Here is a 69,692-nt window from a genome sequence, read left to right as displayed (position 1 = left end):
AGGCTACCTTTAATAGGCCTAGAAATTAAATTAGTGAAAAATGGAGAGCTCCCATAATATTAAAAGTCATCTGTGGCTTCAGGACCTGGGTGAATTTCCACCCACAGCAGCAATCCTACGTGAAAAGAGGTTGGAAATGACTTTTCGCTATAAAATGAAATTGCTTCTCTGTCACCCACTTGGCTCTTTGGGCTGAACCCAGGGGCTGGGGCTGTGGCCGGCAGGTCCTCCCCACACCCAAACGGAGGAGCTGCTGTGTCAGCGAGGGTGACCTGGGGTGCATGAGTCACTCACGCCCGTCCACAGGCAGAGGAGGGCGTCTCCACGTGTCCTGCAGCCACACTGTGCATCAGGCACATGTACAGTTTGCTTGTACGGGTCAGCACAAAAATCCCTGGCATGTGAGATGAGCAAACAGGGCTCAGGTTCTGCCCCCACGTCACAAGCTGGGGCGGGGGGGGGGGGACACACCCAGACCCAGGGTTGTGTCTGTTGGGACCCTCGCCCCCGAGGCGATGAGGCTGAGGGGTCGGTTACCACACATCCAGGGCCACACGTGGGAGCCAGGGATCCCCAGGCCTTGCTTCCTGATACTGCACTGGACGTGGACACCTCAGGTGGCTTCCTGACCGTCCAGTCTCCGCTGTCCTGTCACTCGGTTCTGCTGAGCCATCTGCTGCTTGGAAACCCTTCCCGTGAAACACACCCCACTGACCTTCTCGGTGAGCACCGTCACCGGGACCCACGCAGATTCCATAAGGACCAACCCTTACCCCAAAACCCTGTGCAGTGAAGTCTCACAAGTGTCTCAAGCCGTTTTCACTGTGAAGGGTTAGGATGTGCCCTTGACGCAGCTGGGATGGGGATCTGCGCCCCCAGTACCGCACGGGCTCTGCCAGGGAGAATGAAGGACGTGTCCTGTTTCACTCTCACGTGGACTGGTGTTTACCCCGTGGTGCTCACGCGCTGGCATGGCCCTTCCCGTGGGCTCCTGCGAACGGTCTTCCAGCTAATTCTGCTTCAGAACAGGGCCAGGTGGGACGCCCGGGTGGCTCAGCAGTTGAGCGTCTGCCTTTGGCTCAGGTTGTGATCCTGGACACCCGGGATCGAGTCCCACATCAGGCTCCCTGCGTGGAGCCTGCTTTTCCCTCTGCCTGTGTCTCTGCCTCTCTCTGTGTCTCTCATGAATAAATAAATAAAATCTTAAAAAAAAAAAAAAGAAAAAGAAAAAATGGGACCAGGAGACCTACCCCGGATACCTCCCCGGGGTGCGCTTGCCGCAGGATAAACCCAGGTCTACAGTCACACATGCAGGGAAACGGGGCAACATGAGGTTTTCAGCACATGCAGGACCCCTGCCACGGTGACTCTGGGAAGAGACGAGCCCCAGTCCCCTCCCGGGCCTTCGCCCCTTCGGCCCCAGGGCAGGGAGGCCAGAGCTCAGCTCCCCACTCGCCTCCTCGGACTGCGCTTGGGAGCGGAGAAGCCGTGGTCCGGCAGGGGTGGCGGCCCGGCCCGAGGCCCTGGCATGGTCCCAGCCCCGGATGGTCCCTCCCGCGAGGGGGGTCGCGTGCGGGGGAGCTGGCCGCCCAGCCGGGCCAGAGCGTGGGGGCCCCTGCTGGTGAGCCGGGCCTGCGACAGCTGCTGTCGGGGTCCCCAGTGGCAGGAGTGGGGAAGCCACGTCATGGTGACACGGTGACACAGTGACACGGCACTCACACCGTGCGAGAGAAGAGGCCGGGGCCCCGGGGCGGGCGGCACATTCCTTGAACACCCTCCAAGCCGCCGAATCCCACCCGTTCCCCCGCAGGGCTCCTTCCACAGAGCGGCGGGTGCCCCTCACCCCTCCCCGAGGCTCCCTGCTGGAGGGCGGCTCCGCGCCCAGGACATTTTCACGCATGTCCGAGGGGCCGCGAGGACAGGTGCACTGATCACCGGAGCGTGCGGCCGGGCGCGCCCCCACCCCATTCCCCCGGCGCGTGGGCGCACCCCACAGACGCTCCAGCCGGCCTGCGTCCACCGGGCGGTCCGGGACTCCGCTCCCGGCTGGCCTCCTGCCCGTGTCCCCCGCGGAAGGGCCGCCTGGGCTGTGACGGCCTGCGAGCTGCTCTCAGCGCCTCCCCCCACCCCGAGCACGGGAGGGAGTGGAGGGTGCTGAGTAGGAACCTGCACCCAGCGTCCTGGGGGTGTGAGCCCTGGCATGCCGCGGGGCTCCTCACCACCCAGCGCCCCCCGTCCCTCGGCTGCATAAAGGGAGACAAAGTAGCTCCCGGGGCACAGGACAATTGTGCAGATGGATGGCTTGTGTACTGGGTGGGGTTGAGCCCAGCAGAGGAGCTCTGGTTTCTCCGGCCTTCCCAGTGGTCCTCATGGTCACAACAAGTTTGCCAAGAACCACCCCTTGTCTCATGTCCCCTCTCTCTCATCTAGGAAGGGCGAGAACACATAATCCTACAATGGTCGAACATCCCGGGCTGTATCGGGGGGATACAGGATACTGTCTGCTAGAGCCATTGGACCACCCCAGTGACCCCAGGCCCAGGAGTGGGGTTGGCTCGCTGTCTGGCAGGGGGTGAGGGGACTAGGAGCAGCTACAGCCTTACTTGGTAACCCACGCTCCTCCCCAGTCCTGCCGTCATTCTTTGGTGACACCACCTCTGGCCGATGATCCAGCCTCCGTTTCTGAGCCACCTTCACCATCCTGGTTCTGTTCCACCCTTACCTCTCCCCGCCAGGGGCCAGGAGCCTCCCATCTTCAGGCAACAGGCTACAGGTGATTTCTCTCCTTCTCGGCATAGCCATTTCTTCCAAAGCTGCGGAAATATCCTGGGTCCTTTGCTGCCCACAGCAGAGACCCCCACGCTGCCACTTGCGGTCACCTTTGCCCCCAGACACACGTTTGCACAGTAACTGCTGCATGTGGAGCTGTCAGTACTTGCTGAGAGTGAGTCCCCGTGCTGGTGATCTCGCCGGCCCTGGCGTGCGCGGTTAACATGGCTTGTTACCCCGATGAAATGCGGGGACCATGGAGCCCCCAGGTTCCCTCTCCCCGGGTCTGGGCTTCACTGCCGTGATCTCCAGCTCCGGGGCTCCACACCTTCCCTGGCTCTGTTCTATCCTTGCAGGAGAGAAAGGGATGGAAACCAGTCCCACCACCGTCCTGGGCTGACCTGGGACCCACACTCTGGAGCCAGCACAACAGCTCGCTTGGCCCGGCTGGGGCAGGAGATATCAGATGGGTGGGCACTGGGGTGTGACGGGCAGCCGTCCACTGTGGGGGACTCAGTGGGGACTGTCCACTGTGCCAGACACCCCCCTGGGGCCTCCATCTACCGATGGAGATGCTCGGCCACGGGTCTGCATCTTCCGCCCCCAGGGCCTGGTTCCTGTGCAGCGGCGGCTGGAGACTGGTGGAGGCCCTGGCCGGCACCCCAGCCACACAATGTGGGCTCCTGGGAGATGATGTCACATGATGGTCAGCCACTGTTGGCCGTGACAGCCTGCCTGCCCAGCGCCTCCATCAGAAACGATCCCATGGTCACGCCCAGGGGCCCTGATGTGTCCTATGTGATGCTTGCAGGGCAGATTTCTCCGGGTTGACTCCTCTCCCGCTGGCTGCACTTTCCCCCTGGCCGCACCCACCTGCAGCCCCACCCTCCCACAGGCGGATTGCTAGCCCCAGGTCCTGGCATGGAGGGGATGAAGGACAGAGTGAGGTGAGCACACGCAGAGCCACAGACTCATCCATCCACCAGACACACCTGCCAGAAAGTGTGAGCATTTCCAAAGAAGGCAGTTTTGCTAAAAATACCCCCTCCCTCCCTCAGGCCTCTACCTGAATTCCCTCCTGTGCTATTTCTAAGGCATTTGGGCTTGGAGCCTTTATTTGGATGCTGTGTGTCAGGGGCTCCAGAGGCCCCAGGCTGCATGGGGCACTCACTGTGCCTCCTGTCCCGGCTGGGACACCTGCTCTGCTGTCCCCATCCGTCCCCAGCCTGGGCAGATTCAGGAGCCAAGAGGCAGAGAGGATTCTGAGTCCTGGACGGGCGTCCCAGGGAAGTGGCAGGTGCCTGGCCTCATGCCTGCCACCAGGAAGGATGTGTTGTGACAATCCCCACACCCCCTCACCCCCTCACCCCCTCACAGCCTCAGGGAAGTGCTGATTAGCATGTTAGAGAGGTTTGGGCTCCCGGGAGCTACTAATCCTGAATTATATGCCCCTCCCCCCAACCTTGCAGCAGGTAGAGATCTGTCCCAGCCCTGGCCAGGGCCAGCTTCCCACACCCCCCACACCCTCTCATACCTATCCTCGGGGGTCAGGGGCCTTTCTGGGGACACTGCCAACTGGCTACTGTTGCTGGAGGGTGAGGGGGGTGGATGGACGGAGGGGCTCCCTATCCCCATCCAGCAGAGGTGACATCTGTGTGCAGTGGGTGTCCAGAGCCCCCCCACCCCCCAACCAGCCACGAGACAGAGCAGAGGCCTCAGGGGTCACCGCAGAATGAAGGACGGGGTTATGACCCCTGGAAAATCTGGCAGCTGAAGCCAGGCTGCCACCCGGAGCCATCCTCCCCAAGTTTTTGGGCGCTCACGGAGTCCCCCGAGGGTTTGTGCGTGTACTTCTGCTGGTCCACAGGCTGCACGCCAAGCAGCAAGGACCTGCCATCCCGGACCTTGGTCTGCTACCTGGAAGGTGGGGACGGTCACCACCATCCCTCTCCCCGTGTGTCATCGTGGTGAAGATTCAGTGAGGATGTACATGGGCTGGGGGAGGGTGGGCCGGCCAGAGGAGCGGTCACCGTGGGAAGCCACCCCCAGCTGGCACCTGGCTGGCCCCAGGCATAGCCTCTTCCCCAGAGAGAGGGTGTCTCCTGCTACCAGACTCGGGGTCTTCCCTGGTGGGGCCTGTGTCCTGTTGCTGCCCACCTGTCCCCCTCACCCGACGCCAGGGGCCTCCCCACCCGGGAAGGAGCCCACACTCCCAGGAAGGTGGAGATATGTCTGGGAACATAGAGTGTCCGTGGCAGTCTGTCCAGGGGTCACGGGAGTTTGGAGGCAGGTAGGACAACTGTGTCTGGAAATGCAGGTTGCAAGCAGGGCAAGAGAATCCCTGGGACGCCCATGAAGGACATGCCATCAGGGCCACCCCGCCTCAGGGGGAGCTTCTGAGCAGCATCCGGTCATCAAACTCCCATGTCAACGAACCGTCATGCACACGCTCATTCCACACACCTCCACCTCGCGTCCTGTGTGCCAGCCCTGCCGCAGGAGCTTGGGGTCAGTGGTCATGGCACTGATGCGGCTCCCTCGCTCCTCTTATCAGAAGGGAGACAGCGTCATCCAGTGAGTAGTGTGACTCAGTGGCTTGCGGACAACTGAGACGATGGGGCAGGCCAGAAGTGGGTCCTCTCTGAGGAGTGGATCTAGCTGTGCAAGACCCCAGCTGACTACACTGTGGACAGAGGGACAGCATGTGCAAGGGTCCTGAGGTAGAGGGACCCCAGTAGGACAGGGTTGAGGAAAGAGAAAGGCAGAGTGCTGGGGGATACCTAGATGCACCGTGAACAGGGCAGGCCTCTGGCCGACTCCAGAGTGGGCTTCGTGCAAAGATGCAGTGCAGCCCCCTGGGGTCCGAGGACCTGGGGTCTGATCGACATGCCCCTCCTTCACCGAGCGCTCCTCAGGGGCAGGGACTGGACTGTGCTGCCCTGGCCAGCACTCTGGGCTCTGCACTGGGCCCAGCACCTGAGGCCTGGGAGTGGGGAGGCTGAATGAGTCTCGTGGAGATGAGCCAGTCTGTGCACGCCTCCGGGTTGGGAAGTGAGCATCGGAAACGACCCTCCCTCCCAGCTGTGCCTGAGCTCCTCCTGCAAAATGGACTCCCCGGGCTGCATCCAGCCTCAGCCTCTGCCTTGATCCGGCCTCACTTGGGGCTAGGCTGGAGGGACAGTACTAGCCTCAGCGCAAGGTATGACGCCTCAGAGGATGGCCCCTCACGGCCCGTGGCTGGCCCTGGCTGGCTGGCCCTGGGGCCCGGGCTCCTTCGGCCAAGCTCACCCCAATGCCCAGTGGAAGTGGCTCATGCACAGAGCTAAGGGGCTGGCAGGACAGATCGTTTGCTGAATCGCAGTCTATCTACCCCTCAGCCCCAGCCCTCTTTGTCTGGCATCCCATGGGTTTGGGAATGGGTCACGGTCTGAGTGCCTGCAACCAGAACCAGTGCCTTAAACGCCTGCCCTACGGCGCCCGCTCTTCCCTGAGGTTCATCCAGCCTCCACGCAGCGACTCTGGCAGCCTAGACGGGAGGGCAGTCCAGACCCAGGTGCGGAGGCAGGCAAGCTTCTGATGCGTCGTCAGACAAATGGGAAGCTTGGTCCCCCATTCCTCCCTCCTTCGTCCCCGAACAAATGAGCTGCCTGTCGGAGGCCGGCAGGAAATCCGTCTCCCCGTGAGCTGTGGGGCCGCTGCGCTCCTGACACACGGATCCATCTCCATCTACCTGTACGGATCCATCTCCTCCTCCTCCTAAATTTATAGGCGGCAGCACATCCCCTCCCAAGAAAATATGTTAGCAACGATAAATACAGGCTCCGGCCTCGGAAATAAATGCCCTGAGTGTGTAATTTAAAGCCATAGTGGTGGGATCACAGGCAGACTCTGGAGAGGCAGCCCATGGAGCCTTGCCTGGCTTGCAGAGCCCAACTTCGAGGGGGCCTGTGTGGCCCCTCAGCTCATCACGCCACTCAGACCTCAGGGCTGCAGAGGATGCAGGTGAAGGAGGTGAGGAACTGGACAGCCAAGGCCGTCTGAGGAGGAGGAGGAGAGGCACCACCGGGGGCCCAGCTGGAAGCCTGCGTCCGTGGAGGGGAGCCACAGCCTCCGTTCCCTGGCAGGTGCTTGTGGCAAAGCAGAGAGGGGAGTTGCCGGGGTGTCTGGTATGCTCCTCACGGGCAGCACTCTCACAAGCCGGTGTGCCCAGCAGAGGCTGCCCATCCTCAACTCATTTGGGGATGTGCCCTCTGCTCCCTCTTGCCCTGCTTGCTCAGGGTCCTGGGGTGGGGTCCATGGACGTGGTTAACCCTCTGTCTCCTCTGGGTTTGCTGAGCCAGGGAGCAGGGCAGAGTGGGGGGTCCAGTGTCCCTGCAGTCCCCCACTGGCCCCGACGCTCCGGCCTCGCAGGCCCCCGAGCCCCACCCCATGTGGTGGCGGGGGCATGCGTCTTGCCTCCCCACACCTCTGTAACCCTGGAGCGTCAAGAAGGCACCACGGTGGCCGAAAACTCAGCTCCATCTGCCTTGCCCTGGCCCATCCACACCTCAGCCGCCCAATCTTGCTGTCAGCAAAGCACTTTCTATCCTCCTTCCCTCGCTGCGCCCCAAGACTCTGCCATGACATGGCCCTGGGGATGCTCATGTCACCCCAGTTTGCTCGCAGGAACCCAGCTTGGAACCAGTGCTACACCCAGGCCTCGGCCACCCACTCGGTCCCTTCCCGCCTTCCCAGGGACTCCCGGCTCCAGTCCCAACCCTGGCAGGGAGCTCTCCTCTCACCCCGCCCCCTCCCCCCACCCCAGCACTACAGCCATGGCTTGGGATGGCTTCCGCTAGAGAAGGCAGGCAGCACAGAGAGCCCGTCCACACCGGGGGCCAAGGGCTCAGGTGGAATAGAGTGAAGCTGGTGAGTCACTGGAGTAGAAATTATGAAAGTTTGTTGTGCACACGCCAGACAGTCTGCAAACCAGGAGCGCCCCGACCAGACCCCCAGTATTGCAAAGCAGCTCCCGTCGGGGGGAGGCAGTGACTGTGTCCTTCCCGGAGATCGGTTATTCATATCGGAATTTTCCTAAGTCGTAGAGTCCTCAGTGGCTACCTCGTTTCCAGAACTGTACCTCGGGTCACAGTTCCAGGTTTGCTGGCAGTTCCCAGGGCTCAAGCGAGCAACACCCTGGGTCGAGTTAGCCTTGCCAGACCGGCTCAGCTCAGCACTGTTTGCAGGACCATGCTGGTTTCGCCTGCTCAGGCAATTTTAAGGCTGGCCTCTGATTTTTATTTTAACAGTTGCCACCTCCCCACCCTGGCTTGGTCATTCTCTTGGCAGCCTGGACGGATGGCCGGGCAGTACAGTGCCGTCCTGTCACCACTGTTGACACTGTGGCCCGGGGGCAGGCCGGAGCACCGCGTGGTCCCCGCCTTCCTCCATCCACGGTTCGAGGATGTCACCCAGGCGGGTGACCCGCAGGCACATAATCTCTCAGTGTGGCCATGCACTGGTCTGGCCAGTGTGACGACAGTGGAGAGGACAACGCCAAGGACTCTAACGCTTCTGGGAGCAGGGGTTCCCAGGAGCCAAGACTTAACCATCAGATAACTCAAATAGGTCATAATTTTTTAAAACCTATCCAGGTAGGCACAACAGCATGTGTCAGCACCCACGCATCCTCACGATGCCTTAGGACCAGGTGGAGGGGAGCGTGTTTTGTGTCAGGAGCCGGTGTTCCCTCCACCTAAGTTAGGTTTCTAAGCCATCTGAACAATCGGGTCATTTAACGAGAGCCATCTCTATGGAAACGAAAGAAAAGCCGAGGGCCAGAGTCCCAGCAAATCACGCACCCTCTGCTTTCTGAGCGGGGAGAGCAGCCTGCCGAGAAGATTCCAAACGTGGGCTCTGAGTGTCCTCAGCAGAGTGGGGGCGGGCGGGGCAGCTGGATGGACAGTTGCTCCTGGTCTGCAGCGAGCTGTCACTGCTGGTCTCCTGAGGCCATGCGGCAGGCGGCAGGAAGAAGGTGACATGCCAGGCACCGTGGCATGTGGCCTGGAGCTCGTGCCAACCTGTCCCCCGATAGCTGGCGTGGCCTCAGGAAAAGGGCAGTTGTATTTGCACCCGGATTCCAAGTCAAGAGAGTAAGAAAAAAATTGGAAATGTTAGCTTTAGGAGGGTTCCAGCCACATGCTGGAGGAAGCTGGACGTCCACATCAGTCTGGTTCCTCGGGAGCAACAGAGCCTCAGACGACGACGAGCTGTTCTAGACTCTCATGTCCACAACATGTATCATCAGAACACGACGCTCCTCTTTGTAATCATTCCCACTTCGACCCAAGATGACCACAATAAGACTGGTTTGTTTGCCCACAAAGCCCGATTTTCAATAAACTTGGCCAGATTCTTTACCTAAAAAGAGTATGACTTAGCCCGGAAGAGCAGCTGACCACACGGCCTCTTCCAAATCTGCTTTGCTGGAACTTTCCGTGAAGAATCTCACTTTACGCTTCGAAAAACCTCTGGAGGTCGGGAAGCTAAGCCAAGGATTCCCCTGGCTGGATCCCGTTCTAGGAGAACGGACTCTCCTTGGCCTCGTGCACAGATATAAATTGTCACGAACCTCGGGACCACTTCCTAAGAGTTTCTGAATTCTGGAGGGATCTGGTGGGGAGAAAAAGATAAATGTTTCGACATTTTTTTTTTTTCCCTCAAAGACTCCCTTTGCCAAACTGCTGTAAGTTATAGGCAGCCAGAGAGAGGGGAAGGGGAAGCTGGGTCCTTTAAACACCAGAACAAAGCACCGAGGAGCCAGCCACGTGTAAGTGAAGCCATAAAACTCGCAATCCTCGTCCTCGGCTCATTCAGCCTCCCGTGCTCCACTTGGTTTGGCTCAGTTCACCTCTAAGGCAGCCGGGGAGAGTCCCAAACTAGTTATTTTTCCAGGAGCGAAGCAATCACTATTTTTCCAAGGCAGGCAGCGGGGGGACAGGGGACAAAGCATAGGGGATGTCCTGCAGTGGCAGATTGAGCTGGTGAGGAGGTGTGTCCTGTCTCCCAGCTGGCAGGTGAAGGGGGCCCTGTGAACCCAGACGTCCTCCCCTCTGCACTAGGGGTGCTGGCTGTGTTCCTGACACCCCCCTGTGGGGTGGGCTTGTTCCCGACGCCTCCAACTCTCACAGCCTCGGGGTCGCCTCCACCAGTCCTCCCTCTATTTGGAGGGCATGGGCTGCAAGGGTTAGCCACACGGCCAGGAGCCACAGAGCCCATGGGAGCCTGAATCCCTCCCCAAAACCTGGAGCACTCCACCTAGCATAGGCCCCCGTGATGGCCTCAGAGGGCAGACTGCCACGGAGTCAGAGTCGCTGTGACGAATGTCACGCAAAAGGGGGGAGGGTCAGAGGAAAGAGACACTGACTCTAGCACTGGATGACAAATGCAGCAGTGACATGTGGGCTTCGGGAGGAAGGGTTGGGGAGATGGCCAGCCAGCAACGGGACTGCACAAGCAGACTGTGAGGGTCCCGTGGGCTGGGTGACCCTCCAGGGGTCTCACCTGACAGGTCACAGCATTGATTAGACCACAGCCACAGCATCCAGCCACAGTGCTACGCGTCTGCACTCAGGTGATCTGCACAAACCCCGTGGAACTGGCTCTAGTTTACAGAATAGTCACCCCTCAACGGCTGGAGCCAGGATCCCCACCCGGCTGTGCCTGGGCCACTGTGTCACTCTGCTCCCGAGGCCAGCGTCTGTAAGCCGTGGGCAGGTAGATCCAGTCTGGAGCGGTGCTGAGGACAAAGGACAGGGCCTTGGAGGAGGGCTGGTGCCACAGGGCACCAGAGACCGTGGGGCGGCACGGAGGGCAGGCCGTCGGGTCCCAGTGACCAGTAAGGTGCATGCACCGCCTGCACCCTTTGCTCCGTCATGGAGGAGGGAGGAGTGGGGCTCCTCCAACCATGGCACAGGAAGGCATTCTGCTCCGTACCAAGCTCAACCCCGGAAGGGTGGCATCACAGCCATGCTGGGGGTTGCTGGCGTGGGGGCGACCACACTTCGAGGAATGGTCCCACAAACCCAGTTGGGGTCCCTGCTTGCAGGGGTCCTCAGCTCCAGGAGCAGCCCAGGTGGTGTCTGCACACAGTGGCTGTGGCCTTCCTCCCTCGGAGGCACTAGCAGGAGGGTACTTCCTGGGTCCCTGTGGGTTGTCAGGCCATGTGACTCCTTCTGGCCAATAAGCTCTGAGCAGGATGGGGCGTGGCGTCCACTCAGGGGTGCAGGGGCCCCAGGGCTGCTCCGAGCTGACCTGCAGGGCAAGTGGGCAGGGCCCTTGGCTGACCCATGGTGCCCGTGCTTGCAAGGGAGACCTACACCTGTGTCATTGAAGCTGCCGATACCTTGGCACACCCACCCTGATTTAGGCACTGAGATACAGTCCACCAGTAATCCCAGATCACAGGTCAAGTTGTGTATTTTCCCGAGGAAATCTCAGAGGGGGTTTTAGGGACCCAAAGCCTGTCACCCATGGGAAGAATGGAAAGGGGTTTGGGGGGACCCTCTCATAGGCGCCACCCTTGGCCCTGGAGCTCATGGTGGAAAGGTCCTAAAAGGTCATCTTACAGGGGACCTGGACCCCCGAGGGCTTCTCCCAGAGGTGCCAGCTCTGCAGAAGGAGGCTGAGGTTGGCACCAGGGCTGGAGAGGCCCTGGTGATGGGGATGCAGTGGGAGACGCCCCAGCGGGGACCCCCAAACACCCCCAGACTCACCATGTGTGAGCGCATTAGCTCTGAGTACCTGCTGGTGGGGAGACAGGAGCCCCTTCTCTAGACAACGACCAGAGTGGGCAACCCGGAGTGGGTGGGCTGGATGGGGGTGAGACGGGGGAGTAGGCCATGCAGCCCAGCAGCCCTTATGTGGGCATGGGGGACACAACGGATGGTCCCTCCAGCTCCTCATTGTCAGTTTTACTTGGAACAAGACTTTTTCTTTTCTTTTCTTTTCTTTTCTTTTCTTTTCTTTTCTTTTCTTTTCTTTTCTTTTCTTTTCTTTTCTTTTCTTTTCTTTTCTTTCTTTTCTTTCTTTTCTTTTCTTTTCTTTTCTTTCTTTCTTTCTTTCTTTCTTTCTTCTTCTCTTTCTTTCTTTCTTTCTTTCTTTCTTTCTTTCTTTCTTTCTTTCTTTCTTTCTTTCTTTCTTTCTTTCTTTCTTTCTTTCAACCAAGGCTGTGTCTTTGGGCCACATCTGAATATCATAGGTCTGGGAGTCAAGGAAGCCTCCCTGGAAGAGGAGGCACATATGTTAGTCGCCTAGCCTCTGTTCCCTGAAGGGCTGCCTCAAGCCTGGGGGAAACACGGGGGCCCAGAGCGAGATGGGAAAGAAGAGGTCAGCAGAGGGCAGTGACAGGGGTCTCTGGGGGAGGAGTGGGCTGTGGGCTCTGCTTTGGGGTGGAGGAGAATCTTCTATCCTTGGCTGGATGTCACCTCTCTTCTCATCTATGCTGCTGCAGTGCATGGCAGGCGCGGAAACAGCTCACCCACATGGCAAGCGTGTGTTGGGACATGGGCACGTGGTAGAGGCTTGGTAAACAAGCCCCCTCGCCCTGCCCCAGAGCCCTACCCTCACGAGGCAGCACAGCAACAGGGGGCATATCCCCCATCAGCTGCCTGCGGGGGACAGTGGGATGGGGAGCAGGAAAGCCGGGTTCTGGCATCCCAGAGGCCGGGGTTGGGACCCTGGCCTGTGCTGGGTGATGGGCCTGGCTCTGCGGCTCTGTGGCCCCAGCCTCTCCTCTGGGAATGGGGATGGTGGCACCACCCGTGGGCATGTTCTGATGTGACGGGTCACCTGAGAAGAGGTGGCTCAACACCAACACCCTTGCTCATCCACTTGCCCCTCCCTGGGCTGCCCCAGTCACCTGCCCCATCTGTCCCCCACTGGCAGGGCCTCCTGTGTGGCTCAGGGCCGGGCCAGAGGCCGGGTGGGCAGGTGGACACCAGCAGGAGGAAGGCCAGCCTGGCCAGACCTGGTGGCTGTCACCCGGCCAGAGGGCCAGCTGGCATGGGACCCTTGGGGACCAGAGGAGGGGGTGAGTAGCTCTGATCCACGGCCCCATCTGCCCCCGGCTCCCGGCAGGAGTGTGGACACAGGTGCCCGTGGAGGAGGGGTGCACGGGGGCTCCTCTCGTAAGCAGAGCCAACCGTTCCTTCTCCTCCCCGGCTGGGAGAGGTGAGGGTGTCTGCTCCCCGTTAATCTTGGTGAGGAAGTGCCGTGGGCTGGTGTAATTAAGCCCGTGCAGCTGGTTGCCATGGCACTCCTGCCAGCGAGGTGCCCGTGAGCCAGCAGAAGTGGGTCACGCGTCCACCTCCTCCTCATTTCTGAACCTCTGTGAAATAATGATGAGTCAGATCCAAGCGTGCGCCCCGCCTGCTGCCGTGAACTCAGCCCCTTGGCTGCCTCCTGAGCTGCCCTAATGAGCTGCCAGCCTGATGAGGGGCCGGTGCCCACTCACGAGTCACCTCTGGGTGCCAACTTACCTCTGTGCTCCCGGGCCTGCTTGCAGTCCCCGCAGTGGGGCTCTGGGCACCTGCCACACGCCGTCATGCAGGTCCTTCAGGGAGCCTGGATGTTGAGCTCTCGGACAGACATGGGAGCCTGTGGATGCTGCCGGTGGGGGCTGCTCGGTCCAGTCTATAAATATCTCCACCCCGGGTTCTTATAGTTTGGGACTGGGGTGGGGGGGCAGCGGGGACTTCTGCTCACCACCTGCCCCCTGCCTGGGATTCCCTGAAGCTAAATAGAGGCATTTATGGGGCATTCACCTGTGCCAGGCACGGAGGACAAGGAGACAGACAGATGGGGCGCTGCCCTCAGGAGGAGGATGGTGAGGTGAAGCTTTGCAGGTACAGAGGTGCTAGAAACCGGGAGAGGAAAAGCACACTGTAGTGGGGTGAATGGTGGCCCCCCCAAAGACATGCCTACTCAGAGCCTATCACTGTGACCCTCCTTGGAAGGTCTTTGTAAGATGTAATTAAGTTAAGAACCATGAGATGAGCTCATGGAGTTTAGGTAGCATCAAATCCAAGGGCAAGCGTCCTTACAAGAGAGGGGGCCAAGCGAGGACAGGGTGATACTCCGCAATGCTGCCCCAAGCCGAGGAATGCTGGGGCCACTGGGAGCTGGGGGAGGCAGGAGGGACCCTCCCCTGGAGCCTCTGGATCTCAGACTGCAGCCTCCGGAGCTGGGGGAGAACCATTCCCCGTGGTTGTAGCCCTCCAGGGGTGCTGGTGGTTGTGGTGGCCCCCAGGCCACTAGTCCATGCTGGCTTGAACGTGCAGCCTGGGAGCAGCAAGGCGGATGGACCTCGAGCTGGGAAGAGTCTGAGCAGACAAAGGAGAGAAAGTGGGGGGCCATGGCAAGTGTGCGGGGGCTGGGATGGGCGGCTCTGGAGGAAGCCCAGCAGCGAGTGGGTGTCCGGGGGACACTCAATGACATTATGGGCTTGCTCAGGGCCTCGGGGGGCACCAGCAGCGAGTGAGACCCACTCCTGGAAAAGCTCATATTCCAGTGGGGGGGGGTGGGGCGCGTAGGGAGTAAAGGAACAGAGAGGGAAGCTATCAGCTTGGCACAAGAGAGTGTCAGAGTGGGGGGGAGGCACGGAGGCCGAGTGGGAGTGGGGTTCAGGGTGTAGTCTCCAGGCGGTGGCTTCGGGTGAGACCTAATGACAGGACACAGGCCCTCGGAGACTTGGGGAGGGCGTTCAGGCAGACGAGCTTCCCCCCCACAGCCCAAGGAGGAAGGAGCTCTGCAGGGCTGAGCCCGTAGGCAGGAGCAGCGGGGGGACGGAGGTGCTCTGGGCTCTGCGGAAGCTGGCGGCCAAGCCTGGGAGGACCAGGAACGTACAGCATTATGTCCGGTGTCCCGTGATGGGTCAGGGAGGCTGGATGGTGAGCAGCGGGAGGGGGCGGGGACCGAGAGGGCATCTGCTCGGGCCCAGGAGGTGAGGGTGGTTCCAGTGAAAGCCGAGGGCCCTACATGATTCTGGGAGAGCAGTGGACACCACCTACTACTGGAGCAAGGGAGGGCCTACAGCGCAGCTTGGGGTTCTGGTCTGAGTGGAGAGAAGGTGTGGGGGCTTTGGGGGTGACAGGGACACACTGAGAGGACATTTCCACCAGACATCCACGTGCAGACATCAGTGGGCGAGTCTGGAGCGAGGCAGAGAGGCCGGGGCTGGACAGGAGACCTCGAGCCTTCTGCATGTCCCGGCCTGGAAGGGCCTGGCTCAGAGCAGGCGCAGAGCGGAGGCAGCCAGCGTGCTTCCAGACTGCCCAGCCAGCACGGATGGACGTAGGGCTGGGGGTGGGTGGGAATAGCCCTTGGGCAGGAAGAGCAGGGCCTCCTCCAGAGGGAAGATGGACGCTCCATGCACCAACCTGTGGCTTGGGGAGCCAGTCAGCAGGTCACCAGCTGGAAGGCTCAGAAGAGAGCCGAGGCCTCTTTGCCTGCGTTCCCTGCTCACCGCCCTCTGGGCCCTGGTGGGAGCCTGGGGACCTGACGTGGATGAGCCACACTGCCAATGCTCCCGGCCTTGGCAACCCTCCTCCCCCTCACCCCCCCGGAGACAGGGACTTGCATCAGCTAGGGGTCATCCTTGCTTCTGTGGCCCCAGCATGGCTGTCCTCTGCTGGCACTGACTGCCCCCCACCCTGCTCCCCAAACCTTGGGAGCCAGGAAGGTCAGACTTCTTGTTCACAATCTTGGGGAGCCCTGAGGGTGGTGAAGAGATGTGGGTCCTGAGAGCCTTCTGGGAAATGCAGGACCACACCTGGCACTGACCTCAGGGCTTCTGGTCCCGGGAAGGCCTGGCGGGGATCCTGAGGGACACTGTCCAGGGTGATCTGTCCCCTATTGTCCTGGCATCCAGGCCTGGTCAGCTGTGGGCACTGGGCAGTGGGGAGGGGCACGTGTCCCTCCTGGTTTCTTCTCCATCACCTAGACGGGAGCCCTCCCCTTGGCTGGGTGGTACAGGCTTCTGCAGGCGCATAGATGTGGCTTCAGTGGCATAGGAAATGCTCACCACACATTCTCATGGGTCCCCGAGGGGCACCCAACACACTCCAGATGCCACTGCAGGAGGGGCTTTGTTGGAAGCACCTGATGGGCCAAGTACACCATTTCTAGCTTGTCGGGCGCAGACAGCCAGGGCTGGGGGTCCCACCCACCCCTCCCTGCACACTCGTCCTCAGGAAAGGATTCCTCACTGGTCTTCCGCACCAGCCTGTGATGTCAGCAGGGGGCCTGGGACAAACCGCCCCCCATCCCCAAATTGAATCAGAGCCTCTGTCCTCTGGGGAGGGGCTCCAGACACCGCCGAGGGAAGGTCCTGACCTGAGAAGCCTTCCTGCCTGAACCTCACCATGGACCGGGACTAGGGGAGCCCCCGGCCCGGGGGAGGTTCATGTAGTCCTTCGGGGACTTACAGGAAGTCCTGCCCTCCTGAAGCCCCTCCCTGTAGACATGGCGAAGCCCCTGTGGTTTACAGTCCCCTCCGCAGCCTGCTTCTGGTGAGGATGGTTGTTCACTGGCTCCCAGGGTCCCATGGGGCAGTGGCACTGCCATGGCATCCACTCCGCTGGCAACGGTGGGTGTCTCCTGCCAGACAGCATGCTGGGATGGGACTGGGCCAGGTGGCAGAGATCCGGAGGCTCTTACTCCCTCTCTGCGTCCCCTGTGCTGTGCTGACAAGGAGGGTGGGAGGTGAAGCCCAGCGGGCGGGCTGGTCCAGGAGGCAGAGGGCCCAGCTTCGCAGCCCCATCTTGTCTGTTCATGTCAGATTGGGGTACATGGCCCCTTGACCCAGGCTCCTTGGGGGCCGGGTGGGTTTGGTCCACCCCCTGGACAGCATGTCCCAGGACGGGTGTCTACAAACGTTTGCTAAGTGAACCATTCAAAGTCAGATGCCACGTCCCTGCTCAGACCTGGGCTCTAACCATCCCTGCCTGCCTTTTGCAACCAGCCACCTCCATGACTTTACTTCCTTCATGGGCACCTTCAACAATCTGCCACCCCTGGTGCGTCTTCACCACCAGACTGGAAGCTCTGATGGCTGAGTTAGGTCACGCTCTCCCCCGGCATGGAGCAAACGCTGGGGTGAGGGAAGAGTGTGGGGTGCAGGTGGGAGGGGGGACATTGCCAGGAGGCCCACTGCCTCCCTCCAGGGCTCCCGTGGGGTGGGCAGCCTGCATTTCCTTGGGTCCTGCCCTCCCCCCGTGGGGTCTCCTGCCCTGTGCCCCATCCTGTCCTCTGCCCTGCAGTCCCTGCGCCCACCCGCCCACCGTGGGGCATCCTGCGCCTGGAGGTGGGGCCTTGCAGAGGCTCTCTGAGATTGAGCGGCAGCAGGTTTTTTCCATTGCTCCTCTGTTCCCCGACACTAACTTAATTAGCTTTCTGTTTTCCAAACAGGCGACGTGACTCAGCACTTGCACACGCAGGCAGGGTCTAAATCTGTCCCTAACCGCAGGTGTCTCTTAGCTCCGTCCTTTGTCAACTTAGATCACAAACTTAGAGCCCACAGGCTGTGGAGGGGGGTTTCCAGCAGCTTCCTGGGAGGACCAGGCTGGGTCCCCGCAGCAACCCCTTCTCCTGACCAGCACCCCCTGGGGCCACGGCCACAGATGGCCCAAGTTCCTTTCCTGGGTTTGTCCTTCCTGTGGGGAGAAGGTGCTGGAAGTTAAAAACAAGGTCACCATCCACACTATTGCTCTGCAGGCATCAGGACCAGAAAGACCCTCGGATTTCTGCTTCTGCTGCTTGGGGTGATGAAGGGCAGCGGGGGTGGGAGGTTGGTGGGGGGTTGGTCTCTGCAAACAGCATCCAGGGGTTAGGGTCACAGAGTCCCTGCCTCCCTCAGTGTCAGGCCTTGTAGAGGGGGGAAGGAGCAGGACCCAGTGGTGAGGGATTGAATGTGGCCCTGCCTCCATGGGTATTAGGGGGTGGCCAGGTGCCCTGACTCCGGGAGAGGAACTGCATGGTCCATGCACTGCCCTGCCCCCCAGGACAAGTGAACAACCCCTCCCGCCTGCCCGCCCCCATCCTTAGGGTGATATGGTGACATTTGTTAGGATGGGCAGTGATACCCCAACAGCCATACCCGAGACTGGTGCCCACCCCCAACACCCCCTATTCTCTGCAGTAAGACCCCCTGCTCCCCTGTCACCTGTAGGTGGGGGGTGCGGGGCCTCGGCAAGAGAGAGAGCCCTATCTCCCCATCCCAAGGGCAGCCGAAGGCAGGTTTCCACACTGGCAGTGTTTCTGCGTGTGGACAGAGCCTACCTCCTGCCCCTCCTCCTGATAATCCATCCGCCTGAACCCCCCACCCCTACCCTGACCCAAGCGGGCAGTGGGAGGCCCCAGGCTGCTTTAGGGGCCTTGTGTGAGCTTCTCAGACCAGCCACTCTTAAACCACACAGGCTTGCTGGCTCACAACAATATACTTCCCAGGTCGGGGATGGGGGCATTGCTTGTGGGAGCTCTTAGGGAATCCCTCCCTTCCCTCCCCTGTGCTGGAGTCCCCACCCCTCGATCCCCTTGGTTTGGAAGATCCCTGTTCCACCTGCCCTCTGACCCTTGCCTTCCTCCAGGAAGGACCCCGTGACAACACCGGGCCCACCGGCCGCTGGGAGCATCTCATCTCAGGTCTCCACATACGTCCAGAGGCTCAGGGGTTAGGCTGGGGGCATCTCTGGGGGCTGTGACTCCGTCCTCTGCAGAGTCCCCAGGTCCTTTCCCATGTGCATTCCACCTTGACCCTGACCCTGACCCCTGCCACCCCAGCTCCAGCTTGGCCTGACAGGAGCTCCTCTGGGCCCCACACAACCTACCAGGCCGGAGCTCCAAGGGGCCCTGATCCCCGTCAAGGCTGAGATACGGGGCCTACCGCGGCAGATAAGCTGGGGGCCTGGCGCTCTTTCATTACTGGTTGCAAAACATAATTACGGATGTAGAATAAATTACATGTTAACATGGATGATTACTCCCTGCTTCTCCTGCCATCATTAAGCAACTAAATAATATGGCCAGATGCTCGAAACAGGCTACCCATGTCAGCGTCAGTCCCGCCAAAGCCCAGATGGAGCCACCAATCAGGCGGTGACAGATGAGCACAGGGTTCCCGGCAGTCCCTCCTGGATCAGGGGCCCCTGTGCCGCCCCATCAGGTCCCTCCTGCTCATGCTTCCCGCTGGGGCTTCCCCCAGGACCCCGACTTGTCCCCATCCCCTCCCCACTGCATGCCTCCTTTGCTCGGGCTTGATTTCCTGAGAGAACGTGTTTGCTCTTTTCTGGAGAAACAGAAGTGGGGTCCCACTTGCTTGGGCTGTGCGCTGGCCCTGGTGGAGCCCCTCACCTATCGTCTTGGTCCAGCGAGCCTCAGAGGGGAGACCCTCATTCTGGCTCCAGCCTGAGCTCTTGCGTGGAGGCTTCTGGGAGCCACGTAATTGCCATTCCCTGGGTAGAAATTGGAGTGGTGACCTCAGGCTCTTGGCTTCTCAATGAAGCCTCATTGGCTCTGGACTCGTTTACTTCAAAATGCCAGCGAGGCCTGGTTTCACGCTCAGAGCCCTTCGTGGCCGCCTGCTGCCCACTCTGGGTCCAGCTCCTTGTTGCTGGGTGACTTGGATGGGAACTGAAGTGCCCTGCGTACTCTCCTGCGAACGGAAAAGCAGGATCCCCTCCACAGCACGGCGACAACCACAAGCGACGAGGGCCACAGCCAGCATCTGGGGAAGTCCTGCCTGCCGACAGGCAGTGTCCATCACAGACCCGGCTCCTTGGGCACCTAGTTTTGTCCTGAAAAGGACTCCCCACTTGCTCTCTGCAAGGACCTCCCTTAGCGACTTTCCCATCTGAGGGTGCTGATTGGAGCCAGTCACCCAGCCGCCCTGTCCCTGGCAGATGACGGGATGAAGGCTGCGACCTGCCACGGCCATGCCACTCCTCACTCCAGCCTCACTCCTGATGCCATGCCATCAGGTTCTGTGCCCCAGGATGCTGTTGGCATGAAGGCGACACATGCTGGCTCTGTGCTGGGCTGGGGCTGTGCATCCTGTCCTCACAGCCAACCTGGGCAGGCCTCTGCACTGGGGTGACAAGGACATGAGCTCAGGGAGGTGAGCCACCTGCCTGAAACCACCCAACACTGCACCCCCAGCTTCTGTGAAGCTGTGGCCCACGGGGTACATGGACGTATGGTTTTTATTTTAACCACTGTGGCAAGATCTGGTCCTGTCCCCCCTCTGGCGTTCATGCAGCGCCACTCACCCTCAGTAGCAGAAAGATCATGGACCACCTGTCACACCGGAAGCCAGAGACCCGGTGGCCACACATGAAGGTCTCTATTTAAATCCCCGAGAGCAGCACAAGCTGTCACTGGAAGTGGCAAGCCATCAGGTGCAGGTGGGGGTGGCTGTGACCAAACTCTAGAAGGCTCTAGAAGGCTCATGCCAGGCCCCACAGCTTCCCCCAGAGACATGAGGGTCTTCCCAAGGGCTGAGGCTGGGGGTGACACAGGGCCACCATCCTCCACCCAGGCAGGTGCCTTTTAGAAGACCCACCCCCCGGGCCCTGTGCTGCGCTCTCCGGCAGCCTCGGGGATGTCAGGGCTGACTCCTTCCCAGTTTCGCAGTAGATCATTTTATATCCAGAATGAAAGGCCAAGGTGCCTCTGAACCCATCTCCCTGATTTATAGAGTCAGCGGTTCTAGAAGTGCGAGGTGGCCAGTGTCTGACGCAGCCCCTCTCCAGGCACGGCGCATTCTACAACCGGTTTGAGAAAGCAACGGGGGTGTCCTTGCTTCTTCCTGTGTAGGAGTCAGCGCGCCCAGCATCTCCAGTCAATAAAATCATATTTTGCTGACTTTGAGGTGTCACCTTGGGGGGCATGCTCAGCTGTGGGAGCCGGGTGGGGCGGTTGGGGCCGCTACTGACGTATGGAAAACCGATGTGGTGCCCACTCTCTGCATAGCCCACGGATTGCCCGCCCTCGAGGCCTGGCGGGCAGAGGCTGCAGGGAGACGCAGGCTCACCCGCCGCAGGGACTGGGAGAGAACAGAGGTCCCTCGATCCAGCCCCTCCATTCACACGGCAGGCTCATCTCCCTGGCACCTCATGTCACCGGCTATTTGCTCCCCTCTGCTTGTGTACCTCCCACGCCAGGGATCTCACTATCAAGGGAAAGCTTGTTCTGCATCCGCTGAAACCCCCTCCCTGCACCTGCCTCCTCGGTGGCTGCACCTGTTAAGGCTGATCATGTCTCGTCCTTCCTCGTTCAGAAGCGGGGGCCGCACCTGACACCAAACAGGTGGCCAGCCACAGAGACACCTGGCTTGGCAGGTCATTGCTCCCAGCTGCCTGCTTATGTTCTAAGGCCTATGCGTGCCCGTGTTTCTCCTGGTCCCAGCCCAGTGCCGTCCTCGTCACACTGGATTCAGACCCTCGTCCCCTATGTGAGCCCCCCTTGCTCCTCCTCAATCCCACGGGGAACCTCCGGCTTTCAGGGTCTGCCTCCCACAGACGCCTCCCTCCCCCTCCTGCTGGGACAGCTGGGACCTGGGGGCTGGGATGTCGCTTCTGTAGTCTCCCTATGGCGAGCCCATCTCTCCAGGCAGGCAAGGCCTGTGTTCTTTCCCTGAAGCCCTGGCTACGCCCCGTGTGGAACCTGCCACCGCTGTGCTGTGCGTGGTCCTGCCCCAGTGGCCCCTCTGCACCCTGGTTCTGCTGGCCTGCTCGTCCCCTCCCACCCTTGACCAGGGCCACCCTGGCAGTGGGTCATGCCCTTGACCCAGTCACTCCGGGTGTCTCCTCCACTGAAATCCTCACTCCAGCCTCCAGAGTCATAACTCCTGAGATGGGGCCGTGTGACTCAATGCTCCGCACACCCCGTGCCGCAACCCGTGTGGCATCTGTGACCCCTCTTGGGTCACCTCACTCACACTGGCTCTGTGCCGTCTGGCTGGCCTCCTCACGGCCGTTGACTGGCTTGGCACCCAAGTGGTTAACCCCACAATCTGTTGCTCTGTTTGCTGTGGCTGCCTGGAAACAACAGAGCATCAGCAGAGCATCCCTGGGAGGAAGCAGGGGTGTGAGGCTTTGACTTCCTGGCCTCTGCGCTCAGCAGGCATCCAGTGCTCACCCCCATGATCCTCCCTCCTCGCTTCCAAGTCCCCACATCCTCATCCCCCACCTGTCCCCAATACTGACCTGCACTCCCTGCCCTGAGAACATAGGGACCAAGAGAAAGGAGCTCCCGTCCCCCTGGGACCCCACCTCCAGTCTGTCGGCCAAAGTTCTGCATTCCCAGGAGTGAGGTGCCTGGATCCCCAGATCCACCCAGGCTCATGTCTCCTTGAGTCACTCCCCCTCCAGCACTCTGGGGATTGTTCTCCTGCAACTGCTAGCTCTCTGACAGCCCCCCAACATGCTCTGGCGTCCCCCCTAGGCAGACCTGCCCTTAGCCTGTGCCTCTGCCCGGCTGCCCCTCCTTTCCCAGCAGAGCTTCTCAGAGAGGCAAAGTGCCAGGCACCAGTGGTGCTTCTTCATCCCACCTTCTCCAGTGACCTCCCGAGTGCACATCTGTCCTTCCCTCCCTCCCTCCGGGCTCCAGCCATACCAGCTAGCAAGCTCTTATACACACACACACAAACACACACACACACACACACACACACACACACACACACACAGACACACACACCAGGCTTGCATCCATCCCAGGGACTTGGATCCCGCTGGGTGGTACCTCCTGGGAGAAGCATGTTCTCTCCTACCCCTCACCACTTCTGCTGTCCTGCCTGACAGACCCTGGTTTCTGGCTGCCCACCCCCAACCTTGGAGGCCTGCAGAGGAAAGACTTCGCTGCCACCTTCACCACAGCATTCCCAGCTCCCCAGACAGCACCTGGCACGTAGTAGATGCCCTGGAGACACTGGGTGGAAGGGCTATTTGGTTAATCAGGAGCAGATACTTATGTCCCAGACCAAGCAAAGCATCAAAGCAGCTCCAGGGGAACTGGGCCCTTTGGCCATTTACAGGCTGAGCTGCCCCATTTCTGTGCAGACGCCTGGGTTCATGGGGCCTCTCTGCTCCCCAGGGCAGCAGGTGCCCACGAGTGGAACCCCGGAACATCAGGAGAGAGGAGCCTTAGATCTTTGAGCTTCGAGCTCTGGTAGCTCAGAAGGGGAGGTGAGTGTGAGAGCCATAGATTTGTCCAGGCTCAGCAAACCCCGCAGATGAGCCTGACCTGCAGCTCCAGGTCCGGGGGCATGCCCGCCTCTCCCTGCTCACGCTTGTGTGTCCACCAGGAGTCCTGGACAGATGCTCACAGGCAACCTTGACGAGTAACGTCATTGCAAGGCTGCAGCCCCAGTACCCTGTTACCTTGTCCTCCCATCAGGGAAACATCAAGACCAGACTGAGGAGACCCTCCACCATGTCCTAACATCAGGGAAACTTCTAGGCCAGACCAAGGAGACCCACCACCATGTCCTGCCATCAGAGAAACTTCTAGACCAGACTGAGGAGCCCCACCACAATGTCTTACCATCGGGGAAATTTCTAGAATCCTGAAGCTTTTGCCTGGTGTGTTTGTTACTGATGGCCCAAATATCCACACAACAGCTCTGCTCCCACTTTTCCCGCAGGAATGGCCCACCTCGGGGCAAACAAGCCTTCACGGCTAAGCTGAAATGAACAGTGTGACCTGAGCCTGCCCCAGACCCAGAGCCAGCAGAACTCCGTTTGGGATAGTCCCACCATAAAGGAAATCACATATTTCCAAGCAGGTGTCTGTCCTCCCGGCTTGAGCGATTGCCTTCAGGCACAGTGGTGACATCTGTGGAGGTGGAGGTCACGGGTCAGGGACACGGTCTGGAGCCAGGGCGGGGACGGGCAGGAGGGGCTCACGAGGTGAGAACTGGAAATAGAAGAATCCACCTCCCGGCGACGTACTGCAGACCTGAGCTGGTGCGGGTGCAGGTGTGTGGCCTGGGGGCCCCGCGGCCAGTGCATCCCAAGGGCCCGCGGCCTCCAGGAGCCCATGTGACAGAGCAGCGGCCGCCAGCAAGCGTCACTGAGAAGACCGAGGAGCCGCGCGGGGTAAGCCTGCTTGGAGAAACACAATTTATGGGTATTGTTCTCCAAACAACTGGTTGCATCTAATCAAATAATGTTTCTGTAACTCACCGCTAATTTGTTTTCACGATCAACCTTATGAATTCGTTGGCGTAGGATCTATTTTCTGACTCCCTGTATCTGTACACGTTCTCTCAATTCTTCCTTTCATTCCGGCTGCTCTGAATAATTCACACACACCAAATTGCTTCTAGCGCCTTCCTCCTAGACGTGGGAGCCAGAGGCTGTGTTGCCAGGCGGGCTGGGGGGCGGGGACAGAGGGAGCCCTGGCCTTCTCCGGCCTCCTCCAGCCTCCTCCTGCCTCTGCTGGTGCGGGGCCTAGGGCGAAGGCACAGAGGGTGTGGGGCAGGCCTCTGCTCCCCCAGAGGGACTTGCACTCCTGAGACCTTCTTGATCGTCCCGTGTCACCTCCTGGCTCTTGGTTTTGAGCAGCAGAGAGGCAAAGTGCAGGCTCCACCCCGAGGCCAGAGCTGGACCAGGTCCTGCTGCCCCATGGGACGGTGAGCCCCAGGGGAGGGGACAACTTCCTGGTTCCCAGAGCTAGCACACGGCGGGCACCCCCGAGGAGGTCTAGAGAGGTTTGCTCCAGTGGAATGGAGCATCGATGGTGGCCAGAGTTTGGTTTGCATCTCAAAGGCTCACTCCCAGCTTCAGCCAGGCTTCCTAGGCAGTAGAAGGTGCCCAGGCACCTGCCTAGGCAGGACTAGGTGCCCACTGTCATTCATTTACTGTGCAAACGTTTGCTGAGCACCCATCGTGTGTAGGCATGGAGCTGGGCCCCGGGGACGCACGGTGAGTCACCAACAGATTGAGGGACATGCTCCTGCAGGCTTGAGCTGATCTGCAGGTGGAGAAGTTGGCCCCTGTGAACACCTGGGAGGCAAACACACCAGGTAGAAGGAGCAGTCCACCCCAGGGTCCTGCCACGTGACGTCAGAGATGGCACCAGCAGATCCAACCTCTGCTGTGTTACTCTGGCTATCATTCTTTTTTTTTTTTATTTTATTTATTTTACTTTATTTATTTATTTATTTATTTATTTATCTATTTATCTATCTATTTATTTATTTATTTATCATTCTGTGGCCACTGGGGCCGCTCCTTGAGTGCAGCAAGGTGAGGGGCGCTGCCAACCTTTCCCCGAGTTCGGCTGATGGCTCCGACCTGAGCGATGGGATGGCCACGGAGGTGGAGGCGTCCTGAACTCAGGGCACTCACCTGGAGCCCAGCACACTGTGCTCAGGGGTCAGGAGCGCCGAGGAGTAGCAAGCCAGGCCAGCGCCCCCGTCTCACCCCAGCATCCCCATCCCGAGGCCCTGAGCCCGTGTGTTGTGAGGGTGGGCTCGGGTGTCTGTCATGGTGGTCCCACCCGAATCCCTTTGTACGGCTTTGGAAGCTACATCCCTCCAGGGTCAGTGGAAGGGCCAGTGCCGGGGTGGGGATCTGAGCAGGTAACCCTAGCCTCCAGCATTTACCAGCTCCTCCTGGGTGCGCGGTGTGTCTGCGTCCCTTTGGCTTCTTTGTGAATATGCCCTGATTGCCATACTGGGGAGGCAGGGAACAGGAATGGGGTAGTTCTTATCAGAAAGATCACCTTTCAGACGACATTGAGCCTGTCCTTATGGAATTATTAATGGTTCGAAGAGGCTGCCTATGTCTTTCTGTTATTTTATGGTCTTTTTATGGGCAAAATGAGCTGCTGCTTTCATTAATGGAGAGGCAGAGGCTGGTGAACACCTTCTGTAACTGTCTCTGTCTCCTCGGCTGGGGCATCCCATGTAGGCCCTCAGTACAGAGCTGGGACCCCACGCGGTGCGACCCAGGCGGCATGACCCTGCCCCCCCTGCCCTCAGTCATTTCTGAGGCCTCGTGGTGCGTGGGCTGGGCCAGGAGCCGTAGAGCTGCAGGAAACTTTAATTGAATGTCTCCTTTCTGGGCCCTTCCCGAGTGAGCGTCCGCTCCTCCCATGACCCCGTGCAGCCACGGTTTTTCTTCTTTATTATGGCCTGCCACAGCCAATTTAACAGGGACAACGGGCGGCGGCCTAAGCCAGACAGGCAGCCAGGAGCTGATAGCAGAGCCTGTCCACTGATGAAAGAAAGGCGGTGGTGGTGGGGCTGGGCGGGGAGTGCTGCGGGGGACGTGGCCACCTCCATCTCCGTGCCTCGGGATGGCCGCTGAGGGCTGAGTGGCCGGCCAGCAAGGTCCTTGCAGCAGAAGCTGCTGGAGGGAGGGAGGGGAAAGAGGGGATGTCCCCTAGGGATGGTACCGAATTCGATAAGCAAAAATGAAACAATGAAGAGCAAGCAGGCACATCACTCTCTACGACCTGATTTTTGGGCCCATAGCAGGAAGGAGAAGATCAATAAGGAAATTACTGTTTTTTCACGGAGTCAGCTCCTGGAGCCTCCTATGCGGCCATAGCCCTCCCAGCCAGGCCTGGGTCCAGAAGGAAGAAAAACGTGGCCCAGGGTCAGGGAACTGCCAGCCCCAGAAACTCTGGCCGGTTAGGGGACCAACTTCTCCATGCACAGCTCTGTGTTTGTCAGATGCCCACCTTGGGTTAGCCACTGATGAACTGTGCTAATAGGTTCAGGCATTAACCAGTCTCCCCGGGCCTGTCTCTACCTGCTAAGTGAGGACAGCTATGCCTTTATGGTGGCGCAAGGGCTGCAGGGTCACCTGCCAGGACGCAGGCTTTGCCCAGCAGGAGTGGGATGTTGGGAAGGACCCAAGGGCTCCCAGCCCGGAGGTCACATGGAGCCTAAGTGCAGAGCGTCCTCCCCAGAAAGCGGGTGAACCAACCCTGAAGTCTCTGACGCCTAGTGCTCCTGCCAGCGGGGAAGGGGTGCCACAGAGCTGTGGCTGCCTCCTGAGCATGGGGACCGTCTGCCAGCATCAGAGGGGACATTGCTCTGCACCCCTCCCATGAGGCTGGTGTCAGCCGAGGAAGCTGAGACCCCTCCTCCACACCCAGTGGGGATGCACGTGGTGGAGTCAGGGTGGAGCCCTTCCCTGGCTGCGGTGGTACAGGGTGCATGTGGGCTGCGAGGCTCAGAGGACCAGGCGGGTAGGATGAAGTCTTTTGGGCAGAAGCCTCCCGGTGAAGTGGGCGGGACTAACTCCCACTGTGCCATGAAGACTAGTCCTGGGAAGGGCAGTGAAGTGAGCTTGCTAACCTGCTCTGTGACAAGTGTGTCTTTGTGTGTGTGCTCACGTGTACGTATGTGTGCACACCTGTGTTGTCACATTGTGCACATGAGTACGCATGTGCACCTGAGGGGCAGCAGGGTGATGGGCACAGGGAGGAAAGTCCTGCTCTCCCATCTGCCAGCCTCCCCGCACAAGAGTGGAGCAGTGACGGACACCAGCCTCCCCTCCCTCTGCCGCCCTGCTCCGTGTCCAGCAGCAGTGACTCACCGGCACCCGGGGCTGGAGGACCAGCCAGATCCTCGTCAGGCACACCGTTCTGGCACCTTCCACTGCCTACTGTGTGATGAATAAGCTTCGAGTGACTCAACAGCCGGAGGACATGCTGTGTGTGCCTGTGGACACGCCCAGGGCCCAGTGGCCCCTGGGTTCAGGGCCAGCCTGCCACACGACAGTGGGTTCTGGTGGCCGTGTCCTCTCCCTGGGTTGGCTTCTGCAAAACGGAAGTAATGCAGCACCATGCAGGATGAAGGGTTTTCCCAAAGATCCCTCAGAAGATGGGATCTCACCTTGCTCTTCGAGTCCTAGCAAAATCTCTGGATTCAGGCCCCCTGCTTGGAACAGCAAATAATTGCTTCAGAGACATATCGCCCTGAAACCACTGTAATCCTTGCAGATCCACAGAAACTGGGGGAGGCAGAAATTCCACTCTGACTAAGGAATTGCCCCCGGTGACTTCACTGTCACTGCACACAAGTCTCTAGAAGGCCACAGAGCATGCGTCTACGTCCAAGAAATCTTGAACATTCACTTACAGGGAAACCCCACCCAAGCCATGGAGGCAAAACCCTTGGGCCTTTGCGTAGGATTTCCAGTGACAGCATCCAACGAGGCTCAGTAAGAAAAAAATCCAGAAATAGACCCAAGCGCATGAGACACTCAGCATAGGATTCAATGGGGGAAGATGGGGCCATTTATCTTTTTCTGAAACTGTGTGGATCACTCCAGAAATCCCAAAGCACCGAGGGTCTCAGTGTTAGAGGGGAGACCACACATGTCCCCAAGGAACATGAGTGTGTACCCTATAACTGTCCTGTGACTCAAAAGCCAAAAGCATTTAGAAGAAATTTGATAATTTTGACTACCGCAAAAAATCCTACCACAGCCCAAATTGAGACAGAGGATACTTGCCCCCTACAGAATCACAGGCACAGTGTAACCCCTGGCCCATGAACAGAGGTCCTCACCTTGAGGAGCGCCAACGACCCAGTAGGAAGGCCAAGCAGGAACCGAGAGGTCACCGGTGGATACTGCCAATGACCTTGAGACATCGGGGAAGGTGCTTCCCGACTCGTAACAGGGGAAATAACAATTCAAGCACAGGCTGGTGTTCAGGCACAAAGGACTGGACACAACCCCTAGCACTGCCTTGGGGACACGGGTTCCATGCGCTGTGCTACATCCGCACGAGGGGAGCCACGCAGCCGTGCAAAGAAGAGAGGCATAGTCCGTGCCCCAATGTTGTCTTCAGGAGGAGGTGCTATGTGAGGACAGCAAGAGGTGGGGGCATGTACAAGTAGGGTGCGGCCACCCGTCGACGCCTCTCCTTGCTGTTGGCTTCAAAGGACTCCATGTGTTGCCTGTGAAAATAATGCCTAACGATGGACTCAGGAAAGCAAAACCTTGCTACAGAAAACCCTGTAGGACACAATCTACTCAGAAAAGTGAACAAGATTGTTCGGTGGAGGTGGTGTCCTCGGTACCGCAGGTCTGGGCCACCAAGGAACTGGGCACACCTTAACTGATGGCAAGCGGGTGTGCCCTGACCGCTTCACAATGAGGAGGCTCTGCTGTGCGGGGGTCGGTGAGCTCAGCATCAGATGGACCGTCTGGCTCCTGGGTTCCTCGGGCTCCCGGGCAGCCACCCTCCAGCGCACCCGGGAATCCTGCCACGGCCATGTCCTCCTGGTCATGCTTCTTCAGTGGAAGGTGCCACATCTCTCTGGGCCACACCAACCAGGCAGCTGGGCAAGGAGCCAACCTGAATCCTCCCTCTCCAGCCTCTGGCAGTTGCCTCTGGGGCGCTCATTCCCCCACGAGCACTGAGGACCCACTCACTGTCCTCGGCTCAGCCCTACCCAAGCGTTCACTCGCCGCCTCCAGTGACCTGTGAGGGTCTGGAAGGCATGGATGCCTCTCAATGTCTTGTGGACGTGGACGCTGTTTCACAGGTTGGAATCTCAACTGCCCCAAGAGATGACTGGGTGCCCTAGAGCCCGAGTTCCCCGGTCTGGGGACAGGGGGTGGCACCTCTTCTACAGGTGGCGGGAAGTCAGAGGGGTGCGTTGGGGCAAGACGCATGCCCAGTTGGCACCTCACATGGTCTGTGCTCAAGCGACTGCTTGCGACCTTTAAATGGAATTCAGTCAATCGTTCCAACAGAGCAGCAATCTCCTGCCTGTCCTGTGTGCTCAGTGACCTGTAGTCACCACGGCCCCTCATTTTTGGCTCTGCTCAGGGGTGTGGCCTGGTGTCTACAGGGGACCCTGAGCTCCCCAAGGACCCAAGGTGACTGCCGCACCCATGGCAGTCACCTGCCTCCAGCTGGCCTGTGAGGGCGTGGGCAGGGAGAAGGGCTCCTCTCAGGGCCTCATGTGGGTTCTGCATGGGCACCAGGGGCCTAGGGGAGCCACAGTGGGTTCCATGGGCACATGTACACATGGGATCATCAGTCTCAGTCTTCCTCCAGGAGTGGACTTTAGGAAATGGGGAGAACCCCAGGCCCAGTCTCACTCAGAACTAAGTGTCTCATGCCCTGACCTCTAAATCCCTCCAAAGAACCATGGGTTTGATGCCAAGCCAGACTTTCATTTAAAAAAAAATTAAATTTATTTATTCATGAGAGATACAGAGAGAGAGGCAGAGACACAGGCAGAGGGAGAAGCAGGCTCCCTGCTGGGAACCTGATGCAGGACTCGATCCCTGAACCCCGGGATCACGCGCTGAGCCGAAAGCAGATGATCAACCACTGCGCCACCCAGGCGTCCCCCTTAAGCCAGACTTTTAATAATGAAAATTCATCCACAGCTACTCTGTCATCAGCCAATATATTCAGTTATTGGAACCCGGGAGATTTAGTGGCTGGCCGCTTGTTTTATTTGCTCTCCAGATGGAACCATTTCTCTTGTGTATTTAATATCCTGGAGGAGTATTTTCCCTAACAAATATTCCGTCCGAGACAGTAAATCCATTCCGGACCTCTGGGGTCATTATTTTGTTTGGGAACTCAGCACAGATTCCTTCTATCTCACATATGCTTTTCCCACCGTCATTAGGAGAAAGTGTGAAGAAGTCAGCCCACAGTGGCCACTGCGATTACAGGGCAGCCCTGCCCAACGTGCTTGGCCAGGTCCCCAGCACAGCAGGAAGGGCCAGTGGCCCCGTGGACTGGACTGTGCCTTCACTGAACCTCAGGGCTTTTATACAAACAACCAGCGGGGAGGAGTTTGGATGGCTCACTCCAAGTACAGTTGTGAAGACATAAAAGTATGAGCCTGTCTCTCCCTCCTAGAAGCTTTACCTGCAAGCTTGTCCTGCGGTGGCGTGGGGGTCGTCTTGCTCACGGCGCCGTGCAGCTGACGAGGTTCTGATCCAGGCCCAAGCCTCCCCCTACCTGCCCTCTTCTCCTGATGTCACGGCTCGGGGAGTCCCTGAGCACCCTGGCGGAAGGACACCGAGGCATCAGCAGCAACAAGAAAACAGGGAAGGATCTGGTGTGTGTGTGGGGGGGTGAGGCAAGACCCACCTCCTCATCCATAGGCACGGCCTGCAAGTTGGCCCAGTCCCCTTGGACGAGCAAGGTCCTCTGTGTCCTAGGTCCCAGAGAAGGCCGGCCGCTGACCTCTTGGACCAACCACAGCCCCACCGAGCCAGCCGGCCAGGGAGGGCCTGCTTTACCTCTGCTAACATTTTCTGCAGGTGGCTGTCCCAGACCCCATCCAGAGGTGCCCTGGGGGAGACCCCATGGCGGTGTGAGGTGGGGTCCCGGGGGTGTGGCCTCGGGTTTGATCCACCCCAGGGATGCGGAGCCCCAGGCTGGTCCTCTGGCCTCCGGGAGACGTGGGTCAGAGACCCAGTGGAGAACGTGTCCCAAACGTGGCCTCTCAGGAGACGCCCACCCGGACCCGGGCTCCGGAGGGCTCTGTCGTCTTTAAAACCTCAGAAACGACCAGCAAAGCGAAGACATCTCCTAATATCTTTATTGTTCCTTAGATAACGGGACGGTACAAAGTTCCCCTCGTTTTCACTGAGGATTGTACTTTCCGCGCGCTGTTGCCTTGGGCTCGTTCCTCTTTCAGCGGAAACTCGGTTTCCCTAGATAAGCCCTTCCTATCCGCAGTTACATTATTTAGATAATTTAACAAGAAGAGAGTAATTCCTTTATTATCCACATGAACTTGATAACCTCATTCTAAGGGTGAACACTGAAAAAAAAATTTTTTTTTTTTGTCTTTTTGGAAACAAAAACCATCCACGTATTAACCCCAAACTACGGCACGGCATTTACGACATTCATTGCATAAACTGAACACACAGAGCTACCACCTCAAGGAAACGACAGACAGACGTGGCACAGTATATCTACGGGGGACGCGAGCTCAAACAGGTGGGTGCTGCCGCCGTGCACGCCACGTCCAGCAGGCGCCAGACACGGGTCCGTGGGGACGCGGAGCCTCAGTGCAGCTCGGCTAAGACACAACACGCGGTCGAGAGACAGCAGCTGTGATGAGATGAGTCCCACTAGCCTATGGTGGCCCCTGCGGACGCCGAGCGCGGCCGGCCCGCGGGCCCTCGATGACACACAGCAGGCACGTCCACCAGAGCTGAGCGCGATCTAGGGGAATGTCCATGCGACCTAACAGTGGTTGTTCTCGGGCGAGAACGGGCCAACAGTCGTTGCCTTACTTTTGTAGGTTATTTGACCAGAATGGGGGCTGGGCCGGAGCGGCTGGGGGCTGGTGGGGGGACCAGGGATCTCTGGACTGCAGTTCCAGCTGCAAAGACGGGGCAGGGCGGGGGTGTGTGTGTGGGGGGGTCTCTTCCCAAGTGTGTCGCCCTCTCACTCGAACCGGAGGTGCACGGACATAACGCCACCACCACACGGTGCCGGAGCCCACGCTGCTGCTGCTTTTTCCAAAATTAGTATGATTAGTATCGTTAGGTTATCTCGGCAGCCGTTCCACAGGAATGTCCGTGTGAGTGAGGACCCAGACCCTCGGCCTCCCGGGCGGGAGACGGCTACAACTCGTCAGACCGGATGACGTGGAAGAGGGTGACGTTGTACAGGATCTGGTGGCCGTTGTTCCAAGCGTACAGGGCGCGGTCCTTGGGGTTGTAGTCCAACATGGAGATGTGGGAGTACTTGTTCTGGAAGGGGATGTCGATGTACTCGTAGGTCGAGGCGTTGGTCTGGTAGGCGTAGTGGACCTTGGTGCCTCCTGAGTAGCCGTTGGTGACATAGAGCGTCCCGCAGATGATGAAGGCCTCACCGGCACTGCGCTTGGGGTAGCTTGTGTTCCACGTCTGCAGCACCTGCAGGGACACGGGGTCCAGCTTGCTGATGACGATGTTGCCGGCATTCTGGTTGGTGGCGTAGACGGCCCACAGCCCGTTCTCGTCCACCATGAGGTCGATGTCCGAGTGACCGCCCCAGGCGTAGTGGTACATGTTGTTGTAGCCGGCATAGTCCAGGCTGCGCGTCTTGAGGATCGTCTCCGTCTTCAGGTCAAACCTGATGACGATGTGACTCTGGAACTTATTGAAGTAGATGGAGCCGTTGTACACCACCTGTCCCGTGCCAGACCAGGGGTGCGGGAGGCGGTGGGATGTGAAATTGTCCGTGGTCATGAAGTCGGTCATGGACTTGTACTCGCGGACAAAGCGGTTGTTGTGGTAGCCGTCCATGTACCAAACCTGTGGAGAGAGCAGCACACCCATTAGCGGCTCTGGGGGGAAGGCAGGGGGACATGTGCGGGGCTTCTCCCCCCGAGCCTCCCCTCTTCAGACTCCGTTTCATTAGCTCGGCAGCGGCCCGACCCCATGAGAAGAAGAAAGAACCAGGGGAAGATAACGAAGACAGGCAACGTCATGTCATGTCCTTCCCCTGAACCCGCAGGGCACTTGTCCAAGGGGATAGGACCGGCTCCCCTGCCTAGAATGGAGGGCCCAGTTTAGGGAAAGGATGAGGAGCACACTCTGTGAAGGGGGTCCAAGCCCTTGAGTCCACAGTTCAGGGAAGTGGGTGGCGAGAGAATCACCCCTGGGCCCCCTCTGCCTGTGCAGTGCCCAGGCAATGGGTTCCCTGCGCTCTCCCTGGCCAAGGGCACAGCAGGTGCTCACACTTATTTGGGGAAGGAAGGATCGTCATCAGTGTATGAACCCCAGAGCCAGCAAGACAGCGGTGCTGGAAGAGGAGAACACTCGCAGCCCCAGGCGGCTCCTGTGACATGGGGACCCATCGCCAAGGGCGCCAGGACAGGGCTTCTCATCCCACCAGGCTGTCACTGCGGCCCAGACTGGGTCGCCCCCGTCTGCGGGGCAGAAAGGCATTAACATGGCATGTGGGGCTCAGCACATGGCATCACTGTCACATTCAACCCCGGGGGCCTCCGCTCTAAGAGAAATGAGGGTTTTGTGCATGGCCCAGAGTGTCACAAGCCACCAAGATAACAAACCCAGGGGTGGCCCACGTTTGGGGTTACAGAGGAAGAGATTTCCGATTATTGCTTAAATGCCAGTTGACTTGAAAACTGTCTAGACTTTGTACAAAACGCTTTAGTCATTTTCAACCAATATGGGAGCAAATTAGAAAGCAATGCAGTTACTCAGAGGAAAATCTGCCGGGCTAACGCCATCCCCAGTGCATCTGTCTGGCAATAAGACAGCTGCTTTATCCATCAAGGCTCTGCTGGCTGCGGGAGAGATTACGGATGCCGGGCTTTCAGACACAGCATTACACATGCGTTAAAAATTAAAAAAAAAAAAATCCTAACCTTGTTCCTGAGGCATCCATTTGGATGCTGAGAGGCAGATGCGCTTTTTGTTTTTAATGAGATTAAAAAAAATGAAAAAAAACTAGGTCTCTTTTGAGGCTTTTATTACCCTTAGCCCCCGCAGACCAGCCCACGGTAATGCGGGTCTCGGATTAGAATGGGCGAGCGCAGTGCTGCCGGGGGGCTCCGGAGGCCCTGATCACACCCTCCTGTCTCTCCACTTGGCTTTCTCCTGAGACAGGGAGCTCACTGCTTCCTCCAAGACGGGGTTCCAACATTGTCCCCTCTAGCCCTCCCCTGACCCATGCCCGCAGGGACTGGCTCTCTCCCACTCAGCACAGAGAGCACTCCTGAATGTGTGCAAACACCTCCTCCCCCACGAGCAGGCCTGAGAACACAGGGGACCCCCAGGGTCTGGTGCCTCCCTCCTGGGGTGGGGGAGATGGGTGAAATGGGCACCGAATTGCTCAGGATTTGTAAACTGTCTCTTTTTCCCTGGAAATTAGCAAATTGGACGTAGGGCACAAGGCTTCTGGAAAATGCAATTTAGGCTGGGAGGGGAAATCAGTACAAGGCCCTGAATGTTTAACAACCACAGCTGTTGGCCTGTGGCTGTAAGACACAAAAGAAGGCAGACCATCGCAGCCCTGAGGGACCCTGAGATAAGGGATCCCCTCCTTCCCAGTAGGCACCCCCTCTGGGTTCACTCCGATCTCTGGATTGGAATGCCTCGTTCTCCCCTCTCGTCCAAGTCCCAAGTTCACACAGAATCCCATCACCCCCAGGAGGCCTCACCCAACTCCCTGGCCTCGTCCAGAACCCCCATATCTAAACTCCTAGAGCTGGAACCTGGCAGCCCTCTGAGCCTCTGGGCACGCTCACTTCCTAGGACGATCGGATCGGACTCCAGAGATGGGGGCCGGCATGCGTGTTGGTTAAAGCTTCCTGGAGATGCCAATGTGCAGGCAAGGCTGGACCCTCTGGCTTGGTGCCTGAGCGGTGTTGCTGTTGGCCTGGGCCCCACTGCCCCGGTGATGCTGTCACATCCTGACTGGCCCCCAGGCCTGGTACTGCCTGATTGAACCTTCTAGAACTGTACTCCAGACCATCACTCCTCTATGGACCTGACCCCTCAGCTCCAGGCTCCTCCGTGCAGCATCCGGCTGCCTCTGCACCTGCCAGGCCAAGTCCCTGGCTCGGACACCCCCAGTCTGGTGCCTCTGTGCCCCACACTTGCTGCTCCCCCCTCCACTGATCAAGCTCACTCCTTGGAGGGCATTTCTTAAACCCCCCCTACACCCCCAGGCAGGAAGATCTCAATTTTGTAGTGGGATGACTGGTCACCCCCAGAAGACATGTCCACATTCAGGAACCTGTAAATGTGACCCTTATTTAGAAAAGAGAGCTTTGCGGATGTCATGAAGGATCCCAGGATAGATTAGGGTGGGCCCTAAATCCAATGAGTGGTGTCTTAAGAGGAGCGACATAGGCACAGAGGGGCTGGCCTCTCTGACAGCTGGCCTGGGACATCTACGGTGAAGCCAGCCAACGGGAGGGAAGGTGGTGTGGACTCCAGAAGGGTGGTCCACAGGCAGAGTCAGGGGAGGGGGTCTTCGGGGGGGGGGCCACAGGCTGGCATCAGTGCCATCAGAAGCAGGTGGACCAGTCACCACTGAGAGAAGGCAGCTTCTGGACATGGTAGAGGGACACTAGAGTCCAGCATAGAGCCAGGCACACAGCTAGTGCTTAATAAAGGACTCAAGGAAGGGTGCAAAGGGAGCCTGAGCTAACCTAGTTGTGGCAGTTCAGTGAAAAGGCATCGGGAAGGTGTGGGGATGCGGCGGCTGTACCCACTCCTCGCGGCCTCCTAGGCGGGCACCCACCAGGAACCCTCTGCGTGGCGCTCCCTGCCCCCCGCCCTGCACCCCCTGCCTCTGACCACGCCCCTGAGGCAGCATGCCCCGAAGCTGACGTGGATTCTTGTTTCCCTTTGGAGCAAGTTACTGGTTTCCTAGGTGTGGAGGGAGAATGAAAAAGATCAAAACAAAACAGCTCTCTTCCAGATCAATGGCAGGGTCGGGGGACGCGTCCCTCGCGGGCTGGGAGTGGGATGTGGCTGTGCTGAGCACACGGCTCAGAATGGCCCAGGCCACAGGGCCGCAGGGCAGAGCTGCCAAAGGCCCCCGAAGCTCAGCGTCCCCGCCAGTGAGCTCCTCCCTTTCCCTTGCAGGCAGCTCCCAAGACAGCCTCCTCCCGCTGCCCCTTCTCCAAAGGCTCCATCCATCACCAGGGCCTCCTTTTCTGGAGGGCGATGGAGTCATCAAGCAGAGAACAGGTGTCTAATTATCAAGAGCATCCACCACCCCTCAACAGCTTTGTGAGCCGACATCCTCCCTGTCTGGGGCAGGCAAATAGCCTGCCTTCCAGGAGCCCCGATACTTGGGATCTGAAAAGAGATCTGAGCAGTGCTCTTTATGGCAGCGGGGCCAGAGGCCTGCGTGTGATGTTGGATGTGGACACAGCGCCTGGGCCCGGGTATGTGGGGCATGCGTGGTGGGCAGGCAGCCTGCAGGTGGTAAGGGGGCAGGGGGCGGTCTGGGGGTGCCCAGCCTGGAGCCTGGCACCTGCTGAAGATACTTGTTAATGAAACCACTGACCAGCCTTTCCTAGGACCGTGGGCATGATACTGGACTGGGGTTTTCTCATCAAACAGCAGAGGTAAAGGGTGACTGACCTCCACACCGGCAGGTGACTGGAGGGTCATTGGAGGCCCAACCTGGACAGGCAGGCAGAGGGCTCCGCTGAGGGCCAGGCACGCGCATTGGGGCACTACCACCAGCCTCTCTCATGTTAACTATCAATGTGCACACAGAAGGGCTTAGTTGTGCCAGCACAGAGCCCTGCTGCCTCACCATCACCAAACCTGGAACAGAGCCGGGGTTCCCCGGGAGGGTGTGGACTGGAAGACCAACCGGGATAACAGCCCATTAGACGGTCACAGAACTAGCAAGCATCAGCTAACTGTCCCCACTTAGAACATAAAACAGAAACCACCCCATGAACACCTGTCTGCACTCGCACCCTGGCTTTGCAGTCCTGGGTCGGGCCCTCCGGTGTCCTCTGTCGCCCAGGCTGGAATGAGCTCCAGGGAGGCGCTGCGCTGCCTGCCTGCGCTGGGGGCAGGAGGGGAGATACACAGATCAGGGGCCTCCAGAGGGCCCGCGGCCACGGCCCCTCGCCCACCAACGTCCCAAGAGAAAGTGAGCTGCCACCTCAAGTCCGAAATGCAAGAGACATTGCTTCCTGTTGCCCAGCAGGCCTGGCAGTGGGGGAGGGGAGCTGCAGAGACCAGAAATCTGGGAGAGAGGAAGTGACCCTGACCCTTCCCTTCCCAGTAAGAGTCCTCCAGACAAGGCCCAGAAGTCCCACTCTGGATCCCACCCGGAAAAAGAGTAGAGTAGCTTTTTTTTTTTTTTTTTTAAGTGATCAGTTTGTAAACATCCTGTAAGCCCCTGAAAACCAGGGGGTGGGTAGGAGTCACCCCAGACTGTGGCGAGTTCACCCGGGGCTTAGCCAGTGAGAGGGCGCATGGCCAGAGGACACATGGCCCAGATGGCGTCTCTGCACTCAGCCGGCTGGCCTTCCCCCACACCCCAGGGAGGCTCCCAGGAGGTCACACCCCAGGCCCTGCTTTTCTTTCCTTTTCTGAGTTTTTTACTCAGGGAGGAAATGTCTGGGGAAAAAAGAACACGGTCTCTTCCCTAAATCAAAGAGGAACACGGGTTTCCATCAGCCTTGAAAGGAGTAACAAATGAGACACAAATGAGATGCCTTTAAACTAAGAAAGGCTCCTAATGGGTGCTCCTCCTGGAGCACAGGTGGGGCTGGGAGTGTCTGGAAGGTTCCGGATGCAGAGCCAGACTCGGGCTCCCCTCCCCTGTTCTCCAGCTGGAGACGGTTTGCAGGGGTCCACCTGTCCTGACAATTACCATCTTTCCCATATCGGTTCCCACCCCTGTGGTCTGTGACCTCAGCCAGTACCTGAGCCCCTCCCTGAAGCTGCGGGGAACCAACCCCCAGGGGTGCCCAGCTGCGCTCAAGCCAACAAATGCTTGAGTGGGTGTCCGGGTACGTGGGCACTGAAGTGAGGGCCAGATATTCGGGGGATGGAGACCCAGGCCCAGGCCCGGTGCAGGAGGCACTTACCCTGTTATCACCTTCTGGAGCCAGAGGGTCTGTCATCCAGGACCCGAACCTTGAGCCAGAGGTCTTGACAGTCACAGGGTCGCTGATGCCCGTCAGCTTGCCACAGGCTGGAAGACAGTGCACAGCACAGGACAGTGAGTCCCCTGGCCGGACCCCGACCATCCACTGCAGGAAGATGTGGTGACACACGCAGCCCCAAAGGCCAGAGAAGACCCCTCCCCACCCAAACAGAGCCACTGAGGCCAGGCTGGGCAGGGAAGGGGAGGAACAGCCGCCCGGCCACCCCTCCCACCCCCGGCCTCACGCCCTCTGTCCTGAGGGACTTGGGGGTGGAGGTGGAGGTGGAGGCGCTACAGCAGCACATGTGGAGGACCAGCCTCGCCAGGACAGTTTCCTTCTCTGGGCAGTGGGCACAGCAGCCGCCCCAGCCTCTAAAGCTGCAGGACAGAGAGCATCCCTGGTCCCCAGGTTGTTAGGCTCCAGGCAGGGCTCCAGGCAGGGCTCCACCTGTTCCTGAGGCACCTCTTTGGGAGGCGCCCCCGGGCCTGCACCCTTCGGCCAGTTAGAACTGGAGTAGGGGAAAGACCAATTCCGCCCCTTTGCTGGAGACCCTGAGAGCGTCCCCTGCAGGAGGAGAAGGTCCCTTCTGCCTGGGGGAACCCTGCGGCCAGAAGGCAGGGACTCCGGAGGCACTGACGGACGAGCAGGGCAGCGGGACAGATGGGGCCTCGAATGCGGCCTCAGCCCCACCCGGCTCACAGACGCCGGCCCGGAGGGACTCAGGGCGACGCTAGCACGGGACACAGCCGAGGCCGGGATCCGGTGCTCCCTGCCCAGCGCCCTTCCCACAGCCCCGCCGGCCTGCTGGGTGCACCCAGCCCCTCCACTTCCACCCGACACCAGCCTTGTGCACTGCCACTTAGGTCTTCCAGGATAAGTGAGCCCCAGCCTGGAGAGCCAAGGCGTTCCTGCGCCACGGCAGCCGGATCAGCACGTGGACACAGTGCACTCAGCAAGGTCCCCGGAAGATCCGGGAGCTTTCAGAAGATTGTCAGTGACTTAACCCGGGGACACCGTTTAGCTGGGATAATCCCACAAAGCATAGGGTGGGCCGGGCCTCAGAAACAGGTCTCTATGAACTTAAAGCATTAGCATCATCACACAGGACAGACCCCCGACACCCCAGCCCAGTGCCTGGGGTCCCCGTCTCCCCATCTCCTCGTGCTGGCAGGGGGACACAGATGCTGGAGGGAGGGACAAGAGCTGCCTGCAGGTGCAGGTAGGAGCGGGGCTGGCTTTGCACCCAAATCCCTGTCGGTGGCACCGCCCTGCTCACGCGTGGCTGCTGTCTTCGGTCCACACCTATTTTTACCCGCCTATCCTTCCCCACTTTCCAGATTTCCTGTCTGTGCCACTTTCAGGAGCAATCGTGTGCTCTCCCACATAAATACGGTCCCCTCACAGCCCGCGGTTTCCTGGCAGGACTCATGGCTCGTGGGGCTGGTGGCATGTCTGCAGGCGTGCCAGGTCCCTGCTAAGAATGCCAGCAAGCTCGCTGGGCTCCTGTCTGTGGGAGGACAAGGGGATGGAGGAAGGCTCAGGGGTCAGCAGCATCTACAGGGACAGGAAGACCAAGGAGGTGGTCAGGGCTGGTGACCCCTGCGCTCTCTTGGTTCCTATGACCTGGGGACTCCGGGCTGCCTCCGGGAGACAGCAGCTTCTCTGAACTGGGGTGGGAATCGGGAGATGTTGACAGGGGCCACCTCCAGCCACCAGGGGCCAGCGGTCCTGCCGGCAGCCTGGAAGGAGGTGCCGTCACCCCCAGGGGTGTCATGGCTCAGGGAGCTTCGTGGGCCCGTGGGTTTTCCATCCAATAGCACGCGATGGGACCAGGTGCCACACAGTGTGATGCCAACTCAAGTCTGCGCAGCCACAGCCCCTGTGCTAGATGACTTCTCCGAGGGAGACCAGATGTCTGTCCTCCGCATCACACCTGGCAGGTGAAGATGGTGGGCCAGCACCCCAGCTCCACTCGGATGCCTGGCCCTTCCCACCTCCATGCCTTTGCCCAGCCTGTTCCTCCACCTGGCAGGCCCCTCCACCCACCCTCCCACCTGTCCTGGATCGTTGGCCCAAACCCATGCCTCTGCCTTTGGAACACTGCCCACCTGGTCCTCACTGACTCATGCTGGCCACCACACATTTCCTGGGGCCTCAGACCCCTGCGTCCAGGTCTCGCTGCCCAAGGCCACAAGCTTGTTGCACTCTTACTATTTCCTCAAGGCTCTGCCTGCGGGATTGGCCATGAACGAGCGAGTGAATCATCTCCCAGGTACTTAGAGGTAAAATGATTCACGTCTCAGAAAACCCTCACGCGTCTGTCCTTCCCCAAACACCTCGGCAGAGGGGATGGGAGGTGACGCAGGGTCACCCTCCTCCAACTCTGGCACAGATAGTTTCCTTTTTCCGTAAGCACAGGGCGTAGCTGTGGGGGGAGCTTCTAGAAGGGTGCCTGATGCTCAGTGGACATAGCGGCCGCTCTCCCGACCATGGGTTCAGAATAAAGATGTGGAGAACAGTCGGTGTCAGGGCTGCTTTGGACCGCCCGCCCCACTGCATCCTGCCCACTGGGGGCTTTGGGCCACCGCAGGGACACAGGTTGCAGGTCAGGTATGATCTGGAGGGGGAGGCTCTGAGGTAGCGCCAGCCCCCGGCCTTCCCAGGGCTGAAGTTTGCCCCTCACCCCGGTGCTCCTGGCGCCACGGGCAGAGCACCAGCCTCCCCAGCCCCTTGGAGGGATCAGAGTGTAAAGAAAAGGGTCCGGCTGGCCTGGGAGCCCCACTCTTCCAACCACTGGCTGCAGGCTCAGGTCTCCAGGGCCTACAGGGCTGCAGGCTGCCCCCCCCCCCCCCCCCCCGCTTGAGTCAGGGAGTTATTTTTGGTTCTCTGTCCAGACTGGTTCTGCCAAGACCTCAGGAGCTAACAGGATCTATAAAAGCCCCATGGCAGAGCCTCATGGAGGAGTCTTGGCACATTCAGTTCAGGAAAGTGTCCCTCTCCGTCACGAGGGCTCAGGATGTGCGTAAGGAGGGGAGGAGGCTGCACCCTGAGCAGGTGCAGCTTAAAGGAGGTGGAGCTCCAGGGCCAGCGCTCCCAGCTGGGAGGGCCTGGCAGCCCTTGAGAGCCCAGGACCAGAGCCCAGGACGGGTCTCAGTGTGGGGGACACCTTGCAAAGCCGGGATCCGGGACAAAGCAGTGCCCTGCAGATGAAATCATTCACCTCTTGCTATTCCTAGAAGGAATCCACTTCTGAACAACAGCCGGGACAGTCTCCACAGGGAGCCCTGAGCAGGCCCAGGGTGGCAAGCCCACCAAGGGACCAGGGCACAGATCAGAGTGAGGGGCCCAGAGCCCGGTAGCAGGCAGTCTGGGCTCTGGGCTTCTGTTCTCCCTTGGTCCCAGCTTTTATCCCTGGTGGACTGGGAACAGTGCAAAGCTGGGAGCTTGGGCAGACATACGTCCTTGCAGGTGCAACAACCCGAGGACGGAGCAGACCTCACGCAAGCTGTACACACGGACCCAGAGCCTGGGAGTGGCACCAGGAGACCCCTCACCAGGCACAACTCCGAGTGCTTCCTGGGAGGACTTCAGAAGGGGAAGCCTGCCCTGCCAGGATCCCTCTTGGGTCAACACGTGAGTGGCACATCAGGCGTGGGCTTGCTTCTTTCCCGTGGGGGCTTCCACAGGCGGAGGCATCCCAAACTCAGCTCTTGGATCCTCCACTGAATGCAAAACCCACTTGTGCTACTTATCATCACCCATGCCAGCCGCACCCTCCCCCAGCCCCTCCAGACCCCTGGGTGCAGGTCAGGGCCCATCCCTCTGCCTTCCTGAGCCTGCCGCATCTCGAGGGTTAGAGAAGAGGAAGGAGCCTTCAGACCTGCCTCCCCCAGGAAAGAGCACCCAGGATGTTGTGCCAAGGCAAAGCACCCTGCCCTGACACCTAAACTGGAGAGACGTCTACACGCTGGTGGTTATCAACGGGGATGCTGGGCTGGTGGGGAGGCTGAAGCCCACCGGGCTTCATTCACTTGTGTTCTCAGTGGAAAGGAGACTCCTAGAGGTTCTGATGCCGGGGCTCTGGGTGTCAGGGCACTTCCTTTCCACCCAGGATGGTGTAACTCAGCTAAAACTCAGCTCTTCCCCCACCCCACTGCCCCCATTGTACAGACAACAATATTGAGGCCTGAAGCTAACCAGGCACAGGAGATGCTCAGAGCATATTGGTGTATGAACAGCATCTTGCCTTGGATCCTGAGTCTCTGGCTCAGTCAGTTGGGCTTCTGGGTCATCTGCCTCGGCAGGTTCTCCATGGGGTGACAGTGAACTCTCATGCCCCAGCCTGGGGGACAGGGTCCCTAGGCAGCTCTGGCATTCTCCTGTCTGGAAACCAGGGGAGCTCAGGGGAGTGGTCAGAGGCTGCCTTCCTTGCAGAGGATGCCCAGAGATGCTGAGCCTCACCTCCAGTTTTAGAAATGGAGTTTCAGAGTCATTTCCGGCTGAGCATCTGGGAAAAACATACGATCCCATAGAGAGAGGAATCTTTGCAAATAGAAACAGAAAACAAACAGAATCTTCTTTTTTCCCTGTGTATGTTTTGGGATCAGGAATTACCTGTCATGCTAACCTAAAGAGAAGGTGGCCACAGGGAGGGAACCCACTGAAAGCACTCTGGGGGGAGCTTCAGCGTCTACACTGGGGAGGAGACTTCAGATCAAGGAGCCAAGGCTCTGAGAGAGCGGGATGGGGGGTGGGGTGGGTGGGTGGGCAGGCTACCAGGAGGAGGCTACATCCTGCAGGAGCCCCAGCCCCTGGGACAGCTGTCGGTGCAGAGGGGAGGGGGCCCAGAGTGCAGGAGGCGGGCTCCTCTGCTCTATGCTCAGGGGACCTCCAAGCAAGCAAACAGGCTGCTAAGGTGCTGCCCATTTGGGAGATGAATGTGGTCCTCCAGTTACTGAGCTTGAATGGAGACTTCGGGAGAGGGAGGAGCTACTGTTCAATCTATTATCTGCCTACTTATCTACCACCACACCTACCCACCCACCTGTCTGTCCATCTATGGACCCATTATATCTACCTGCCCGCCTATCTGCCTGCCTATCACACTGCTGGGCACAGGGGATGTGCCAGGATGTGAGGCATCCCTGGACTCACACGGCGATCCCATGGCACGGGGACTCCTCTACCTTCACTGTACAGATAAACAGGTGGCTGCCACTGGAGACAGTCAGGGCCTGGGGAGAGTCCCACGGCTGCAGAGTGACGCTTCACTACCTTACGACATTGCCTGCTGTAGCTCCGGGCTCTCACGCTTTGGCATTCATCTGAATCCCCCAGGTGCTAGTTAAATGCAGATCCCTAGGCTCCTTGCAGATTCCAGCTCAGCAGGTCTACCTACAAGACCAGGTTTTTCTCCAGAAAGAAACACACAGGCAAGAAAACACGGCTGCATTCCGGTGGGAGAGCATGCAGCCCCTGGGAGTCAGCCTCTCTCTTTACTCCCAGACCAACCATCTCAGCGGCCCCAAGGGTAACTGTGTGAAAGCCCCAAGATCCTAAGCTGCAAGGAAAATGCATGCAGCTTCTAAAAATAGGCCAGGTACAGATGGAAAGGCTGCTCGTCCCAAGCGGGGTGGCATCCCCCTTGGAGAGGCCTGTGGCTTCTGGGTGTTTAAAACTTTCCACTCAGAATTTCTGCTTTGCTCCTTGACCGCCTACTGGGAAAGTGCAGAGGTCCCATCTCAGTTTCTCGCTGGTATACACAGTCTGTATCCCAGGGAGGGGATAAGATAACCAATAAACCCCCGCCCCTGGATTCTTCAGAGGCAGAGAGAGACCCCTGGGTGGGGGTGTTTGGAGGGTCTGGACCGAGAGAGGTGGTCAGCGTAGGCTAGTTCTAAGTAGAAACCCCAACCTGTGCCCAGTGGAAATAACTACATAACCCGTAGTCATAAGGATAGCCCCGTAACTGTGAACATTCTAAACATCCACACCGACCCCTGGCATGTCAGAACGGGAAGCGCTGTGGAGACTGCTCGGCCCCAACCCCTCCTGGGGGCCATCCCAGGTCCCCTGGCCCCTGACACGCCAGGACTGGGGCTCCATGAAGCACATCACTGGAAAAACGCAGTAGACAATCCCTTGTGTGACACAGCAGAAGTGCCCACGTTAAAGCAGATTAAACTTCTAACGCCTCTCATGGTCCTCCTCGGGTCTGGGGGACTTTCGAGTGTTTGCCTTTGCTGGGAGGCCTACAGTGGCGTTCAAGACCAGCTGGACATGCAGACCTGCTCCATCCAACGGGGGGGCTGGCCGACTACTTCCTTGCCCTTCAGATGTTCTCTCCCTTTCACCTCAGGCACCAGGGATTTTAAAAAGTATTTACTACTCTGGGACATTTTAAGTTTATAAGAAGGCATTTGGGGTGTGTGGTGGTGGGGGTAGGTGAAGGAATCAAGTTAGAATATCAGATAAAACCTAAGGGCAACTTCTTCATAAACGAAAATTACCCAAAAAATTACCCCAAGGTATCCTAAGAAATATACAGTATGAACATGAGCAACCATGGTGTCAAAAAACAGGAGGTGAGAAGTGCCAGCTAGTCCTCACATGAAAATCTAAGAATGGACTGGAGGTTGAAATGTGCCAGAAGTGGGCTCAGATGCCAACAAGTCAAGATTTGTGAAAGCAACCAACAGGGATGTTGATAAGGTGAGTGGGAATTCAAACACAGCCCAGAATCTGGGGGGGGGGGCGTCCCCCAGAAAGCAACAACAGGGTGCAGGAGCCCATGGACTCAGAGGCTCCCTCCATCCAAGCTGTTGGGATGGACCAATGCTTTTACTCGCTGTGAATGGCCAGTCCTCTTACGGCGCCGTGACCAGATTTTCTTTCCTTGTGTATCCAAACTACGCATGATCTGCTATCTCGGGAGTTTCGTCAGCCCTTGTTCCCAACCTGGAGAGAATCCGAGATGTATGTTTCCAGCCCTATTAAACTTGTGTCCTAAACTCACCCACCACACACACAGACGCACGCACTCACGTGTGCAAGCGCACATACACACACATACAGATGGTATGTGGCGTCTAATGCTTTTTTTTTCCAGATGTGTGACTTCATGGGGTCGGTGAGCTGCCCTTTGCACGGGGTGGGTCAGTGGCTGAGGGTGAGTGCCACCTACGCTCCTAAGCGGAAGCCCTACCCAGGAGCCCTAATCCGGCCAGGGCCTCCCAGAAGCCAGGCGGGCGCTGTCCAACTTCAGCACCACTCCCTATGCCTGCACGACAGCGGAGGTGGCAGGTGCAGCGCCATGGCCCCGCAGGGTTCTGGTCCTACCTAGTTTTTGCATGCATGCACGGAGCCTTTCTTCAAGATTGGACACTCTGCTCTGAAGTTCATCGTAGTCATAGGCGCCAATTTCCTCTTGCAGCTCGTTAAGCACTGACGTCAGATTCTGGACCTCCTCCTTAAATTGCAATACCAATTTGGCATCGGCCTTGTACTCTTCCAACACAGGTATCAAAGGCCTAAGTTCATCCATTTTCGCTTTTATCGCCTGCAAGGTTAAAATAAGCTGGGTTCAGTGCTCTGCGTGCAAAAACTTGCAACACCCTTCCTTGGCCTGGCTTCTCCCCGGGCGAGGGAGCATGTGTGTACACTCCTGTTTCATTTATGGGTTTATGTATTCTGGCCCAAGAGAGTTAGAAGAGCATATTAACCAGTCTTCAGAACACCAACATATTTGGGAAAGGTCTTTATTGTCAGTTTAGAATGCAACATCTTAAGGTTACATGCTTTTAGTCACACACACAAAGTTTCTTTTTTTTTTTTTCTTTTTCAAAAAATGCATTGACAAGGGTTTCAAACTATCCATGGAATGCATCTACAGTCGCATGCAAAAGAGGATCCTGGTTGTGTTCAAGGTTCCTTAGTGATATGGTGCTAAGTATTGGAAAATAATAGTAAAAATGCATGGTGCAAAAGCTCTCTGACCCTCTTTCATGGTTACATGGGAGTGGACTGCTTCTTCAGTCACTGCAGCATTGAAAAAACTCTTTTAAGTTAGCCCTGCAAGCAAGAAAATGAAATACCGTTGAAGAGCTACCTCACTAGCCTGCCTTAAACAGACAGCCATTCATAGACAAATATTTTCATGGTCACTTAAAAAAAAAAATCACACTTCATTGCCAGATTTAGTCCAAACCAACGGCTTTAACGGTTATAGAGATTCCCTCACAGTTCCTGGTGGAATTCATAATGCAATTAAAGCATGGTCAAATGCCAGGGGTTGCTTTTTTCTCCCCCGGGGCCATACGGCCCCAAATTTTGGAACTGGGAGAGACGCCTGCGTGGACAGTGCCTGCAAAGACGAGCTAGCCCATGGTGGCTAAAGATGCCCCCGTCTTCAGAGGAATTGGAATCTACCATGGCGAAGGGAATGCTGGCCTTTCAGGGAGAGACACAAACTCTTTGGTCAGGCGGGTCGAAATTTCTCTCCGAGATAATTCACGATGACGTGTCAGAAGCAAGGACAACATGTTCACCTGCCTCCAACGTGAGCAATCGGCTCATTGCTCCTCAAGAGGATCAGGCCTGCCATTATTTTATTTATAATATAGATTTATTACTTCGTTAGCCTGCCGTTTCGTCTATATAATGTATCGCTTTTAAAAGCGGATTAGTTCTTGCTTCATGCAGGGAGCACATCAAAGGAAAACATTAGCATAAAAAGGACAGGAAGACAGAGCATCAGCAATTTCTAGTCAAGCGGGGCTGTGTAATTTGACCTGTTCATTTATATCCGGCTAGATTGCTAATTAACATGCATGTATACCTTAATTAAGGTGCATATAATTTTTCAATTTGATCATTTTGAAGCTGAGCAAACTAGAGGCATATATATATACATATTTCTATATATGTATATATAATTTTAGGTCAAACTCTGGCCTTAATGTCCAGAGTTACCCGGAGAGAAGAAAAACGAAAACAAAAACCACTTACCAGGAAGTGAGAAAGATGTTGGTGTCTCTCTCTTTCCTCCCTGCAAATCTACAGTGTGCCTTGTCATAGCTAAATTAGGTCAGATGTGAAAAATTGCCCTGAGTGATCCCTGCTCAGAAATGGCTCTAATCAATTAAGTTAATCCTTGGCTAATGTGATTTACCTACAGCAGCTGCAGAATGACAAGGACCAGTCGTGTCCCTTCCCAGCTCATTTGTGCACTGGCTTGAGAAGCCAGGTCCTGGGACCCCAGCCTGAGAAGCTAACGGGAGCTGAAAACCACTGCTCCATCCATCCATCCATCCCTTTCATGGGCCCTTTTGCCAAACCAGGGCGAGGGCAGCCCGCCTCTCCGTTCCCAAGGATGGAGGCCGCGTTCAAGGCAAAGGGCAATTTCTGCAGGGCTCCTCCCCCACCCCGAGTTTCTATTTCTGGAGGGGAAGGGGATGGCAGGAAAGGACAAGGAGAGGGAGGATACATACCTTGAACTGCCTGGCCAGGTGTTGCTTATGGCTCTCCTCCACCTGTTTGAACTTGGACTCCAGCCCTTTCATTTGGTTCTCCATCTTCTCCACGTACTGCAAGTCCCTCTGAGTCCGCCTGTCCAGGACCTCTATGGACTGAGACATGTTTTGCACCTGCCAAAAAGGCAACAGGTTCAGGAAAGGAGCGGCAACAGGCGCCCACGCCTGCCGTCATATCTGCCTCTTAATACATGACAGTGACCTTTTTTTCCATGCGGCCGACGCACTGGGAACCAGAGGCGGCCCATGCATTATTTACCAGTTAATCACCAGCGTCGGGGAGTGTTATGACCAAGAACTCCCCAAACAGAGCAAATTGGTTTGGTAAACATTTCCTCTGCCATGTTCCAGAATGCTTGCTCTCACAGCCAGGGATGCAACAGGAGCCCCGGGTCCTCCCTGCTCACAGCTCCAGGTGTATATGGCTTTGGGTGACCTTTTTTTTTTCCCTCCTTAATTGTCCGGGGGATGGTATTGTGTCTCAGTCTCTTTATTCTGCAGGATGAAACGGGTTAGGTGGGCATAAAAACCAACAAGGATGAATAGTGCTGTCGGGCTCCCTGCACCCCCGGTGGAGGCTCCCTGTCCCCCTAAATCTCACTGGAGTCCTGCCATGAAGCTCGATCGCAGGAGCGTGGAGCCAGGCTACGAGGAAACTGCTCCCCCTGATTGTGCATCAACCCTTGTCCCCATCTTGCGCGCCATCCATCACGCCCCACGGTATCATAGGTAGATGACTGCTCTGCAAACACACACATTCAGAGCATAGAGTCAGGAATCAATCACCCAGCAAATGAAGAATCGCTGTTTTACATCTTTGCAGGCGGATCTGAATTGAGTCTCGCCTCAAGATGGAACTTTAATATTCAACAGGATTCCAGAGAGCTTAAAAGGAAAACAGTTTTCATGCAGCCACCTGCCAATGCATTTTATTTTTGGGAGACTGGCTTGTGCTTCTGAGCACATGCATTTGGGGCGGTGGGGAGGCGGATGGAACTCAGGATTGCGCGGTGGCGTTTGGGTCATTTCTCAGAACCTCATCCAATTACCAGGGACGAAGCAGCTACCCTCACAAGCACAAGCAAATCTCCATTTCTGGTTCCTCGCTGCCTTCGAAAATCCTCTCCCTTTCAGGAACAGAATCATTTGGGTGTGACACGTAGCTCAACTCGGTCAGTGAAAAGATGACAGTGCGGTTTCTACCACTTACGGTACATCCTCCACCCCCGCAAATAAAACAAAGTAAGAGCGCAACCGAAAGAAAGGCTTCTCAGTAGGAGAAAAACCGATATTACTCATTGCAGCATTTTTAAAATGCCTGGGATTTTTATGGCTCGTTATTTAAAAGTGACACACAAATCCAGTTTAAAAATCCAGGTATGTAAAATACAACACGTGGGTGACTCTGACGCGCTCTGATCCTGTCTCTTGAGTCGTTTTATGGGGACCTAGAAAATATTTGTTCTATTACTTTCTATCTCCCTGCCCCTCCCCCCCGCACCTGTCTGGTTCTGTCACAGCGAATGACCCGCAGGACTTCCTTTGAGAACATTTGTGACTTTTGGTTCCCTTCATATTTCAAAGCACAGCCCAGCCAAACGTCACCTCCTCCAGAGAGGCTTCCATGATGTGCCAAGCCAGAAGCAGCTGCATACCACTCGGAAAGAGCATCACCTTGTTGGCACAATGCCTGCCCAGCAGTGACCCACACATCTGCCTCAACCACGTTGCTGGACAGGAAACATGGAGCAGGAGGGGACTGGGGCTTTATTCACTCCTATAGCCGCAGCCCATGGCCTTGCCTAATGTGTTCAGTGCCTCCTGTAGCCACAAAGATGGGAGGAGGAACAGAAGTGGCCGCTCCAGTCAAGACCCTTTTCCCCTCCTGAGACAAAGGATTCTTGATGTGTTGGCAAAACCCGCAAGAGCAAGGGCTTCTGTGTGCCGAGCGGATGGGTCCGCGCCGGCTCCGTCTCAGCCTCCAACCGGGGCCTCACGCAGCGCTACGGGCTTCTTGTTTGCCAGAGAAGGAATGCTTTTAAGGCATTTCAAAGAAGATTAAATTTAAGATTTAGAAAACAAATGCTTAAGATGCCAAGCTATCCCGAATTCTTAATACAGAATGCAGATTTTCCTTAATGCTGTCCGTCCCAACTTAAGCGAGGACCCCCCTCTCTGGCTGCTCATAAAGCAGATGTTTGGGCCCAAGGGCACAACCAGTCCCAGGTGGGTGTCCTCCCTGGAGAAGACCCTGGCCCTGGCCATCCATCCTCTTTCCCGCAGGATGTGTCCCCAAGAAGCCAACTGACAAGCTCAAGGTCACACAGCTGCCAAGTGACCCCGTCCTCCCCAGGCTTTGCCAGTGTGGCAGCGGGTGCTACAGGAAGTGGGGAGGGGCAGCCACGTGCAGCACACACACCTGCCTCAGGGGAACAGACACTTGCTAATATTCACTGAACACCCTCGATGTTCCATCGTGGCGCTTATTCCATTCGATCTTTATAAAACCCTGGGAAGCAAACATTCTTTCGAGCCCCATTTTGTGCAAGAAGAGGAGACCAAGGCTCAGAGAAGGCAAGCACCTTGTCTACCATCACACGGCAGTCAGCCACGATCCAAAGCCCGGCTTGACTCCAAAGCCCACACTTCCAAAGTCAGGGCTGGTGGCTTCTTCAAAGAGAGCAGAACCCGTGGCCACCACAGGCCTTCTGCACTCGGCGGGGGTCTCGTGGCCCTTGGCCCTGGCCGCAGGTCAGTATTGGGGCGTCTATCAGGTCCTGGCCACCAGGCCCTCCCAGGGACTCTGGGCCAATTATAGCCAGACCCCTGGGTGTGCGGCCTGCGACTCCACGGGCGGAGTACCACATGCAGCCAGGCCGGAGAAGCCCAGAGCTACACCCCTGTGCTCAGCTGGGACCCCAGCCCCTCCGCTGAGGGGGCACACCCCCAGCTCCGTGCACCTGCAGGCAGGAAAAGGGGCAGCTGGCAGCCCTGCCCCCGCCACACAATCAGAGCAGGAAGCCGAGAGGCCTCCTTTACAACAAAAGGCTGCTGCCCTCTGAAAACACAGTGCCCACCGGGGTATAAAATGGGGCTTTAAATCTTTCAGCCCTGACACCACACAGTATGAAGCAGAAAGGAGGGCCCCAAAGGCTGCACTCCCAGGGGCTCTCAGAGCTTTCTGGAACCCAGAGGGCCCCTCCTCCAAGAGCTCCAGGGCCCCCCTACCCCACCAGTCTTCCGGATCTCCCACCCTCTGGCACCCACCCCTGCCTGGTCCCCGCCCAACTCCCCCCCAACCCGGAGGTCCCAGAGGCCCTTCCCAGCTCCACCTCCTTCCTCTGCAATTCTGAATAATTAAAGGCCCAATTAGGCTTCAGTCTAGTTTGGTGTTAATGAACGTTTGTGGAATCTGCTAAATGCGTTTTACTTTAATTCTTTCTAAACGACATACTGGGTGGGCTTGGGAGGGCAGAACAAAGACCACACTATCCCTTACAGGGTGGGCAGGTGCCATCGCCAGGCCCCCCCACACTCACCCCGGGAACCGCACAGAGCCGGAAGTGCCCAGGAATCACTTACCCATGCCTTCCCTCCACATTGGGGAAACTGAGGCCAAGACAGGGACCTGCTTTGCCTGCAGCTGTACGAGGGGTTGTGGTTGAGCTCAAGCTGAGCAGTTCTGACCTAGCACGGCACAGCAGTGCTGTCCTTCCACCAGCCGCTGGGCCATGACCTTCCCCAGTGAGGAGCCACAGCCCTGGCTTAGTGGTATGTGCGTGTGTGATGTGTATGTGGGGTGTGTGTATGTATGGGAGGGTGAGTGGGAGGTGTGTATGTGGCATGTGCGTGTGTGGGTGGTGTGCATGTGGTGCAGGTGCATGTGTGTTTGGGGTGTATGTGGGGTATATATGAGGTGTGTATGTGTGTGTATATATGTTGTATGTTGGGGTGTGTGGTATGTGCTATAATGGGGTATGTGTGGTATAAGGGTGCATGTGTATCTGGTGTGTATGTGTGGGGTGTGTGGGGTGTATATGAGGCATGTATAAGTGTGTATGTATGTTGTATGTGGGGTGTGTGGTATGTGCTTTGTACATGGGGAATGTGTTGTACATGGGGCATATGTGTATTTGGTGTGTATGTGTGTGGGTATGTGTGGTGTGTCTATAAGATGTGTATATATGTATATTGTGTGTGTGGGTATATGTGTGCTATGTACATTGGGTGTGTGTATATATGAGGTGTGTATGTGTGTGGGGGTGTGTGGTGTGTATATAAGATGTGTATGTATGTATATTGTGTATATGGGGTATATGTGTGCTGTGTACATGGGCTATGTGCTGTACACGGGATGTGTGTGTATCTGGTGTATACATGTGTGGGGGTGTGTGGTGTGTATATGAGGTGTGTGCACGTGTATGTATATTGTGTGCCAATGTGGGGCGTATGTGTGCTGTGTACATGGGGTGTGTGTGCTATGTGCTGTATGTGGGATATGTGTGTATCTGGTGTGTACATGTGGGGGTATGTGGAGTGTATATGAGGTGTGTTTGTACGTATATCGTGCGCATATGTGCATATGTGGGGTGTATGTGTGCTGTGTACATGGGATGTGTAGGTGGGTTTGTGCACAGCGTGTGTGTGGGTGTGCGGTGTCCATGTGAGAATGTGGGTGGTGAAACAGGGTGAAAGAACTTCACCAAGTTTACAGGATTCTTGTGAAGATTATTTGAAACAATGGATTTAAACCCTGTGCTTGAGCCAGCGGGCCGCAAAGGTGAGAACGCAGTGTGCACTTGCACCCAGTGTGCACTTGACCCACCTGCTCACGGGCAGCAGAAAGAGCCCATCGGGTGGAGCTCCAGGGATTCCCGGGGCGCACTCCCACCTGGCTGCTCGGCCACAGCTCCGAGCCCCCAGGTTTCCTGGGCGCCAGGGGAGGTGGGGAGATGGTGGCATGGCATGGTATGGGGGAGCAGCCCACGTCACCTCTCCCCACTCCCACGGGGCTCCTCAGGGGAGTGACCAGCAGGGTCCGCTCACCTCCCCTGGGGCCATCCCTGGGGGTCTCCACTAACCCCTCATTCACACAAATATTCTGGGTGTGGATACGCTAAGAGCGGGAGGCCTTGAAGTGGGGACAGACCCTGCAGACTAGCCAAACCCTGGAGCCAGGGTGGGCACACACACGGACGTACACGGATACACACGCACGCGCACACGCGCCCCACACAGACTCACCTTCTCCAGTAGCTGCCTGAGCTGTTTCGTGCGGGCGTCCCGTGAGCACATGGTCTGCTGCGGGGCGACCACTGTGCAGATACACCTGCCCTCGCTGTCTTGGGCAGAGCTGTACACCTGCCAGCTCTCCTCAGGGTTGGTGGGCAACACCTGCAGGGGGGGCAGGTGGGTGAGGGAGCGAGAGGGAGAGAAGTGAGATCACAAGGCAGCGCACCAGGCACGACAAGCAGGGAGGATGGGCAGAGTCTGAGCCCTGGCAGAGGACAGAAACGGTCCAGAGCCGCGGTGTAAGCACGGGGAGGGACGGGGCCCCCAAGAACAAAGGGGTCGCATCCCATCAGGATGCCTGGGGCTACAAGGAAATCAAACCGGCAAGACTCTGGACTTTTTTTTTTTTTTTTTTTTTCAAATCCAGGGGATTTTTCAATTCCAGGGATGTTGGTGTTCTGGCAACTGACCAAATGGTTAGGGGAGGTAGACGGGATGGGGAGAGGCCGCAAGCTGGTAAGGAGTCGGGCTGGAGAGCAAGTGGCTGGTTGACTCACAGCAGCACGTAATTCAGAAATAAGATCTCCTCCCCAGAAGGCGAGCAGGGGTGGCTGGCGCAGCCTCGCACTGCCGTCCCTGCCGCTCAGGGATGGGGCGCCTGCGGTAACAGCTGGGGTCCCACAGCCCATTAGTCCAGAGCCCCAACGACCCCTGGCCCCGGCTGCCGTCCCGCAAGCAGCCTGGCAGAGGCTGCCCAAGGAGACGCCTGGCCTCCAACCCTGCGAGGGCTGCCACCCACGAGTCATTTGGTGGATGTCACCAAGTTTCTGGGGACATGTTGTGCCAGGTCACACCCAACCCCAGTCCTGGGGTATGCTCAAGGACCATGGAGAAATCACAGCCGTGCCCGGTCCATGTCACCTTGCAGCCCAGCTCAGGTCCCGAGTACGAGGTGCACAGGGGAGGACACCACTGCTACAAACATTCGCTGAGCCCAGACCCTCCCCCACAGCCTGCCCCGGCACCTCAGGTCACCTCCCTGCTATTTTTAGCACAGGGATGGGGAGGAGAATCTATAGTAGCTATACATTTATTTCATTCATTGCCAACCCCAGAGGCTCAGGACCCAGACGCAGGAACAAAGTCATTACGAGAGCCACCGGATGCCATCCTTGAAACCCACCCCCACCCAGGTGGGGTGAACATGACGAGGGTCTTAGGAGGGGTCACGTGGAGACCCCTCCCAGAGCACTCTGCCCTGGGCAGTGGAAACCAGGCAGGAGAGGAGCCTCCCGGACAGGGAGCCAGCCTGGGGCCCTTCCTCACATCCTCCTCCACTCAGGGGTGCTTCCCGCTTAGCCCCGCTCCAGCAGCTCCAGCCACCAGCAGAGTCAGCCCTGCCCACAGGCGCCCTGGCCACTCTCCCCCTCCCTCAAGGCCTTGACAAGGGAGGAAAAGCCACCTGGGAGGCAGGGCAGAGGGGTGACGGGTGACGAACGGAGTGGGGGCCAGCTCCAGAGCCGGTGCCTCCCAGGGCCCCGCCCCGGCCACTGCACCCTGAGGGGCTCGGTGTGGGGACTCGCAGCCGCCAGCTCCCCCACCCCTGTGCTGGCCCGCTCGGCCAGGCCAGGCTGTTCGGGCTTTGACAGTAGGGCGGCTCAGTTCCCGCGGCTGGACCAGCCCCGACAGGGTGGAGCGGCGCGTCCCCACCCCTTACTTGCTGAGTGACCTTGGACGAGTCCCCAAGTCCCCTGCCTCAGTTTCCTGACCTTTGTCAGCGACGGACTTTTATTAGTTGAAGGGGACTCCAAGCCTCCGAGTCCCCAGGCCCCGACCCCCGGAGGAAACCCGGCAGAGGAAGGAGGCGGCACCCCGGGGGGACCCGCGGAGAGCGCGGCGCAGGTCATCCCCGCCCGCGGGGGTTGGGGGGAGCCGCCGGGGACCCCAGCCGGTGCCCTCGGCCCTGCGCCCTGCCCTGCCCTGCCCAGCCCGGGTCGGGGTCGGGGGCGGGGGCGGCGGCGGGGGCGGCGGCGGGGGCGGCGGGGACTTACGCCTGTGCTGCGGTCGAGCGTCCCGCCGCTGGCCGCCGAGAGCTTGGTGGTGTTGAGGCCCACCAGCGAGGGCAGCGTCTGGGACATCCAGTTGGTGATCATGGCCATGGTGCTCAGCACAACCCCGATCTTGAGCAGCGGCACCGACATCGCGCCTCGAGTCGCTCCTGCGCCCGCGCGCGCCGGCGCCGGCTCCGCGCCCCCGGGCAGCCTTCAGGCGGCGGCCACCGCGGCGGGCAGGGGCTCCCGGCCGAGTCCCCGCGCCCCCTCGGCCCGCCGCCGCCCGCCCGCCGTGGCCGCCGCCGCCCCGCGCGCCCCGGCCATGGCTGCGCCGCCCCGGGCGCGGGGGAGAGTGGCCGCCGCCCGCCGCCCGCCGCCCGCCGCCCGGTGTCCGCGGTGCCGCCGCCCCTCCGCGCCCCGCGCCCCGCGCCCGCCCCTCTGCGCCCCGCGCCCCGCGCCCGCGCCCGCGCTCCGGCTCCGGCTCCGGCTCCGGCTCTGAGCACCTCGCGGGCTGCGCGCGGGGGCCGCGGCCGGGAGGCGGGGACACGGCCGGGCGGCGGCCGACGCAATCTGCCCAGGAAATGGGTGGATTTTTCCTCTGCGCTCCGGCTCCCCGCCGCCCCCTGGCTGCTGGCAGCGAGGCCTGCAAACCCCAGGCGAGGGGCTGACAGGGGTGTTGGGGCAGGAAAGCTGACCCCCCCCCCCCAGTCCTGCGGGCGCCTCGGCGGCCTCACAGTCCAGACTGGCTGCGCACCGAGCCAGGCCCGGGCCCTCCTCTGGGACCACCCCAACAGGAGCGCGGCCCAGCCCCCTGCCCCGGACCCATTGGGGGGTGACTCCTGGCCCTGAACGCCAGCCCTGCTGACCCCCGAAGCCCAGTGGGAGGGGGTTCTCCAGCTCCAGCGCTGACCTCCAGGGAAAGGGGTGTAGAGGGGAGCACTCCCTGGGAGGCCCCCGGGACAGGTGCTCTCGGGCCTCTGCGAGGAAAGGAGTCTGCCGGCACCCACCAGTGTGGGCTCCTGGGTGCGGGTGGAAGGGGGCTGTGCATGCAGGTGCAGGTTTGGGGCTCAGGCATGGGGACAGGAGAGCTAAAGGTGACCCGCCCATGAGGAGCATGGTCCTGGGTGAGGCCTTGGGGTCTGTGGTTGGGGGCCATGAGTGGAGGTCCCAAGTCCTGGTGCCCAGGTAGAGGGGCAGGGCAGCCTGGCACAGGTCCCCAGCCCTCTACAGCATCATTCCGGGGCACGTGCAAGTCTCCTCGGAACCCCGGGGCTGATGGGGTCGAACACCTTCAGAGGGCGTTAGCATCTGCAGGAGCCTTCTAGGGGATGCAAGGCACATCCTCCAGTCGTGCCCATGTGCCCATGAGGCCTTCCCAGCCATTGGGGAAGAGAAGAATTCCCCAGATCACTCAGTACACGCTCTTCCACCGGGTGAGAATCAGTCTCCCTTCCCCAGCGGCAGTTGCAAGGAGCCAGGCTTCCTGGGCCCACCGGAGGGCCTAGGGCTTCTCTCTGCTCCATCCCCTTCCAGAGAGGGGACTCGATTACAGCCAGGATGGTCCAGGCCAGAGCTTTGGGTGTGCGACCCCGCTGAAGGGTTTCCTGACGTTTCCCCCAATGAACACAAGGGAGTCCAAGCGTTGGGGAAGGGCGCCATCTCCCAGCGTGTGCCGGTACTGTAGGCACCACTGAGCACCCACGGGGTCCAGGTCACACCAGGCCACACGCCAGGGCCAGGTGCTGGAGGCAGCATCCACACAACTACCAATGCCCCGCCACCTTCCCCAGCCAGCACGCGGTGAGCAGACGCGGGGCCACACGTCCCACCAGCGCAAATCCCTCACGCGCAAATCCCACTGTGGACAGTGGCCACTTACTTGGTGGGAACAATTTCAAAGCGAACCCAACCCAATCTACCAAACGCTCAAGGCCTCCATTTAGAAGCCACGGGTACTTGCTTATGACCTACGAGAGCAAGATGGACGAGTACAGGGTGCGGCAGACCCACCCCCAAACCAGGCCAAGACACGGGGGACAGCGCACTGTACACCCCCCAGACAGAAGCGACACCAACTCGGGGGCAGATGCCCAGCACTTGCCACCAAGTGCATGCCATGGCCAGAGAGAGGCATCGCCCGTGAGCCACTCAGCACCGAGAAGGCAGACTCAAGGCAGACAGCCTGCCACTGGCTGGGAGACCCCGGCCAGGGCATCAGCCCCTCTGTGCCTGTTTCTCCATCTGTAAAATGGGTTCAGTACAGTCATTGTCATCTCTCTCTCTGGGGTATTATGAAGATTCAATGGTTAGTGCAGGAGCAGGCTTGGCACCCAGTAAAGGGTACCCTGCTTTGCACAAGACACAACCTGCTCAAGAGGCCCCTCAGCCGAGCCACCAGGGCTCAAGTCCGTGCCAGAGATGGGATTTGTGTCCCCAGAGACCTCCCCCCCCACCCACCGAGAGCTGCTGCTATTGATACAGATGCACAAATGCTGGGGAGGTATTGCTGGACCCGACAACAATCCCCACTGAGCAGAGCCACATTCTAGGGCGATGAACTCCAGATGGGCAGATATAAAGAATTAAAAAAAAAAAAAACCAACCTGATTTTGAAGAACATCTGATTTCCCTTTATGTCACTAATGTCCCATAAGGATTTACAGTTGGTACTCGAAATCTGAAGAGTGCCAACTTGGCCGGGCTCCTCAACAGAGGAACCGAAGCCCAGGTAGTTGGAGACGATGGAGCTGATGCTCCATCCAAGGAACTGTCGGAGGCAGGAAGACCCGAGGACACTGAGTGGCTGGGGCCCCTCCCCGCCAGGACTCTCCTCGACCCTGGGTGTGGGCAGTTAGGTTCGGGGATGTGGGGCCCCGGCCCCAGAGCGGCAGTCCCATCGGGGAGCCAGCGGGGAGAGGTTCTGGCATCCCCTGGGCACGGCCAGGAGGCAGGCCTCACAATGTGTGGCTCTGGGTTATTCCCACCGGGTCTGCCAAGTGTGGACTGTGCCTCGGGGCTCATGCAGCTGCCAGGAGCCAAGCAGAGCCTGGGAGGTCAGAGAATTGGAGGTTCACACCCAGCCTGCCTTTCGGCCCCTCACCACCTCTTCCTTCCTTGTCCGTGTTTATAAAGAAGCAAACAGAAGCACCATTCACATCGCCCCCTCCAGGAGGGCCTGTGTAGACAGAACAGGGGTGTGGAGCAGGGACAGCCCGCTCCTGACCCACTGGCAGCTGTACCCCTGCTGCCGTGCCCTGCACCCTTGCCGCTCTGCTCTGCACCCTTGCTGTGCTGCCCTGCACCCCTACCACTTTGACATGCACCCCTGCCCTGCTCCTTTGCTGCCCCCTCCTACTCCCCTGCCACCCTGTCCTTTACCCCTGCCCCTTGGCATGCACCCCTGCTGCCCTGCCCTGCACCCCTGCTGCCCTGCCCTGCACCTCTGCCACTCTGCCCTACACCATTGCTGCCCTATCCTGTACCCCTGCCTCCCTTTCCTGCACCCTTGCCCCCCTCCCCTGGACCCCTACCACCTACCCTTCACCCACCTCTCTTGCTCTGCTCTGCACCCATTGTCTGCCCTGCACCCCTGCTGCCCTGCCCTGCACCTGTCACCCAGCCCTGCACCACTGCCACCCTGCCCTGCACCCCTACCACTTTGGCATGTACCCCTGCTGCCCTGTCGTACACCCCTGCCACCTTGACATGCACCCTTGTAGCTCTGCCCTGCACCTCTGCCACCCTACCCTCCAACCCTGCCGCCCTATCTTACTCCCCTATTGTCCTACCCTGTACCCCTATTGCCTTGGCATACATCCCTGTCTCTCTGCCCTGCATCTCCGCTGCCCTGTCCTGCATCCCTGCCCCCCAAGCCCTGCACCCCTGCCACCCTGTCCTGTACCCTACCGCCCCACCCTGTACCCCTGCCACCATGTCCTACTTCCCTGCCACCCTGCCCTGCACCTCTGTTGCCTTGGCATGCACTCCTGTTTCTCTGCCTTGCACCCCTGCTCTGATAAGCTGGAGGTTGGAGGTAAGTCATTTCCAGCTCCTCCAATCCCAAAGTCCTCTCCAATGACTGGAACCCATGAGTCAGTAAGAAATGCCTTTAATGCATTTGAAAGGGTCATCTGAGAAGGCTCGAGCAAGTGTAATTTGATTTAGAAGGCTATACAGTATTTCCAAAAGCAAACTATGAATTGTTGAAGAATGAGGCATTTGGATTAAAGGATCCTCGGCGTTGGCCAACCCCAAATGTTCCCAAGGAGGTGCTTAAATCCCCATTTCCACACAGCTTCCCCTGAAGCAAGGGCTCACTTATGTTCACAACTTGGAGTGGCCATGGTAATGCTAACCGAGCAGGCGCCGTGCCCCAGACACCCGCATGCTAGGTGCATGATGTGATGTCCCTTAACCCTTGCGGACGCCTGTGGGCCACGCGCTTGCTGTGTCAGGCTCAGAGAGACGACAAGACCTGTGCGAGGTCAAACCGGGAACAAGCCCTTCCCAGGACCAAGCTCAAAAGCGTGGTGCCCCTCCGCCTGTCGGATGGCACGGTGGCTCTCTGCTCCCGCTGCTGTGACAAAGCACCACCAGCTGACACCTCATAAACAAAAAACATCGGTGGCGCACAGGGGTGGAGGCTGGAGGTCTGAGAGCAAGGCGTGTCCTTGCCGCCGTGTCCTCAAAGGGCAGATGGCAACGGGGAAAGAGTGCTCCGAAGCCTCGTTACAGGGCACCAGGCCCGGCACAGCGGCACAGCACCTCCCGACAGGCTCCCCAGAGGCCCTGCCCCCCAATGCCGTCATGTCTCAGGGTTTAGATTGGGGGGACCTCCAGCCTTGACCTCGGAGGGGCCTGTACAAATTCAGCAGCATGTGAAAACAGGAATGCCAGCCCTGAGGGCCCTGGGCTTCAGAGCTTTCAGGAGGAGGGCTGATGGGCGTGACATGCCCGTGAAGCACCCCCCTGCTTCGAGGGCACAGGCACACGTGGGGGGTCAGAGCACGGCCTGACAAAGCCTCACAACGGCCGCAGGGCCACCTGACCATCTCCATTCCACAGACCGAGCACAGGCCCATGGGACAGGGCCTTGCTTAGGGCTAAACAAAGGGACATCCCCAGAGAACAAAGTTTGGATGCCCTTTTGCGGTTAAACAACAGGCACATTTTCCTCATAGTATCTGCACATTGCTAGGGGCGGGGTGGAGGTGGGCAGAGAGCCGTGGGGGTGGAAGGGGGGGCTCCATGCGTGGCCATTGTGCTCCTCCTGGCACCCTTTGCTCTCATTTCCCTGCTGGGGAAGAACGGCCCTGCAGCAGCAGAGGGTCTGGTCTGGAGCCGGGCACCTTGAGAGGAGCCCACAGGTGACCTGAACCCCTCTCCCAGCAGCCACGGGCAGCCCGATCCAAGCATCCCCTTATGCTGCTCCCCTCCACAGCCTCTGGGTTGACCTGGATGGGCGGCGGTGGGCGGGGTTACTGCTGCTCACACCCATCCCTAAGGGGGCCTTCCTCCTGGCCTGAGTCCCATGCATCCTGCAGGGCCCTCGCTGGTGGAGGGTCTCCCGACACTGCTGCTGCGGGGCTGGGCTGCAGGGAAAGGCAAGGTGTGTGCTCTGCTCTGTGCCCAACCCCCGGGAGAGCATGTCTGGAGAGGGGCTCAGAAGATGCAGGCCAGAGCCCCAGCAGCTCACTGTGCACCTGCCCCAGACGTGCTCGGGCATCACTGGGTGCCACTGTGGTGGAAGTTCGTTAGCCCAGTTGTGGAGAGCTGGCCCGTGTGGTCCCGAACCAACTCCCAGGCCACTTCCTTCCACCATTCATGTAGGCTCAGGCTCCTTTGGAGGTGCTGGGATTCATGGTGTCTATTCTAGCCCCCCACCCCCGGAATAGGGGCTGCTTTCAAGGACAGAGGGCTCTGTGACCCGCAGCTATCACCGGCGCTGCTTCTTTCCTGAGCCACGACACCCCCTTCCAGCCCTTTGTCCTGATAGTCTGTCCATCCAGAGAGCTGACTGCCCGTGGCCCCTCCCCGTTCCCCCCCACACCCTCTGCTCCTGCTCTGGAACGTTCCATGCCGCTTTCATAAACATTGCCTCCGACGAGCTTATGTCCAGACTGGGAGGCCACGACTTCATGTCCTCTTAGTTGCCCCCTGGAAGGGAGTCCACATGTGGGAGTGAGGGGCCTGGATGAGAGAACTCGGCAGGCACGTTGCCCTGTGCGCTGAGCTCAGGGCTTCGTGGGGTGGGGGTCCCATGGATGTGACTGTTTCCTGCTGTCCGTTAAGGGATTAGGGACAGACTGGTTTTTACTGGATCAGTTGTTGATGCCGACACAAATTCGTGGACCCTGATGTGGATCAGAAATTGATGTTGGCTATGAAAATATCTGAGAGTAACCCTGGGACAACCAGGAAGTCACCGTCCGCTCAGAGCAGGACTTGGGTGCTCCCAGAGGCTCTTCCCTCCCAGAGCCCACGCTCTGCCCTCAGCCCATCAGGACCCTCGGCCTGCGGAGCCTGGACTCGGCCTCAGGAAGCTGCCCAGCCCGCTATCCGGGAAGGTGCACCATCTCTGGAGAAAAGGACCTACCTCGATGCCATGCCCCCTGAGGCTGCAGGACGAGGCCGGGAGGCTGGGCTGCCGGGGGATCGGGAGCCTCAGAGCACGGGGCAGGCCAGGGGCTCAGGGACCCACACCTGAGAGCGGCAGATTGTTTCTGAAAGCCTGCCTCCGTTTCTTCTCCGAGTCCTGCTCTGCTGTCAGATGTAACGCCAACGCCCCGTGGTGCTGAGCAAACTATTTATAACGTGTATGAATACACCTCTGTTCTCTCTTCGACCCTCAGACACCCCAAGCGGGAGTAACTTGCTTTCCGGAGCCACCCGCGAGCACCGTCTTGCACACTGGAGAAGTCTCTGCCGGGAAGCCTGAGGTCCGGAACAGCATCCTATCTGCTCACCCGCCCCACGCACGGCGGGAGGGCACACTTCTAACCTGCACATCTGAGTGTGGACGCAGCCGGGGAGGGGGCTTCCCCTCATATCCCCCCAGGCCCGGCTCCCACAGCCACCCTCTCTCCTCCCGACCGACTGCTAGACTGTAGCAGTGGCCCGTCCGTGCATAAGGAGCCCACGGGCCCAATCCCTGTGGCGGAGATCAGAGCAAGCGGATTGGAAAGCTGGCATCTTTAAGCACTGCCTGAGAGCAAAGAAGGTGCCTTCACCCTCTGACATCTGGCAGTTGTTGTGAGATGTAACCTGGGTGCAAAGGAAGGGGGAGCCGGCATTTACAAGAAGCCCCCCCCCCCGCCCCCCGGCAGAGCCTGGTCCCTTTTCCCCAGGGAGCGCTCCCTGAATGATGCTCAAAGCCACACAGGATGTGACTGGGGCTGCAGACGGGCATGCCAGGGGCGAGCAGCATGAGCTAAGTACGTCTGTGCATTCTTGCCTGCTTCTTGGACTCAGCCGTCACACAGACGCTGGGACGCCTGCGGGGGAGCAGAGCTGCTCCGTGAGCCCCAGAGAATGGAGGTGAGGAGCCCAGGTGTGCTGTCCAGACACACACACACACACCCTGCCATGGGGACTTGCTCCAGACTGCCCCCCTTCCTGGTAAGAGGAAGGAGACAATGTGGGGCCCCTGCCAAACGCTCCCTGGCGCTCTGCTGCTCCCCTTCAAAGGCTGCGTTTCCAGGTCAGAGCTGGTGGAGCGTGGGGCCCACCACTGGAGATGCAGCCAACCCAGACCCGCAGCGCTGCTCTGCAAAGGTCTGTAGTTCAATGACCTGGGCATCCAGACACGGTCCCGGTGGGCAGTGTGCCTCGGGGACGCTCAGCATCCGGGCTGGAGTTAACCACGTGCTTTATTTTTTATTTTATTTTTTAAAGATTTATTTATTTATTCATGAGAGACACAGAGAGGCAGAGACACAGGCAGAGGGAGAAGCAGGATCCCCACAGGGAGCCCAATATGGGACTTGATCCCAGAACTCTGGGATCACAACCTGAGCCAAAGGCAGGTCCCAACCATGTGCTCTAGAGTCTGGCGAGTTTCTCATGCACGTGCCCCTCTGAAAAGCAAAGGGACGGGCATCCTCCCGTCCCACTTGCTGTGCAGGTCAGAGCCGCCTGGACCATGGGACCTTCAGGAGAGGCCCGGCCCTGGCGAGGACCCTGTGGCTGCTGCTTTCAGAGTGTGAAGAGCATCTGAGCCCAAAGTTGGCTCCCCTCCCCGTCAGCCCGGCTTGCAGTTGTCATGTATCTAATTCACTTTAGCTAGTAATTAGTTTTGTATTACTTTACACGGTGATGTTAATACTGATTACAGGGCTTGATAACTTTAGTAATAAATACAACCCAAGGCGGAAAATTACCTTTCTTTTTATTGGAGAAGGCTGAAGTCAGTGGAAGGAGAAGCAAATTGCTTTCAGAGATGAAGCAGCTGCCAGGGAGGAGGATTTGCAGCAGCCCCCCCCCCCCCGCCCCCTGGTGTTACAGCATCTTCCTGCCCTGGAAGGTGGGGCCACCTGGGAGTGGGGAGCACTCCTCACCCCCTGCTCCTCTCTGGTGGGCCGGCCCCGGGGGAAGGGGCCTGCAGACCCACCTGCAAAGGAGGAGTAAATGCCGTGCGCTGTGAGCTGACGGGTTTAGGGGAAGACCGTAGTGCTCCTGAACCCCCAGCCCCACTATTGCTACCACCCCGGTGTCCAGGGCAGACGTGGGGGCAGGCCAGGAGCCAGGGCAGGTAGATGGGAGGTCTGCGGGGTCATCAGCCCAAGGTCAGTCTCCAATAGGTCACAGAACTGGGCTGTTTTATTCTCATTAAATTTGCTCAGGGGAGGGAGCACCTGGGGGGCTCAGTCGGTGAAACGTCTGCCTTCAGCTCAGGTCATGATCTCGGGGTCCTGGGATCGAGCCCCTGCATCGGGCTCCCTGCTCAGCGGGGAGTCTGCTTCTCCCTCTCTCTCTGCCCCACCCCCTGCTCTTTCTCTCTGTCAAATAAATAAATAAAATATTTTAAGAAATTAAGTATGCTTTAGGGGAGGGGGCACCTGGGTGGCTCAGTGGTTAAGCGTCTGCCTTCGGCTCAGGTTGTGATCCTGGGGTCTGGGGATCAAGTCTCGCATCGGGACCCCTACAGGAGCCTGTTTCTCCCTCTGCCTGTGTCTCTGCCTCTCTCTCTCTCATGAATAAATACATAAAATCTTATAAAAAGAGTGTCTGCCTTCAGCTCGGTGTCATGATCTCGGGGTCCTGGGATCAAGTCCCGAGTTGGGTTCCCTGCTCATTGGGGGGGTCTGCTCCTCCCTCTGCCCCTCCCCCTGCTCCTTCTCTCTCTTTCAAATAAATAAATACAATCTTTAAAAAAAATAAGTTTGCTCAGGGGAGCAGTTGCATCTTCCTCTTTAGGACAAGCAGAATCTCAGGAGTAGAGAACAGATTTGGGGTGACAGGTCCTGGTGGGTTTCCTAGGGGCTTGCCCCACCAGCTGCTCCATGACACCTGCCCCGCCCGTCCACAGCACCCACCCACACTTCCCCAAGGGGAGTAGGGTTTGCTCACGTCTGGACTCGGGCTCCTGGACCAGCAGTGCCAACCATGGTGACACCTGGCCCTCAAGTGCACTCTGCTCATTGTTCACGGCTGGAAGCATGCGTGGAGGCCTGCGTCCTTAAGAAAGGCCAAGCTCTGCTAGGGACCGGAGCTCTGCTTCTCTGTTAGAATAAATCTGATTCCTCCTGGATTCCTCCTGCGTGGCCAGCCTGGACCCTTCTCCTCCCCGCTTCCCTCCTGCCCAGGCTCACTGCTGGCCCTGGGCAAGAGCAGGCAGGAGCGACCCCAGGACCCCCAGGACCACACACACGTCACCCTCTCCAACACCCACCCCCGCTCCAACCCCAGAGCCCCGGGTTCACAGTCTCCGGCCTCCTAAACAAACAATTACGGCAGAGCCTTGGGTCTTCCCACAAAGCATGTCAGCCCAGACACCAGACCACACGGCTCGGACACGCTCTGTACGTGAACCCAGGTCTGACTGTGCTAAAGCCAGCTGGTGTCCAAGAACAGCACACCACGGGGACGGTGAGTTAGCGACCCAGCAGGACAGGGGCGGGGGGGTGGGGGGAGGGCTGCGACATCTTCCAGCGTCATCCAGTTTTTAAAAGGTGGAGGTCCAGGTTAGGAGGCTAGGAGCTTTTCTCAAGGTCACCCCAATGGTGCCTGGTGGTATTGGGGTACATGTAAGGGCAGCTGAGTCAAGGTCGTTGCTACAGAGCCCCACCCATTTCACAACTTCAAACGCAGGAGCATACTTCTACTGGTGGACCAGGTGGGCCTGGGGCCCGGGTAGCCTTCCCCGCACCCACTGCCCCCAAGACAGAGGGGTCAGCTTGCCCGCACCCACCTCCCCCAAGACAGAAGGGTCAGCTCCCCTGCATCCACCACCCCCAAGACAGAAGGGTCAGCTCCCCCCCACCTCCCCCAAGACAGAGAGGTCAGTTCCCCCAAACCCTACCTCCCCCAAGACAGAGAGGTTTGCTCCCCCAAACCCCACCTCCCCTAAGACAGAGGGGTCAGCTCCCTCAAACCCCACCTCCCCCAAGACAGAGAGATCAGCTTCCCTGCACCCACCGTCCCCAAGACAGAGGGGTCAGCTTCCCCACACCAACCTCTCCCAAGACAGAGGGGTCAACTCCTCACATCCCGCTGGGAAACTCCTATGATGCTTCTTTTTTTTTTTTTTTCCTATGATGCTTCTCATGGAGCGTGAAGCACCAGCCTTTGATTGGAAATCAGAGAACAGGACCAAGTAAGACATCTTTCTGTCTGAGGACAAAGTTCCTCTGGGCCCACCAGCCTGGCACATAGTAGGCCATCCATCACCGGCCGGCATTTGATTGAGTGGCTCATCATCCGCGAGCTGTCGGGAGAACAGATGGCGCGGCCATGTGCTCCTCTCCCCCGCCCTCCGCCCGCATCCTTCAAGCAGCGCTGAGGAAGTGCAGGTACAAGCCGCACGTTTCTCACTTGTTTCCACCTCCATGCGTGCTGACCCATGAACACGGTGGCCCTAGAACCTTGTGTGTGGATCTCTGGCAGGGTCCCATGGGCAGGGTGGGCAGGGTGCAGCTGTGGGAGAGACTTCTGCAAGGCGGGAGACAAACAGGGTGGGCAGGGGAGCCGACACCTCACGGCTCAGCCCCCGGTGCTTCGCTGTCTGCATGTTCACTCTCCGTGTTCAGGGGCATACGGAGCTTTGCTCACGACACCGTGCAGTGTGGCTTCCTGGGGTTGAGTCACTTTGGGGTCAAGAAAGCAAGACTCCGGAGTGTGGATGGCCCCAAGCAGCTGTCGGATTCAGAGCAGCCCGGCCCTGACCCTGTTCTACTCCCCACCTTTGAGAGTGCTACGAAAGGTGCCAGGCCCCTGGCCCAGCCCCGATGGGGCCACCTGGGCAGCCCAGGTAGTGGGCATCTCTGGAGCCAGTGGCTATTCTCTAACCTTCATAGACTTGGAACAACCAGAGTGATTTTAGCCGGTGGAGCCTTTGTTCTAAAATTCCACCACAATTCGGGACAATAGGCTTCCGACACAGGACTCTGGTAGCCTAACCTCCCTCTGAGGCAGGCCGGGGGTGGCGAGTGAGGGAGGGAGAGGCCATGCCTCTGGCTGCACTGAGGGACACGGTCCCCTGAGACATCCCGCAGCTGGATTTCAGAGAGGGGAGCCTCCCAAAGAAAACATCATTCCCCTTGCTGGCCCAGGGGCAGGCTGGGGGCCTGGGGAGCTGACCCAGGGCTGCAAGGGGACCTGGCTGCAACAGGAGGCGGAGGTGTGTGTACAGGGGCTGGCGGACCCTCGGGGGTGGGGGGCAGGCTAGGTGGACACTGAGACAAAGCTTCCAATTGAACTTGAACCAAAAGTTTCTTTCAAGAACAGGGGATCTTGAAAAAGATGCAAGGATGAGCCCTCTGGATGGAAAGCATCTGTCCTCTGGGTGCCTAGAATCGGGAGGGCCATTGAGGCCTGGGGGGCCCTCAGGGCAGCCACTGCCAGGCCCACGGATAACCAGCTATCTCTTCCCCACAATGTCTAAGTGAGGCACATGCTGCTAATTACCACCTGCCTGGCTCCTTTCTGCGTCTGTGTGTTCACATCTGTGGAGTGTGTGTGAGTGTGCACACATGTGAACGAGTGTGTGTGTGCATGTGCATATGTACAACTGTCCATCCACAGTACACAAGCCCCTTGGCCAGGCTCTCCCCGCAGCCAGGAAAACTTCCCGGTTCTCCCTGAGACCACGCAGGGAACTTCTCTAGGGGAGGTGGCAGTCTGGTGGCACCAGGGAAGGGGTCCCTGAGGGCAGGTGGGACAGCAAAACCCTCTAGACACTGCGCTTTCCCGGGCGGAACACAGCACGCCTATTCCAGAGCCTTCTCTCCTGGGATCCACCTCTTGCCCTCTCTCTTTGTTTTCTCTTTTATCCTGAGATGGAGGGAGACAGAGGGAGGGAGGGAGTGTCAGGGAAGCTGGGGCTTGGGGCCAAAGTGCAGGCTGCCCGTCCACCTCCCGGACCAGCCGGCGTCCCTCAGCTCTGAGCGTGGCACAGTGGCACCCTCGAAAGGGCATTTTAATGTCACTCCTGAGCAGCTTGGCTCCTGAAGCTGGCAGCCTCTTCCCAGCACCCCAGTGCCAAAGCAGCACCCCCATTCCAGTGCTCCCAGACGGCCCTTCTCCGCCTCCCAGACCAGCCAGCTCTGAAATGGATTTTTAAAATGGAGAATAGCAGCCGGAGACAGGCTTTCTATGGATACATTGTTCAGGGGATGGCAAGCCCGCTTGAAATGCCCAGCGGTCCCCACACACGCACACGGCGGCTTGCCACTCACACTTCACGCCGCGCATGTGGCCACAACCCCCCAAGCCTGCACACCGAGTCCACAATGCACCCAGCCCAGCACGCGCTGCCTGCCCTTCCCCGTCTGGCCTCGGAGGCACAATTGCCACCGCCGCCTGCTTGGGGAGCCCCAAGGGCGGCATCATACCCAAAGGCAGAGATGCAGGATGCTCTGGACAGGGGTGCGGCGGGTGGGGGGGGTGGGACTCAGATCTACCTCTGGAGATGCCAGGAGCTTGGACACCCAGCTCCCAATCCCCCCGGATGACAATAGCAGCGAAGGAGCCCCTGTGCTGCCCTTTGAACTTCTCAGGGGAGCTGAGCGGGAGGCTGGGGTCCTAGGAGAGGGGGCTCAGCCCCGCAGGCGCCGGCCAGGGCTGGGGGCCCAGGTGGGGAGGCGCAGCAGTCCCGGGGCACACCGCGCCCCTCCCTCCCGCCCAGCGCGGCAGGCACGCGGCCCCCTCCCCACCCGGCGGGCCGCTCCCGACTTCCAGGTCCCCGTCCCCGCGCCAGGCTGGGCGGCCACCGCGCCCCCTCCTCCTCGCGGGGAGTAAAATGGCGTTGGATGCACGTACTTGAGTGAGTTCGGTGCCCATCAGGATGAGGAAGAGGAGGCTGAGGAGCTTCCGGGCCGGTTGCATGTCTCGCTGCCACGGCCGCCGTCCTGGCATGCGGAGCCCTGGTGCTGGCGCCGGCGCTGCGTGGACGCGGACGCGCTCCCGGCTCTCTGGCCCTGCGCCTTCAGCACCCGGAGCCTCTGCTCTGCATGGCGAGCGCGTCCTGCGCGCTGTCCCCACTGTCCCCGGGCGGGGCGCAGCCCTCCGCGGCCCCTCCTCCCGCCCTCCCCCCGCACCCGCGCGCCTGGGAGGGGGTGCCAAAAGTTTGCGAGAAAGGCTGCCGGGTGGCGCAGAGGGACCCGCGCGCCACGCTCACGCGCGGGAGTGGGGAGGGCGGCGGCGGGGAAGCAGGCTGGGACAGGATGTGACATCAAAAAGGCGGGGGAAATTTAACTGAGAGAAGAGTCCATCCTGGCTGTCCAGGGCTGCAGGGGGCCTGGCCCCCCAGGATGTGGGATGGGGAGGGCAGAGTGGGGGGCGGGGCAGGGCGGGGACTAGCGGCCGGGTGGGGGGAGGGTCTGACTTGCCGCTGGGGAGGTAGAGAGAGAGCAGCTGCACACGCCCTTAGGTGACACTGTTTAATGAGAGAGAGGGATGCTCAGACCCAGGAAGGGTGTCTCAAGGCAGGGTGGGAGGTGGGGGTGCAGGCAGCACCAGCAAGCTGGTCATCTGGTCCTCCTTCCTGTCCTCCTGGGGTGGCCAGCATGGGGATGCCAAGGGAGCAGAATGCGTGCTGGGGCTGCTGTCCCCATGCAGGGTCTGAGGGTCAGGATCTGTCCTTGTGCACATGGTCTGCGTGCATACATGTGGAGCCGGTACACACAGGCCTGGAAGGGGTCCCCCGGGGTCTGCATTGTATCTTCCTTCCTGTCACCCCATACTGTCCTTTTACAATTTCTCCCAGCTGGAGATCTCTGTCTTAGACCAGGGCAGCTTCTCCTGGGGTTCACATTTCCC

At 58.8% G+C, this 69,692-nt stretch overlaps 1 protein-coding gene across 3 annotated transcripts; it reads right to left on the bottom strand.

Annotated features, from left to right (window-relative positions):
• Nucleotides 1–31,327: 31,327 nt before the first annotated feature.
• Nucleotides 31,328–69,020, bottom strand: OLFM1 (olfactomedin 1). 3 transcript variants are annotated; one of them, XM_025475654.3, is made up of 6 exons: nucleotides 68,694–69,020; nucleotides 53,179–53,328; nucleotides 47,893–48,048; nucleotides 45,743–45,962; nucleotides 38,345–38,451; nucleotides 31,328–33,059 (listed from the first exon to the last, which is right to left on the bottom strand). In XM_025475654.3, exons 1-6 carry the CDS (start codon nucleotides 68,787–68,789, stop codon nucleotides 32,385–32,387), a joined length of 1,404 nt encoding a protein of 467 aa, XP_025331439.1. In that variant the 5' UTR covers nucleotides 68,790–69,020; the 3' UTR covers nucleotides 31,328–32,384. The 3 variants fall into 3 exon arrangements, with proteins under 3 accessions (XP_025331439.1, XP_025331438.1, XP_035576216.1); XM_025475653.3 differs by lacking the exon at nucleotides 68,694–69,020 and adding an exon at nucleotides 55,218–55,459; XM_035720323.2 differs by lacking the exons at nucleotides 31,328–33,059; nucleotides 38,345–38,451; nucleotides 45,743–45,962 and adding an exon at nucleotides 46,146–46,474 and having other exon boundaries at nucleotides 68,694–68,931.
• Nucleotides 69,021–69,692: the final 672 nt, after the last annotated feature.

The sequence above is a fragment of the Canis lupus genome, chromosome 9 (assembly GCF_003254725.2).
Source record: "Canis lupus dingo isolate Sandy chromosome 9, ASM325472v2, whole genome shotgun sequence".
Lineage (NCBI taxonomy): Eukaryota > Metazoa > Chordata > Mammalia > Carnivora > Canidae > Canis > Canis lupus.
Note: the sequence above shows the minus strand (reverse complement) of the source record. Positions and strands in the feature narration are given on the sequence as shown.

Excerpts from the sequence above, each read along its gene's own strand:
- OLFM1 (XM_025475653.3), bottom strand. The coding sequence starts at position 55,367 with ATGTCGGTGCCGCTGCTCAAGATCGGGGTTGTGCTGAGCACCATGGCC. Across the intron at positions 53,329-55,217 it reads CGCTCGACCGCAGCACAGGC|GTGTTGCCCACCAACCCTGA; the intron begins GTAAGTCCCCGC and ends CCCCCCCTGCAG. Across the intron at positions 45,963-47,892 it reads ACCTGGCCAGGCAGTTCAAG|GCGATAAAAGCGAAAATGGA; the intron begins GTATGTATCCTC and ends TTAACCTTGCAG.